We start from the raw sequence: 62002 nt of genomic DNA on the forward strand, positions 1-62002 counted from the left end.
GGCCCAAGGCAGCAGAAGGTGGGCACTGCAAGGGAGTGTCTCATGGGGCTTCCATGAGATCCACTTTGTCTGGAAAATGCCTGTGGCTGGCAGGACGGAAATGTCTCTGTCAGTAGGAATAGTGTCCAGGGACCAGGGGCTCTGTCAGCCCCAAAGCCAGACCCCGATCCTGCTGGCTCTAAGATGTGCCCCTTCCCAACTGCTGCATCTTTGAGGTCTTCTCCCCTCCATCCACCTCAGGGAGACACCCTGACACCTGGGCAGGGAAGACTGGAAGAGGGTTTTAATATGAGGAAATACCAACACACAGCATAAAAACAGGGGAATACCAAGAGGGGAAATACCCATGTGTGTCTGCTGACTGCTGGAAAAGGGAGACCATTCCCTGGCACTCACGGCTCTCCCAATGGCACTGAGCTCTCCTCCCTCTCGGCTGCACCCAGCTGTTCAGCAGGGCTGGGCTCTGCTGGCATGGGGCTCTGGAACTCTTGTGCATGGGACTGTGGTGTCACATCCTCGGTGTCCTCATGGGGATATGCCAGAGACACCTCTTCAACATCGTCATAGCCCGTGGTCCCCAGGAAAGGTGACGAGGTGTGTCCCTCAGCTCCATGGACCACAGCACTTCTCCGGGAGTGCAGGCTTCCCCCTGTAAGCAACAAGGCAGGCTGCTGTGGTTGGGCCTGTGGGGTGCCCCTCGGGGCTGTTTATCACCTTCCTCGTCCTCACCAGCCTGAGACATTCGGCCCATTCTCCCAGTCCCCACGAAATATCCCAGGACAGGTTCTCCATGGATGGTCAGGCTTTCAATATGGCATGGATTCGCCTAGGCCTGGGGTTGGCACCTAGGAAGTGGCAGTGCTGCATTGCCCTCTCACCTGTGACTGCATCCCTGCGCCCAGCTCCTTCCTCTGGTGTCCTGGGCACTTCCCAGTCCCCCTGCCCAGGGACAGGATCCTCCCCAGGGTCAGAAACCTCCCCAGCATCATCATAGCCATCTGCTGGGTAACCTCCGGGCAGGACAGGGACATCTGAAAGGAGAGGGAAGGTGGTGGCAATGAGAAGAGATGTTCTGCAGAGCAGAGGATGGGAGGGTGTGTGGGACACAGGGCTGACATGCTGCTGGTGTCAGGGTCACAGAAGAGCCTTCATGCTTCCAGCTCTGTTGATAACACTCGGTGGCCACTGCTGTCTGTCTGGTCTGTCTGCAGGGAGGAGAAATTGAGTCCTTCCCCCCCCACCCCCGCTCTTATCCCTGGGTGTGGCCCCAGACCATCCTCCTCCTCATGTGCCTGGGGTAGGGCTGCAGCTGGGTCAGGGACCCCTCTGAAAAGGAGGCTGCAGAGAGCTGCAGTGGGTGCTGTGGGATGAGCCCTGCTGCCCTGACTGGTGGTCAGCACTGCTGGGGATGGACACCCACAGAGCTGGGGGTGCATGGGCAGGAGACCAGTTCCCTTGGGACAAGGCACTTCCCAGAGAGGTTCCCAGAGCTGGCCTGGGACAGCCCTTTGCTTAACCCTTGGCACTCAATAAGGTGCAGGGACAAGCAGAGAGGGGCTATCCCCTCTGGGATGGGCAGAGCTGGTGTGGAGGAAGCTCCTCTGTGGGGGCCAACACCTGGATGCTCTCCCACAGACCCCATGGTCCAACCATTTCAGGGACCATGGGCAGGAGCTGCAGGGCACAGCCCTGGTCTGAGACAGGGAGAATGGACACAGCAGATGTGCCCCCGCAGGTTACCTGCACCCACCTGAGAGACTGAACCTCGCCTGCTTCTCCCACGCCAGGCTGTAAGCGATCTCCTCGTACACGGCCTCAGGGAAGGGCTCCCCAGCTCTCCCGGAGCCTGGGGACAGAGGCAGGGCTGGTCTGGGAATGGGCAGAGAGGGACAGGACCCCACTGGGCTCCCGCAGCCCCATTATCGGGGCCAGCACAGGGCTGTCCCCAGAGCACAGCCCCACTGTGTTGTGTTGGCACTGCAGCCACATCCCCAGGGAGAGCAGCATTCCCATGGAGATGGTCTGGGGCACAGTCAGCCTCGCACCATCCCTTTGGAGACAGCCCTTGTTCCCCTTTGGTCCCTGGGTCACGTCCCAGTGCAGACCCTGCACCAATTCCCACATTTTTCCTCCACATGGAGCTGCTCCATCTCTGCCCCACACAGCAATACCACAGCCCGTGTCCTGTTGGGAGGTGGCTGACACCACAGTGATGGACTCCACTGCCCCATGCTCCTCCTGCCACAGCTGTCCAGAGCACTGCCAGCAGTGCATCCTCCCCTTCTCACCCAGTCCAGCTCTCACATTTCTCTTCTCACCCCAGAACTGATGCCTCAGGCTCTGGGCTCTCTCCACCCCTTGATGTTGGTGCCCCATGGTCTGTCAGTCAGTGGGGCAGCACATGGGGCAGGAGGCAGCACACGGCTCTGTTTCTGTGCCCCAGGACACCAACACCCCCAGCCCTGCCAAGAGGCATCTCCCCCCCAGGACCACTGGGGGAAGGACCCACCTCTGCGCCGAGCCCTGGCGCTTCGCACCTGCCCGGCCAGGAGGGCCAGGAGCAGGCAGAGGAGGGCCCCCAGTATGATGCAGATGACAACAGGCACAGAGAGTCCCTCACTGCTGGTGGTCGGACGGCTCTGTGGGGGATCTGCATGGGCAGGAACATGGCAGGGGCAGCAAGGGAGAGGTCGGGGGCAGGACATGCCACTCCTGACCACACAAGGCAGGAGGGGCTGGGGTGGATAGGGCTGGGTGATGGGGCAGCTCCCACCCTGCTCCAACCCCAACTCCCCCCATCACAGACTTCTCCCAACTCCCTCAATTTCACAGCCCAGCAAGGAGCCCCTTCCCCTGGCTGTGGGTCACAGCGTGGACATGGACAGACCCAGCCCTGGGGAAGGAGAGCTTACCCGCTTGTGGGGGGGGTGTTGCTGTCCTGGGTGCAGCTGCAGGGGAGCAGAAGGAGAGCTGGGCTGAGAGGCTGGGGCTGTGGCACCAGGCAGCCTCCCTGGTAAATGACCCCAGCATGTGCCACCTGAATTGTCCCTCCTTTGGGGCTGAGCATGGTGGCAGGGACAGGGCCCAGCACCACTGCTCTGGGCTGCTCACAGGACAGTGCAGGCAGCCCAGGGGATGTGCTGGCACATCCAGCCCCACAGAGGCTGCTCCCCACCCACCACCAGCCTCCCACTCTGCAGGGAAACCCTTGCTTGGTCCCGCATTGGGGCCATGCCAGGATCCATCAGGGTAGATGCCCAAGCCAGCTCCTTGCCAAGCCCCCAGCCATGTCTCCCAGCCCCACTGCTCACCTGAGCAATGCACAGCCGCATCTGCCTTATGCTGGCAGGCAGCGCTGTCCCCTGGCTGGGCCCAGCAGTCCTGCAGAGACAGCTCCGTCCCCCTGCACTCCATCAGCCACATGGGGCCCGTCCCCTCTCCAGCAGCAGCCTGGCCCCGGGCATAGAGCGCGGGGCCACAGCCCAGCTGCCTGCACGCCACCTCGGCGTCCCGCATGTCCCAGGCATTGTCACACAGCGTCCCCCAGGTGCCGCGGTGCCAGATCTCCACTCTGCCCGAGCAGCCGTCCTTGCCTCCCACAGCACGGATCTTCTCCCTGTCTGGGGAGGCAGCGATGTCTCATGGCACCAGGAGAGCTGGGACAGCCCTGCCAGGTGAGGGGGGCACGTGCAGGGGCAGCTCCCTACCTGTGCAGCTGGTGGAGTTGGGGCATGCAGCCACCTGCGGCCTTTCTGTCCATGTCCCAAAGGAAAGAGAAGTTGGGCTGAAAAGGGTTGTTCTGGGGGTCATGCAGAAGAGCGCAGGGCTGACCTCTGCTCGCACATCCCCATGCTGCCTGGGTCAGGGCAGCAGCAGAACCCTGTTCACTCAGGGGACACACACGGTACTGCAGGGGGGACCCAAGTGCTCGTCCCCACAGGGTCCCTGATTCACAGAGCAGCAGGAGGCTGTCCCTGGAGGGGAGACTCCTGAAAGCCCTGTATGGTCTCCTCTCAGACCTTGCCTGGAGTTGCCTCTGCATCCCCCAGGGGCTGCTGGCAGCCCGGCTGTTGACTGCTGCTGGTGGACATGGGTGGCTCCAAGAGCTGAAGACACCTTTGTGTACCAGTAGCAACAGGGTCTAATGCAGGAAGTCAAAGCCCCTCTGGGTTCCTTCTCTGCATTTCACCATACCCATTGGGGAACAGGACCTGGTGTTTTGATGGCTGAGATTTACCATTGCAGGTGATGTGGGTCTCTTCTCGGCTGTCATCACACGACTGCGGATCCCAGGGAGCAGAGGGACACTGCCAGAAGGAGCTGTTGCTCTTCCCACATTCCACGTGATCCAGCCATGCAGTACCAGACAGCTTGGCATAGTTAGAATCTGTTTTCAGTTCTCCTTCATTCCCGCAGCCCAGCTCCTTGCACACCAGTGACGCCGTCTTGGTGGTCATTGAGTTGGAGCAAACGCTGCCCCACGTCCCGTTGTAGAAAACCTGCAGGCGCCCAGAGCAGCCGTCGCTGTTCTCCAGCCTCAGGGCCGTGAACTCTGGAAGGAGGAAAGGCCACAGGGACATCCTTGGATGTCAGCCACTGAGGGCCTTGGCTCTACCCTCACCCCGGCCTCACTGTCCACGTCTCCCAGTCCTGCTCCCAGCACAGACCTGAACAGATGACTCCTGCGTCCTCCTTGTGCCTGCAGTTGTGCTGCCCCCAGGCCTCGGCAGGGCAGTCCCAGAGAGCAGCTTCAGCCCCGGAGCAGTTGACGCCATCCAGCCAGATCTGCCCTGAGCCCTCCCCAAACCGAGCAGAGCCGGCTGCCTCCAGGGCCCCTCCGCAGCCCAGCTGGCGGCAAACGACAGCGGCGTCGGCCAGGTCCCAGGCGTCGTCACAGACGGTGCCCCAGCGCCCCTGGTAGTAGATCTCCACTCTCCCGGCACAGCGCCCGGCCCCGTCCACCAGCCGCACCCGCCGGCTCCCTGCAGCAGGGAGAACCCTGGCTGTCAGGGGCTGGCTGCCCTCCTGGACCTGAAACTGGGGGACGTGCAGCACCACTCACCCCGGCACACGACCCCCACGTCCTCCATGATCCCTTCTGTTGGCATGCTCTGAGGCAGGGAGGTGTTGCAGAGGCTCAGGTCAGCCTCGTGCCCTGCACACCGCACCCCACGCAGCCCCACAGGTCCTCGTCCTCGCTCGGCCCTCACGGGGGTGTAGGCTGCCTCTGCCTCTCCGCACTGCAGCTGCCGGCACACCACGCTGGCCTCCTGCATGTCCCACTGCTCATCCAGGACTCTGCCCCACGTCCCGTGCTGGAAGACCTCCACGCGCCCGTCGCACCGGCTCCCTCCGCCCACCAACCGCAGGGGCATGGGGTGAGTTAGGCCTGGTGAGAGCAGACATTCAGCCAGGCTCTGCCATGAGCTCCCCAAATTTGTGTGGCCGTGTCACACACCAGGGGAAAATGGACTTTGCAGCACTGCCCAGCACTCACCTGAGCAAATGACAGCAGCAGCGTTCTCCTGGGAGCACGGCGAGGCCCCCAGGGCAGTCACCGGGCACTGCCCCAGGTGGGCTTCAGTCCCGTCACAGTGGAACGAGTCTCTCCAGACGGGGCCGGTTCCTCTCCCAAAATGCCCTCCTCCAGGAATGGACTCAGCAAAGCCACAGCCGAGGTGCCGACACAGAACGTGGGCGTCCGAGAGGTCCCAGCGGGAGGCACAGAGGGTCCCCCACGTCCCCAGCACCTCCACCTCTACCCTGCCCTCACACGCTGTGCTGCCGTTCACCAGCCTGAACCCTGTGTACTCAAGGACAAAGGAGGGTGAGAGAGGCCACATTTGTGCTCTTGCTCCCACAGGAGCTGCAGGAGAGGCCAAAGGGACAGCGTGCCTTTCTCCTCCTGCAGCACTCTAATTTTTGGGCTGCAGACCACCACCTCACCCCACCTGTCCCCCACCCAGCACAGCCCAGTGCCCACCCTGCTCTCCTTCCCCCACCACAGCCCCCGTGGGCACCATCCCACCCCAAGTCCTTACGTGTGCAGGTGACATGAGTGCCATTGCTGTGGGTGCAGGCCTTGTCCTTGGGGGCCCCCGTGGGGCAGAAGGAGAGGACGGATTCATTCCCCACACACTGCAGCTCTCTGTCCCAGACAGGACCAGCCCCTTCTCCCAGCTGAGCTGCCCCATGGACAGACAGGGCTGTGCCACACTGCAGCTCCCTGCACACCACCTCGGCAGCTTTGGCACCAAAGTGGGAGTGACAGACAGCTTTCCACTGGTCCCTGTCGTAGACCTCCACACTTCCTGAGCAGGGGTTGTCCCCTCCAACCAGCCGGACAAATCCTGGAGCAACCAAGGAGACCTGTGAGTTCCCAGAGCCCTCTGGCACTTCCATGCCCACCTCATCCCTAAGGCAGCCACATGCAGAGTCCCCCAGCCAGCCCAGCAGCTCTCAGAATGTGCTGGTGGCACAGAGAGGTCAGGGCCCCCCTGCTGCTCCTCAGAAACCAGCCCAGCACCCATGTCCTCTTTTCCAAGCCCCCAGCTGCAGACACCGCTCAAACTGCTGCTGCCCGGAGCCCCTGGGCTGCCCGGCCCCAGACCCAGCACTGCAGCACCCGCAGCACGTGGGCCCGGGGAAACAGGCCCAGGAACTCAGGGCTACTTCAGCCTGCTCTGCCCCACAAGGCTCAGGCCATTTAGAAGAAATCCTTGGATCTGCCAAAAAGCCCCCCTGTTTTCAGCGAATGATGGGGCTCTTGGGGAGCTGCTGTTACATGGGGCACATCGGGGGATCCTTCGCAAAGGGGGGTCCTCTGGTAGGGACAGTGTGGTGCTGGGCATGCATGTCCCCAGCCACCTACCATGCATGGGTCAGGAAAGCAGGCAGAGAGCAGCCCTGGTTTGACACAAGCTCCTGGTGTGAGGGCAGGCAGAGAGGAGAGCCAGGAGGTGCTGGCACAGCCCCTGGGGCACAGAGCAGGCAGGAGAGGCTGAGCAGTGGGTCAGCATTGCCTGGAGGGGCCATGTCTCCAGGGACTGGCTCTCATGGGGTGACCCCGGGACAGGAACAAGGTGCCACTTTCCACCATGTTCCTCTGCACAAGCCCAGTGCTCCTGACCTCTGAGCAGCCCCTCTGCTTTGGCCGAGGTTCTCTTGTCTGCTGGGGGTACAACCCAAAAGTCCTGGGCCATTGCACGCCCTTCCCTGAGGCTGCTGGTGGCTGGGGGAGCTGCTCTAGATTTCCCTGGCATAGGGACCAGCCTGCCAGACAGGGCCTGGGTGAATGGAGGAGAAAGATGGGAACCAGGCAGCACAATGGGGAAGGGTGGGGGCTTTCCTCTCCCAGACCCAGGCACCTCCCCAGGCTTGGCTGCTCCAGCTTCAAGGCCAGGCTGGGTGTACTCCCTCTGGGTTTTCCCCAGGGACAAGGGACACCAGCAGTGACAGACCCAGCTCAGAGTGCAACTTGACACACAGAGCCATGTTCTGGTGTCCACTTGTTGCTTCCTGAGGTCACAGCCAGGTCCCTTAGAAGCGTCCTCATCCCAGAGGTACGGAAGAATTTCAGTCCTTACCTGAGCATGTCACTCCAGCATCCTCACTGTGATAGCAGTAAGATACCTCCCGTCTTCTGTATGTGCAGTCAGACAGGGCAGACTCCTTGCCATTACAGAAAACAGCATCCATCCAAATGGGCCCAGATCCTGGCCCAAATTGTGCACTCCGAGGAGCTTCGAGAGCAACCCCACAGCCCAGCTGCCTACAAACCACTGCGGCATCGGACATGTCCCAGGAGATATCACACACGGTCCCCCACTGGCCCTGATGTTTCACCTCCACTCTCCCAGCACAGCGACTGCCGCCATCCGCCAGCCTCACCTCCGCAGCCCCTTCAAACACCAACACAGGAAGGGTCAGGAGAGTTTTGAGCCCCACATTGTGTGTCCGTGAGGACCCCCTCCCCAGGCAGACTCCCAGTTCCCAGGGTGGATCCCAGTCCCCATAGGCTATCTCAGGGGCAGCGGGGGGTTCCTCCTCTCCCCATGGGCTACACTGGGCTGGGGGTACCCAGCTCTAGCCTTCCTGGGCCATTTGCTGCCCCACAGCCCTCACCACCTCCTCCCACCCCAGCGGAACCCTGCCCCCACCCATGCCCACCCCCACACAGCCCCCAGCCCTGTACGGGGCTCCCACTCCTCCCCTTCCCAGTGTCCCCCAAATAGACCCATGCCCGTGAGCAGCTTCCATTGCCCATTGTCTGCCACAGGCACCTCCCAAACCCACTTTCTGGGTTGACCACAAGGATACCAACAGCCCACATCCCTTCCCCATCCCTGCTGTCAGACTGGCCCCTGTGCTTGACCAGGGCCCCCAAGAAGAACACCTCTCGGTGCAAATGCCTCAGTCCCCTTCTGTTAATGGGACAAAACCTGCCCTCCTGGAGTCCGTGTTTCCCCAGATCCCAGGGGCAGGGAACATCACACAACCCCTCTGGGGCACCCGAGATATTGGCTGTGCCCTGGAGCTCACTGAGGGCCACTCTCACTGTCTGGGACTCCTCCAGATGCAGAGGCACAGTGCTGGGGAACAAGGGGTCCCAGAAAGGTACCCAAGGACAAGGTGTCTAGAAATGAAGTCAGGCTTGGGCTGCCAAAAACATGGGAGATATGAAAATGGATTACCCCCTCCCACCCAGACAGGCACAGATTAAAGAACAGAGCTGAGAGACTGAGCACCTTCTGCCTCTCATTTCAGTGGTGCCTGCAAGGCAACCCCACTCCCAGAGGCATCCCAATGAACCCACTGCCGCCCACTGTCCCAAGGCTGTGGAACAGAGAAGCTGGCACTTACCTCTGCAAGGCTGCACCCAGAGGAGCAGACACAGCACCCAAGGGGACAGGAGTCCCTCTGTCCCCATCCTGAGGCTCCTGTCCTGACAGCACGGCCCTGCTGCTGGAGCTCCTGGGGACCCACGGTGAAATGGAGATGATGGGAGGGCAATATATCTGTGCAGATGCTGTCCCAGCTGCAGGAGGAGCCAATCGAAGCAGCAGGCACCTTTTTAGACGATATCGGCACTTATCTCCCCTCCGACGCAGCCCAGCTCTCCAATGAACTTCTCCAGCGCTCTTCATGACCATATATGAGGGACGGCTCCGCTGCGGGTCTCACGTCACTGCGGTGGGACATCATCGTGGGGTAGGGCTGGGTGTGGGGGCAGATGGCTCTGACACCCCTTGCAGCCTGCTGTGGGAGCACGGAGCATCTCCTGAGCTGTAGCATCCAAGAGCCCAAGGTGAGATTGTCTGGATGGCCCTGCACCATGGGATCCAGGGGACTGGTCCTGCAGTGGGGCTGTGTCAGGCTGGGAAGGGACCAGCCCCTGCCCCTGCTACAGCCCCCTCTGTGCTGGCAGCAGCAGCTGAGAAAGGCCCTTGGGCAGGGCCAGAGCCCCATGATGGGGGTGCTGGCTGTCCCGTCCCTCCCCAGGGAGCCTCCTGTGGGGTCCCGGCAGCAGCCAGAGCTGGTCCAGGGCCTGCCCTGGCAGCAGAGCTGCAGCCCAGAGCCTCAGGCGTCTCCCTGGCTCTCAGCGTGTCACCCAGGGGCCGTTATTCCCCGCGGCGGGTTGGGAGCTGGAGCCTGCCTGCCACTGCAGGTGCACAAACCGCAGCCCACGTGACATGGCGCCCGGGCAGGAAGACGGTGGTTTCCTCCTGGCCCCGTGCCCAGGCATGGCCCTGCGGTGCCTCCCAGCCTCCTCACAGCTCCAAGCCTGGCAGAGTCCAAGAAGTGTTGGGACAATGCTCTCAGATGTACAGTTTCATATATATGTATATATATATATATATATATAATTTTAAATAAATAAATAAATATGGTAAATACATATGAAAATATATATTCTGCTAATTTATATTTTACTAATATATTATATCATATCATATAATATTGTATTATCATACAATATATTTATTGTTATGTTGTGCTATGTTATTATGTATTATATACTATATACTATATACTTTATATTATATAGAATATACTATATAATATACACTATATATATAGTACATAGTATATAGTATATAGTATATAGTATATAGCATATATATACACTATATATTATATAGTATATATTTAATAATAATATAATATATAATAATATGTAATATATATTATTTTATATTATATTATATTATATTATATTATATTATATTATATTATACATACACATATTATTATATATTATAATATTATATTATATAGAGTATTATATATATAGTATGATATATAATACAATAAATAATATATTATGTTATATATTATATAATTATATAATTATATAATTATATAATATATAACATATATATATATAATATATATATAATATATATTTATAATATATAACATGTATAATATATTATATATGTGTTATATTATATAATGTATAATATATAATTATTTTTTGTTTTTATTTTATTTAAATAATATATATTGTATTGTATTAAATAGTATGTTATGAGTTTTTATAAATATCATACATATAGTGTTCAATATATGTATATTTATAAATATATACATATATTTTTTGTATTTTTGTTATAAATCTTTTATAGTTTTTTAGATACATATAATTTAATTTTATTCTGTTGGCTGAAGTTGGTCTCACTGATCTTCAATTATTTCCAGAGCAGGATATTTCAAAATTCGGTTCAACCAATCTCCAGGTGATGCCATAGCATCTTCACTTGCCATGGGCCTGTTCCTGGCCTGCATTCAGACAGCAATGACCTCACAAACACCTACACAATTCTTGGTCTGCCAGCTCCTCAGGCACCAGTGGCCTCACAGGTACAATGCATGGGCCTTGCCCTGACCTATCAGCTACTTGATCACCAATGAGCTCCCCACAGACCCACACAAGCCATGTGCTTATTCCTGGCCTCCTGGCTTCTCAGGCACCAGGGTCCTCCCAGTATCTAGCACAGGCCATGTTTGTTCTCGGCCTGTCAGCTACTCAGGCACCACTGGCATCGCAGGAATATTCACCTGCCATGGGCCTGCTCGTGGCCTATCAGATCTTCAGCTGACAGTGACCTCATAATCACAGATGATCTATTGGAAGATGTCAGAGTCCCTGCCCATGACAGGGGGTGGCTGCTCATGCTCAGCTGGCTGTTGACCAACATCCTCAGGGGCTTTTCTTCTGGACAGCTTTCCAGCCACTCTTCCCCAAGCCTATGGTACTGCATGGGCTTGTTATGACCCAAGTCCAGAAGCACTGTTGAATGTCATGTGATTGGACTCAGTCCATCAATCTAGCCTTTCCAGATGCCTCTGAAAAGCTTTCCTTCCTCAAGAAGACCAACTGTCCCAACTAACTTGTTATCATCTGCAAATGTACTAAGGGTGTACTTGATCCTCTCAGTCAGATCATCCATCAAAATAGTAAACAAAGCTGGACCCAGTACAGAGGCCTGGGGAATGCCACCCACGACCATCCACCAACTGGATTGATCTCTCTTCACTCAGACTCTTTGAGCATGGCTATCCAGACAGTTCTTCAGCCAGCAGACTGTATACCTGTCCAAGCCATGAGCAGACGGATGGGTTGTCATTCTGCGGGGTTGTTGTTGTTGAGTCCACACTGAGAAGATGTAGCTCCTGCTATTAGGCTTCTTGTGATGCCCTGTGCTCAGTCCTTTCAAACCAACTAAGCATGAATTTGGTGCTTGTGATGAGCTGGTTCTCAGCTCTTGTTCCAGTTACTTGCTAGCATGTATCATTGTTGTTGAGTTTGTACAGCACTGGCATTCTTGCATTCCCTTTTGTCTCTGTTTGCTTGAGTCTGCATTGTCAATGGTAGTTCAGGAACACTGGAGGGGTGGCTGCAGGGAAGCATGAGGTTGCATCTGTCATGGTGGGACCTCGGTCAGCATTCACAGTGCAGTGACTCAAGCTGTGACACAGAGAGGAATTCTGTCCTTTGAGGGAATCCCAAAGGTAATTCCTTCTTGAAGGGTGATGCCATCCTGAGTCATGTCCAGATGCCTGTGCAGCATCTGTCAAATGGCTGATATAAGTTTCTCCTCAGAAGAAAATCCCGAACGTGAGGGGCTGTCTAGAGCTGGGCTCCTCTCCACAGTTCTGACACAGAGTCTTCTCTTGCAGGGGCTCTCCAAGGGCTGCAGCCTCCTTCAGGCCACATCCACCTGCTCCCACATGGGGTCTTCCATCAGCTGCAGTGTGGAGATCTGCTCCAACACGGTGCACCACAGGTCTCATAGAGAACTTCTCCAGCACCTGGAGCACCACCTCACCCTCTTTCTTCACTGACCTTGGTGTCTGCAGGGTTGTTTTCTCTCTCAGTTTCTCAATCTTCTCTCCCAGCTATTCCCTCATGTCATTTTCAACCCCATTCTTTAAAAAGCTCTCACAGATGTAGAAACAGCATTACTCATTGGCTGAGTTTGGCCAGCAGCATGTCCCTTTTGGAGCCAGCTGGAAGTGGCTCTTGTCTAAGAAGGGGCAGCTTCTGGACTCTCCTCACAGACACCAGCCCTGCAGCTGCCCCCTGCTACAAAACATTTTCCATGTAAGTCCAATACAACCTCCCACCCGCAAAGTAAAAACAGAGCCCAGACAAGCAGCAGCAGACCCATGAGCCGGCAATGGCAAGGCATGTGAAAGCCTTCTAGCAGAGGCAAAACCTGGGAGAACTGCTCTGAGGTTTTTTGGCTCTGCCCTCCATGGAAGAGATAAAACAAGGAGGGTTTTGGCAGGGGTTGAGCTATTTCTCACTTGTGCTTAGGTGGGAGGTTAGAAACCAGTCCAGGTGTTTGTACCAAACCCAAACACATCCACACACATCCCAGAGCAACAAGGACTGCACTACCACAGGCCACCTCTGCACACCTGTGCATTTCCTTACAGGACACATTGGGTGACACACACCTTGGACATTCCAGGACCAAGGGGTCTCTGCAGAGATACTGGAGCTTGACTCAGGGCATGTGCTAACCCTGATCTGGGCTGGAAAGATCCCCAAAGTGCTCAGTGCAGTATTTCCAGCCTTTAGAATTCAAGTAATAGTCAAACAAGCTTTGAGAATTTGCTCCAACACACACCTGTACAACCATGGGCCTCCTGCTGCCTCCTCAGACCCTGAATCACAGCTGATCTCAGCAGAACATCTCCACCCATTGCCTCCTTGTGTCCTGTGACCTGACCACATCCATGTCACCTCATTTACCTCCTCCAAGACCAAGGGATTGTTGCAGGACCTCTCAAGCCCTGCCCAGCCTCATGAGTTCAAACAGCTTCAGTTAGGTGTCTAGACCACAGGAATGCAGGATTTGGGAATTACGTGTTCAGGTTAGGGTTTAGGGATTAGATCTTGCCTTCCAGGGTTAGTGGTTGGGCAGAGTATCAGAGGGAGGCCTGTGTTTACTGCTTTGGGTTCCAGTCTGTGTGTAGTGTAGAGACTATGTTATTTTTTGGGATTTTCTTCAGGTGAGAAAGGAGCTAAGAGTGTATGGTAAGGCCTTATGGGTTTGGGACTTGGTTGACCCACGCCAGGTGAGGTTTGAGGTTAGTAGTGGATTCCTTGCAGAGAGAGGGATAGCATTTAGATGTAGGGGTAGGGCTTACGGTTACTGCTTAGAAATATTGCCAGGGCTTGACCTGCATGTTTTCCTAGTAAGTGTTTCAGCTCAAAGTCTTACCTGGACCCCTCTCACCTCTTCCAGATCTTTCCTTTCTGTTAGCTGTGTTAGCCTTTCAGTTAGCCAAACACTTCTTGTCTCCACCAGAGTTCCTTTCAGTTAGCCAAACCCCTCTTGTCTCCACCAGATTTCCCACCTTCATTCTCCCAGTTTTCCTCCATCCTCAAAAAATAAATCACCCTGTTGGGGGTAGCTTTCTGAGGGCCTTTGTGACCTCAGAGGCTCTGCCTCCATGCTGTTGGCCAGACAGGTGCTGGGACAGAAGTGACCTCACAGCCAGCATCCACAGGACTACAAGGAGCTGCTGTGCTCAGGAGGCCTCTTCCCAGCCCACTCCCCCCAGGAGCATTGGGTGCAGGGGATTGTGCCCTGCACAATCCCGCAGGTACTCTGCCTGCCAACCAGTTCCGGCTTCAGAAGGCCTCCCACACATCCAGACTCATGTTTCTCCCTTTGGACCTTCAGCTCCTCCAGGATTGCTTTAGAGGAAATTGCCACCTTTGTATGAACAAGTGAATCAAGCACTGAATGTGTGTTTAAGAGAAACATCAAGATCTTGGCAGAAAAATGTTGTAGGAGCTGAAAAATTCCTTCAGGTCGATTCTCAGGGGACATTATCCTCTAAGGAAATGAAACCAAGAAACCGTTTGTCCCAGAGGAAATGATGACACCCATAGTTTATAGTCTATGGCACAAGACTATAGTCTATAGTCTTGTGCTCACATAGGTCCATCTCACTGCACCAATACTATTGTCAGTCTCATATGGACAAGGGAAACAAGGATTCCTGATGTAGTCATTTGGTGTCCTTTCATGTAGAAACAAACCGCTTGTGTGAGCTGGAAGGAGAGCCCAGTGCTGGGAAAGGTGTTTGTGAGGGGCTGCTCTGGGACCATTGTCCTATGGCAGCATCTGCCAGGGTGTCAAGAGAACAAGGGCCGAGCCCAGACCGTTCTCTGCTGCTCATCCCTGTCTCTTTCAGTAGGCCAGACCAGACCAGCCCCTCCCCAGCTCTCCACACCTCCCTGTCCTCTCCCCAGTCCAGCCCAGCAGAGCAGTCAGGCTGTGCTGGCCCCAAAGCTGCAAATGAAACAGGGGAGGTCAGTGGCAGTGTCCTTGCTGCAGGAGATGCACTGACACTCCCCTCTCCCCGCCCCACTCCCACCAACTTGGCCCTGGGGATCCTCAGGCTGCACCACTGCACACACTCAGCACACTGCTCTTCTCCCGGGACATCCCATGTCCCACACAGCCTTGCCCCAAACCCAGCACATCTGGTATGGCCTGAGCAGCCATTCCTGCATCCCCTGCTTATGCTGCCCACAGCCGCTGAGCTGGCGGTGCTGCTCTGCAAAGCGAGGGAGCTGTGGTGCACAAGGCCTTGCATTGAACATGTGTGATTACATTTTATTACACAGATGCTATGAGAAAGTCTTCTCTGACTCACTTAAAGTATTGTTGCACATTTATACAGCCTCCATATGAGACAGAACAGTTTCATTCATTCATAGCAATGGGGGAAATTAAAATATTTATGTAGGAATGTAATGAACACAAACAGTCATCATGACAATAAAAAAGGGAAGGGAAGGGAAGGGAAGGGAAGGGAAGGGAAGGGAAGGGAAGGGAAGGGAAGGGAAGGGAAGGGAAGGGAAGGGAAGGGAAGGGAAGGGAAGGGAAGGGAAGGGAAGGGAAGGGAAGGGAAGGGAAGGGAAGGGAAGGGAAGGGAAGGGAAGGGAAGGGAAGGGAAGGGAAGGGAAGGGAAGGGAAGGGAAGGGAAGGGAAGGGAAGGGAAGGGAAGGGAAGGGAAGGGAAGGGAAGGGAAGGGAAGGGAAGTTATAAACATCAGCCTGGAAGGGGATGTACTAGGATTCATTATTGGAGGGTGAAGGGATCATTATAAGTATTGAAAAATATCCCACATATTTGTTTCCTAACTGCAACCTTGAGCTCCTTGTTCTCAATGCTGTAGATGAGGGGGTTCACTGCTGGAGGCACCACTGAATATAAAACTGCCAGAAAAAGGTCAAGAGATGGAAAAGAGATGGAGGGGGGCTTCAGGTAGGTAAATATAGCAGTGCTGAGAAACAGGCAGCCCAATTTCCTGGAGGTAGGCATCAGTGCAGGAGAGCTTGAGGATCTGGGGAATTTCACAGAAGAACTGGTCCAGGGCATTGCTTTGGCAGAATGAAAGGGAAAAGGTATTGGCAGTGTGCAGCACAGCATTGAGAAAGCCACTGCCCCAGACAGCTGCTGCCATATTGACACAAGTCCTGCTGGCCATTATTGTCCCGTAGTGCAGGGGTTGGCAGATAGCAACATAGCGGTCGTAGGCCATGATGGTAAGGAGAGAAAACTCTGCTGTGAGAAAGACGGCAAACATAAAAAGCTGGGTAGCACAACCTGCATAGGAAATGGCCCTTTTGTCCCAGAGGGAGTTGGCCATGGCTTTGGGAACAGTGGTGGTAATAGTGCCCAGGTCAATGAGAGAGAGGTTGAGGAGGAAGAAGTACATGGGGGTGTCGAGGCGGTGGTCGCAGGCTACGGCTGTGAGGATGAGGCTGTTGCCCAGGAGGGCAGCCAGGTAGATGCCCAGGAAGAGCCCGAAGTGCAGGAGCTGCAGCTCGCGTGTGTCTGAGAATGGCAGGAGGAGGAATTCTGTGGGGAAGCTGCTGTTGGACATTTGCTGCCTCTGGGCATGGTTGGCTGTCCATGTTGGAAAAGACATAGACAATTAGGACAGGGTTTTTGAGCAAAACCCACTTCATTTCTCACAGACCCTTTGCACACCCACTTTCATTCTCCCCATCTCAGGATGCTATATTTACAGTTACCCATCTGGCAATCTGCTCTCTGTTGGTTGAGTGCACTGTGAGGAACCTGGAGGCTTCCTCACAGAGGCCGCCACTTCTGGGGAGGTTCCTATTGGTGGATGGCCTGAGATTTGAGAAGGGAATTTGTAGCTTTGTTCCATGTGGGACTAATCTCCATGCCCAGCAGTCAGCATTTATGTTGGCACCCATGGCCATCTGCCCCTGAGACAAGATCACTGGGAGGGATCTTCTTCTGCTTACAATCATAGAATCATTAAGGTTGGGAAAAACTCCAACATCATCCGGCCCAACCATTCTCCTATCACCAGTATCACCCACTAAACTATGGCCTTATGTATTACGTCCAAGCTTTTGTTAAACACCCCCAGGGACGGTGACTCCAACACCTCCCTGGCAAGCCATTCCCATGCTTGACCACCCTTTCTGGGAAAAACATTGCTCCTCATTTCCAACCTGAACCTCCCTGGTGCAACTTGAGGTGATTCCCCCTCGTCCTACTGCTGTTTATCTGCGCAAAGAGGCTGACCCTCAGCACCCCACAACTTCCTTCCAGGTACTTGTAGAGTCCTTCCTCTTCACCTTCTTCAGTGGCCAAGTGACGGAGCCAGTAACCACTGAGACAAAGCCTGTTCTCACCTTAGCCTGTCCTCTGCTCTTTCTCTCCAGGCATGAGAATTGGAGAGGACAGGTTGGAGGAAACAACTCTGTCACTGTATGCCCTTGGCGAACTGTACACATCATACAGAGGGGCTGTGCAGTAGCTTCATGCTCATTCTTCAGAAGATGGGCTGTGACACGGGGTCATACTGATGCCATTTCATAGGGCTTAGCATCTCCCACTACACCTGTGCAATGTTATCAAAAGGTTCTCAATGTTCTCCAACCTGGTCTTGACCAATTCCAGGGATGAGGCATCCACAACTTCTCTGGGCAATCTGTTCCAGTGTTCCTCTCTCCTCAGAGCAAAACATTTCCTCCTTAAATCTAATTGAATCCTACCCTTCTTTAGGTTAAAACCATTACTCCTTCTCCTATCACTATACTCCCTGACAAGGAGTCCCTTCCCAGCTTTTTTGTAGGCTTCCTTGAGGTATTGGAGGGCTGCTATACAGTCGCCCTGGAGCCCTCTCTCCTCCAGGCTGAACAACCCCAACTCCCTCCCAGCTCTCCTCTCCAATAGGAGAGGTGCTTGAGACCCTTAATCATCTTTGTGTCCCTCCTCTGCACTCATTCTAATACTTCCATGTCCTTCTTGTGCTGGGGACCCCAGAGATGAATGCAGGACCCCAAGTGAGTTCTCACAAAAGCAGAGCAGAGGGGGAGAATCACCTTCCTTCACCTGCTGGCCATGCTTTCTTTGATGTAGCCCAGGATAATGTTGTTTTTCTGTGCTGCAGGCACACATTGCTGGCTCATGTTGAGCTTCTCATCCACCAGCACCCCCATGTCCTTCTCCTCAGGGCTGCTTTCTATCTATTCTCTTCCCAGCCTGTAAATATGTTTGGGATTGCCCCAGTCCAAATTCAGGACCTTGCCCTTGGCCTGATTGAACCTCATGAGGTTGGACTACATGACCTTTGAAGGTCCGTTCCAATTGAACTATTATATTCTAATCACTACAGACCCCATTTGTGTATTGGAAGGCCACGATAATGTCTACTGGAGTCTTCTCAAGGCTAAGCAATCCTAACTTTCTCAGGCTGTCTTCACTGGAGGTGTCCTTCTTGTGCATGGCATACTTTTGTTAGTGGTATAGTGGGCTGCAGGGAGTGCTTCAGTTAGTTGTCCTTGCTGTGTCAAAGAATCATAAAATGACTTAGGTTGAATGGAACCTAAAAGATCTTTTCCAGGTTGCCTGATCAAGAAGAGCTTGTTGATGAGACCTTCTTGCTTCAACTACAGGAAGTGTCATGCTCGCATGCTCTCATCCTGATGGGGGAATTGAACTACTCGGGTGTCTGATGGAAAAGCTACAAACATGCTGTAAGCAATTCTGGATACACTTAGAGAGCATTGAGGATAAGTTCCCAGTCCAGGTATACAGAGCAACTAGAGGAGAAGTGTTACTGGCACCGGTGCTCACTAGTGCTGACAAACTCATTAAAGAGGTTAAGATTGGAGGCAGTCTGGGCTGCAGTGACAATATCCTCATTGAGTTTGTGATCTCAAGGAATGTGGGCCTGGTGAAGAACAAAGTCAGGAACTTGAACTTCTGAAGAGCCAACTTCAAGCTACTTAAAGACCTAGTGGATGAGATGCCCTGGAACACTGTCCTTAGGGACAAAGAAGCTGAACAGAGCTAGCTGGCCACTCTTTAAGAATGTTCTCCTTAGAGAATAGAAACTCTCCATCCTCCTACATAAGTGGGCAGGGAGGGCAGACAACTGGGGCATCTGAGCAAGGATCTGATGGTCAAACTGAGGCACAAGAAGGAAATGCACAGGCAGTGGAAATGGAGACGTGGCCAGGGAAGAGTACAGGGATGCAGTCCGGATATACAGGGATGGGATCAGGAAAGCCAAGGCACAGATAGAACTGAGCTTGGCAAGGGATGCAAAGAGTGACAGGAAGGGATTCTAGAGGCACATTGTCCAGAAAAGAAAGGTGAAGGAGAGTGTGTCCCTTCTGACGGATGAGAACGGTGAACTGGTAATAACAGATATGGAGAAGGTTGAGGTACTCAACAATATCTTTGCCTTGGTCTTCACTGCCAGTCAGGCTTCCCAAGTCTTCCGTTTCCTTGAACCCGTAAATGGAGGCTGAGGGAGTCAAGTCTCATCCGCTGTAAGTGAAGAGCAGGTTTGAGACCACCTGATGAAAGTAAAGACATACAAGTCTGTGGGGCCTGATGACTTGCATCCCAGGGTCCTGAAGGAACTGGCTGGTGCAGTGGCCAAGATTCTTTCCATCACATTTAAAAAGGTCTGGCAGTCAGGTGACTGGGAAAAGGGAAACATTTCCATTTTTAAAAAAGGTAGAAAAAGGACACGGGGAACTACAGACTGATGAGCCACACCTCTGTGCCTTACTAGATCTTGGGAAAGATCCTCCTGGAAGCAATATCAAGGCAGGTGCAAGAAAAAGAGAAAGAAAGACGTGATCTGAGACAGCCAGAATGGCTTCAGTAAAGGCAAATCATGCCTGACCAATCTGCTGGTTTTCTACAATGAACTGACTGCATCAGTTGACAAAGGAAGACTGACCGATGCCATCTACATGGACTTCTGTAAGGCATTTGACATGGTCCCACATGACATCCTGGTCTCCAAATTGGAGAATCCATCCTGGTCCAAATGTCTGCACCAGAAACTTATCTTCAACATGCTCTAGGAGTCTCTTGAATTGCTTGAGGGTTGAACCACTCAGTGGGTAAGGAATTGGCTTGAAGGTCACGCCAAGAGAGTGGTGGTCAATGGCTCCATCTGCAAGTTGGAGGCAGGTGAAGAGAGGTTTACCTCGGGGGTCTCTGCAAGGACTGGGACTATTGAAAATCTTTATCAATGAAATAGACAGTGGGATTGAGTGCACCATCAGCAAGTCTGCAGATGACATCAAGCTGAGAGTGCAGTTGATTGAACAGAAGGAAGAGAAGCCGTTCAAAGGGACTTGGACAAGCTTGAGAAGTGGGCACAATGTTAACATAAGGATGTTCAACAAGTCCAAATGCAAGATTCTGCACCTGGACCAGGGCAATCTCAGCCAAGAGTACAGACTGGGAGAAGAAATCATTGAGAACAGCTCTGCAGAGAAAGGTCACTCACGGAACTAATACTTTTTCAGATATGAGGTACGATAGTGCTGGAGAAGAGTTTCCTTACTCAGTGGAGGGAAAAAATATTAGTGATTGTTTCAGTCTGTTTCAGGCTGGATTCCCCTGGAGCCCCAGGGACTTCTCAAGAGCTCCCTGTGCTGCTGAGCTGTGCCGGGCTCCTGGGCCCAAAGGGACCTCCTGACAAGCAGGCAGCACTGCAGAGAGACAGCTGTGCCCAGGAGCAGCTCCTCTGCACAGCACAGCAGCAGGGCTGGGGGCACTGCCTGCAGGGGACAAGGGTGGCTGAGAGAAGGGAGGGAGATGTTAAAGGCAGTGTGGAGGGGGGATGCTGAGAGCTCACTGCAGGAGAAATCTTCACAGGCCTGAACAGGGTAAGTCTGTGGCTGCAGGGCAGCACAGCTGTTCCTGGTGCCATCTCCAGATTTGCAGGCAAATCCCACAGCCTGTGGAGCTTTCAGGAGGACTCTCAGAGCTTCTTTGAATTAGATGAGAATGGCAATGTCCAAAGCAGGCATTCCCTGCCACAGCTGTGAGAGGGACAGGACATGAGGGTTCCTTCTTGAAGGACTGGCTGCAGGCTGTGCAGCCAGCATGCAGGCAGGGGTGCCCAGGGCTGTGGTGCAGAGTAGGGTCCCTGCTGTGCCCCAGGGGCTGTGCGCTGAGGCAGGGCCTCTGCTGCCTGCCATGCTCAGCACTCAGCCTGCCAAGGGTGCTGTGGGGAGAAGCTGCGGGTGGAAGGAGCCCCCCGGCAGGACAGGATCCTGCTGCTGGCTGGAGGCTGCTGCCTGGGGCAGCCTGCTCACGGCACCACAGGCACTTCAGAGTAGACTCCATGAGAGAAAAATCAGAGCAAGGTATTCTTGAAGAGAAGCATTGTGTGCTTTGATATTTCTCCTCTTGCTTTGCTGGGTGGCCTTGGGAAATGGGAATTTATTTCTACATTACTATGAAGGCACTGAGACCCCAGTTCTTGTTACCTCTTTTTACAATAGAAAAACTCCCAGTAAACACAGGGAGTTGTCCCTGAAAATCGTCCTGGGACAGCAGGTGTCTGCAGGCAGAGCTGAGCAAACAGTGGGTGGGATGGGGTCTGTTAGCAATGGCAGGGAGGAGATGTGGGGACAGGGAAGGAGCTGCCAGCAGGGACAGCTCCAGGCAGCAGAGACCTGGGCAGGGAGCGAGAGGGAGCTGCTGCCTGAAACTCCAAGGGAGGGGGGGATTCAGGCACTCCCTGCCAGGCCTACAGTGCAAGCACCTTCTCTGCAGCAACCCCCTGCTCTCCTCTGCCACCCAACACAGCCTCTGCCCTCAGGGGCTTTAGGGCATGAGCCACCTCCTCTTCAACTGGACCTCCAGAGAAGGAGAGGAGCCTGTGTCCTGCAAGGTGATACATAACGATGAGGCTAAGAGTACCTGCCCTGCAGTGTCAATTCCATAGCTTAAATGCAAGCTCAGAGAACGGTGATTTCTGTGAGAGAAGCAGGGGAGTTTGTTCAGAGAAGTTTCAGTAACTCATCTCTGTGGTTTTTGTTTTGTTTTGTTTTGTTTTGTCCCAGAGACAGCAAATGTCCAACAGCAGCTTCCCCACAGAGTTCCTCCTCCTGCCATTCGCAGACACATGCGAGCTGCAGCTCCTGTACTTTGGGCTCTTCCTGGGCATCTACCTGGCTGCCCTCCTGGGCAACAGCCTCATCCTCACAGCCGTAGCCTGCAACCGCCACCTCCACACCCCCATGTACTTCTTCCTCCTCAACCTCGCCCTCATCGACATGGGCTCCATCTCCACCACTGTCCCCAAAGCCATGGCCAACTACTTCTGGGACATCAGGATCATTTCCTATGCAAGTTGTGTCACACAGGTCTTTTTCTTCGTTGCCTTTGTCACAGCAGAGTTTTCTCTTCTCATCATCATGGCCTATGACCGCTACATTGCCATCTGCAAACCCCTGCATTACAGGACAATAATGGACAGCAGAACTTGTGTCAACATGGCAGCAGCTGTCTGGGGCAGTGGCTTTCTCAATGCTGTCCTGCAAACTGCCAATACCTTTTCCCTCCCATTCTGCCAAGGCAATGCCCTGGACCAGTTCTTCTGTGAAATTCCCCAGATCCTCAAGCTCACCTGCTCAGACACCTACCTAAGAGAAGTTCAGCTTCTTGTGGTATGTGCCTGTTTATTTTTTGTGTGTTTTGTTTTCCTTGTGCTATCCTATGTACAGATCTTCAGGTCAGTGCTGAGGATCCCCTCGCAGCAGGGCAGGCACAAAGCCTTTTCCACGTGTCTCCCTCACCTGGCTGTTGTCTCCCTGTTTCTTACTACTGTCACATTTGCCTACCTGAAGCCTCCCTCCATCTTTTCCTCATCCCTAAATCTTTTGTTGGCAGTTCTGTACTCGGTGGTGCCTCCAGCAGTGAACCCCCTCATCTACAGCATGAGGAACCAGGAAATGAAGGATGCAGTTTGGAAAATGATGATGTGGATTTTTTTTCAGTACTCATAAAAATCCCTTCACTCTCCAGTAATGAACCCCATTACATCCCCTTCCAGGACTGTGTTTTGGTTGTTCTTATTCTTATTCTTCTTATTGTTATCATCATCGTCATCATCGTCATTATCATCACTATGAGTTCTTGTGCACCTTGCATTCGTACATGTGTTTGCATTTCTCCTATCCCGCCTTCCACTCCACCCCCCGCTATAAATGAATGAACCTATTCTGTCTCATATGGAGGCTGTATAAATGTGCATCTAACACTGTGAGTCAGTGAAGACTCTCTCATGACATCTCTGTAATAAAACAGAATTACCCCAGTGCAATGCCTGAAGTCTGGGCTTTCCTTCCCACACCACTGACAAGAATAGGCCCGAAGGATTGTTCCCCACAAGGATCTGTTCCTGTTTTAGTTCTGGAGATAATGGCTCATTTTTGCATTGTGACCTGTCAGAGACCAAGGGCTAGATTTAAGACTCACCCATGGGTGTCTGCTGACAGCAGAGGCAGCAAATGGTCACTGCATTACATAGCCAGGGCTGTTCCCACATGTGACCCGTAGGTGATGAACTTGAGGAGGGGAATCTGGAGCTGCCTGCAGAGACCAAAGTACCTCCAGGGACAGCAGAGCCTGTGACTGCAGCCCTTCAGAAAGTGAGAGATCTCCCACTGTGAGCTCAGCCACAGGGATAGAACTAAAGCCAGGTATTCACTGGGAACCTGTGACTCTGCAGTCACAGAGAAGAGAGTGAGCACCCAGCAGGCAGAGAGGAGGGAAGCTGGTCAGTGATTCATTTCCCCCTTCACAGAGTACCTCTGTCTGGTCCAGCCTAGTGATCCAGACCTGGCTGAGTCTGCTTCCCACCCTGACCAGCATGGCCATGCAGATTCATCCCACAGCATCACAGCCCATTTGCGCTGCATAGCAGCACCAACAGCTTGGCAAACACTTGTGGGGAGCATGGGAATGGCCATTCCCCACTGCCCAAAGGGAGATGATCTTTGAAATTTGACCATCTCCATCGTTCTGCTGACATCAGTGTCTATACTGGGGAAACAGCCATCAAGACAGTAGATCAGCACTGGATCATGGGCACACAGATTTTCAAAACCCAGTTGCAGAAAGCACTGACTAACCTGATCTACCTGTAGAGCTATCACTACTCAGAGAAAATGATGGTAATGGACACCTCCAGAGGTCCCTTCTGACTCAGGAAGAAGGTGTTGGACTCTACTGTCAGAATGGGTGACAATCCTGTGTTTTAATCATCAACCAATGTAACAGAAGATTCCAAGAGAATCTGCAACAATAGAAACAGTGACTTAAAGGTTTGAGAATGGCAAGGTTCTTTAGGTCACTAACAGAAAGGCAAAGTGACGTGCTTAGCAAATTAGGGAAAGGCTGTGGATGTGGTCAACCTTGATTTCAATAAGGCTTTTGACACTGTTTCCCACAGCATTCTTATGAAGGAACAAGCTACACTTGGCTTGAACTGGCATATGCTTCTCTGGGTTAAAAACTGGCTGGATAGCCAGGCCCAAGGAGTCATGGTGAATGGAGTTAAATCTAGTTGGAGGCCAGTCACTAGTGGAGTCCCCCAGGGCTGAGTATTACTGCAAGTTCTCTTTAGTATCTTTATTGAAGATCTGGATGAGGGGATCAAGTGGACCCTCATTAAGTTTGAAGGTGACACCACGTTAGGTGCATGTGTTAATCTGCTCGAGGGTAGGAAGGCTCTGCAGGAGGATCTGGATAGGCTGCACCGATGGGCTGAGGCCAACTGTATGACGTTCAACAAGGCCAAGTGCCGGATCCTGCACCTGGAGCACAACAACCCCAAGCAGTGCTACAGGCTGGGAGATGAGTGGTTGGAAAGCTGCCTGGTAGAGAAGGACCTGGGAGTATTGGTGGATAGTCAGCTGAATATGAGCCAGCAGTGTGCTCAGGTGGCCAAGAAAGCCATCAACATCCTGTCTTGTATAAGAAGCAGTGTGGCCAGCAGGGCTAGGGAAATGATTGAACCCCTGTACTCGGCTCTGGTGAGGCTGCACCTCGAGTACTGTGTTCAGTTTTGGGCCCCTCGCTACAAGAAGGACATTGAGGTGCTCAAGCGAGTCCAGAGAAGGGCAATGAAGCTGAACTAAGCTTCAACTAAGGAAAGCAGGTGGGAGCTGGTGCAAAGGGGTTCTAACATCCAGCTGCAGACTTCAATGCAGAAGTGTGGTGTAAGGAAAAATGATGCAAATGCCAGGTGGCCAATGAGAGAAATGTTAGGGTTGGGGTGCTGAGGAGCAAGGTTGCCCATGCACTGTCAGACCTCAAGTGTCTGCTTTTCCTCCCTATGGATGTCTCCATAGGAGAAGCCCTGGATTAATATCAATTGAAGAAAGATGCTCAAAACTGAAATGCAACAAAATTCATCCTTTAAAATTAGAAGAGGTATTTATTAGGTGCTTTTTGAAATCTTCCTCCTTAACTACACCATGAAAGCTCTCCAATTAGCTGTTCAAGTCTTGAGGATATGAATAACACTATGGAAGACATATGGTTCCCTAGGTGTTTCTTCTTTTTAATGAGTTCCATTGTGGATTTTGGTGCCTAGTCTGTGAACATCAGGTACTGAGAGGAGAATGATGCAATTGCTTGAGAAAGTAAAGTCAGAAGGAGAAGTTGAAGTGACTTGGAGTATTAATGGGCCCCACTGAGGGCTGTTACCAAGAGATTCTCCTCAGGGACTTGTTAGGGCAGATAATTGGAGGCCATGATTACAGATAGGCAAAGCACTGTGCTGAGAAAAGTCTGGGTTTGTTGTGCTGAAGTAAAAGGGCCAGGCCCTGACTCCAGCCACTAGAAGGGAATTTCCTGCTTTCCAATGTCTGGCTCTGGCCTCCTGCTAGGGGTTTGTGGGGTGTGGTGGGCAGTGTGATGCCATAAGAAGAACAATGGTATGACACCTCCCTGCCTCTGCACAGGGTCTCAAGAAAGCAATGAGCCCCCTTGCAATGACTATATTTCATCTCCTTAGAAGCTCTATCCAAGGGGACAAAAAAGTCAGGGCTGCTGGGGCCTTCCCTTCTTGACAGCACCCACCTCTTTGTCCTCTCCAGACTTTCCTATGCTGCCCCACACTTTGCCCTATTTCCTGGAAACCTGCAGACACCCATCTCTGTTCCCCACCTTGCTCCTGGCATTTCCGTGGTTTCACCGATGTCTCATCAACCCTCACCAGCTGTTCCTTCAAACACAAAGCTGATCAAAGTGTCTGATCAAAGACATTCTTTGGGTGACCTCTAGCACCACAGCACAACCCTTTGAGGGACATTTCTTCCTCTTCATGGCCAGTGCCAACCTTCCAAGGTGCATTTTCTGGCAGGTTTTTCTCTCCTACTCTTTCTTGCTACCAAAGAAAGTTCCATCTGGGTGGAAACCAGTCCTGAAGTAGGCTTCCCTACCCATTGGCCTTCTTCAGCCTGTCAGCCAACCAGACACAAGTCACCTCACCAGCATCTTCCAAGCCAGGGGCCTGCTACTGGCCTTGCAGCTTCTTGTGTAGACACAGCCAAGCCTTGTGCCTGCTGCTGTCCAGTCATGGACTCAAGTAGAAGGGACAGGACAACCCATATCTGCGCCTTCTTTCTGACTGGGTCCTCCTGGGTATGTAGGCAGAGGGGATCCCACAGTCAGCATGCCAACCAGGTACCTTCTTCTGGTCTACCAGGACCACTGGCAGATGTCAGCTGAAAAGTACAGATCCCAGGTAGGAGTGTGAGCTGTCAACTACTTCAGACGGAAATGACCTCACAGTCCCTTTCACAGGCCAATTCCTCCTGCTGGTTCGGGAGATCCTGAGGCAGAGCTGAGCTCATCAGAGCATTCCCACCCATCTCCTCCTTGTGGCCTAGAAGCTGGTCAAATCCATGGCCGCTCACATTCATTTTGAATGCCATGTGACTGCACAGCAATCTCACAGTTCCTGCTATGCCCCAAGGGAACAAGAACCTAAAGTTAAGGGTTAGGAAAAGGGTTAAAGGTGAGAAGGTTAATGCACAGGAAGACAGGCTTTGGATGATAGTTGTTCATGTATGGCATTAGAGACTGTGGCAAACCTTGCTGGTTGAGAGATCAAGCAGCTGTTTAGTGGGAGGGTTTGGTGTTCTGCTTGTGGTGTCAGGTCTGTGGTTAGGGTATGGGCAAGCTCTTTCCTTGAGGGTTTTTTTTAGGTCTGCAAGAAGACCAGGGTTAGATTGAGCATTTTAATGCTATAGTGAAGTGCAGGGATCAGGGTGAGCAATAGAGGAAAGGTAATTGAAAGAGGTTATGGACTAATATTGGCTTCAAGGGATATTGTGGTAAAAAATTAGAGTGGTGGATTTCTGTCAGGGTGTGGAGTGGCATTTAGATTTAGGTATTAATGTAACAAGTTAAAATAGGGTAATGGCCTCACATGGCTGCTTTAAGTCAGCTTTATGGTAGGATCAACATTTCCTGAATATTCTTACCTCTTCAAAATAGTTAGCTTCTGCTGTCCAAGCTCCTCTTTCCTCCCCCAAATCTCACATCTCTCCTGGCCAGGCTCCTCCTGCCTTCCTAGTAAAGAAGTTTTTCCAATATCCAACCTAAATCTCCACTGGCGCAACTTTAGCCTATTCCCCCTTGTTCTATAAAAGGGCACGTGGGAGAATAGACCAATGTCCACCTTTCTACAGCCTCCTTTCAGGTACCTATAGAGAGAGATATGGTCGCCCCTGAGCCTCTTCTTCTCCAGACTGAACAAGCCCAGCTCCCTCAGCCGCTCCTCGTAGGACTTGTTCTCCAGGCCCCTCACCAGCTTCATCGCCCTTCTCTGGACTCGCTTGAGCACCTCAATGTCCTTCTTGTAGGAAAGGGCCCTAAAGTGAACACAGTACTCGAGGTGCGGCCTCACCAGAGCCGAATACAGGGGGACGATCACCTCCCTAGCCCTGCTGGCCACACAGCTTCTGATACCAGCCAGGATGCTGTTGGCCTTCCTGGCCACCTGAGCACACTGCTGGCTCATATTCAGCCGAATGTCCACCAATACTCCCAGGTCCTTCTTTGCCTGGCAGCTTTCCAACCACTCATCTCCCAGCCTGTAGTGCTGCTTGGGGTTATTGCGCCCCAGGTGCAGGACCCAGCACTTGGCCTTGTTGAACGTCATACAGTTGGCCTCAGCCCATTGGTGCAGCCTATCCAGATCCTCCTGCAGAGCCTTCCTACCCTCGAGCAGATTAACACACGCACCTAACTTGGTGTCATCTGCAAACTTACTGAGGGTTCACTCAATCCCCTCATCCAAATCATTGATAAAGATACTAAAGAGAACTGGCCCTAGTCCTGAGCCCTGGGGGACTCCACTAGTGACCGGCCTCCAACTGCTGGTCACTAGCAGAGTCCTCCATTCACCACAACTCTTTGGGCCCGGCTACCCAGTCAGTTTTTAATCCAATGAAGTATACACTAGTCTAAGCCATGAGCAGCCAGTTTCTTGAGGAGAATGCTGTGGGAAACAATGTCAAAAGCCTTGCTGAAGTCAAGGTAGACCACATCCACAGCATTTCTGTCATCCACTAAGTGTGTCACTTTGTTATAGAAGAAGATCACGTGCGTCAAGCAGGATCTGCCTTTCATAAACCCATGCTGACTGGGCCTGATCGCCTGGTTGTCCTCCAAGTGCCGCGTGATGACTCTCAAGATAACCTGTTCCATGAGCTTCCCTGGTATTGAAGTCAAACTAACAGGCCCATCTTTTCCTGAGTCCACACTCCAACCCTCATTGTAGATGGGCATCACATTTGCTAGTCGCCAGTTGACTGGCACCTCCCCTGATAGCCAGGACTGTTAATAAACGATAGAAAGCGTCTTGGTCAGCTCTTCCACCAGTTCTCTCAGTACCCTCGGGTGGATTCCATCTGACCCCACTGACTTGTGTACATCCAAGTGTCGTAGCAGGTCTCCAACCATGTCCTCATGGATTATGATTACCCCATTCTGCTCCTCATCCCTTCCACCAGATCAGGGGGATGGGTATCTAGAGAACAACTGGTCTTGCTGCTAAAGTCTGAAGCAAAGAAGGCATTAAGCACCTCAGGCTTTTCCTCATCTCTTGTCACTAAGTTTCCTCCCGTATCCGGTAAAGGATGGAGATACTCCTTAGTCCTCCTTTTTGTGTTTCTGTGTTTATAAAAACATTTTCTGTTATCTTTAACAGCAGTAGCCAGAGTGAGCTCCAGATGAGCTTTGGTCTTTCTAATTTTGTCTCTGCACAGCCTCATGACATCTTTATAGCCCTACTGAGAGGCCTGCCCTCTTTTCCAAAGGTCCTAAACCCTCTTTTTCTTCCTAAGCTCTAGCCTCAATTCTCTGTTCAGCCAGGCCAGTCTTCTTCCATGCTGGCTCATCTTTGGGCGTGTGGGGACAGTCTGCTCCTGAGCCATTAAGATTTCCTTCTTGAAGAGTGCTCAGCCTTCCTGGACTCCTCTGCTCTTCAGGACTGTCTCTCAAAGGATTCTGCCAAGAAAAAGGACTTAAATTTCTACATGGAAACAAAATATTTTCAAAAGATGAATGGAGTTGGAACAATTCTCTAAGAATGGCTGAACTTCAAGCCATGTCTGGACAGACAATACAAATTGGTTGCCATATAACTAACCGGTCCACTTATAATCGGCCGACTGAAAATAAGACAGTTTCCAAAATAACTGAAACAATTTTACTTTCACCAAACCTATAATTGTGTACTGTCTTTGGGGTTACAGAGGCACAGAAATATTTGAATTCCTGGTTAATACAGAAACATCATCGATTACAAAGGATAAGAAGCCTCTGCCTCCGCAGATACTTGAAAATAAACCGACTCAGCCCCCCATTGGTCTAACTATCTCCATCTTCAATACAGGCCCTTACATAATTCAACATCAAATTCTCTTTAACCCTAGTTGGTCCCTAAAAAGGGTAGAGCTAGTGCTGCACATTACCACCTTTCTGAGAACTGCCTACACCGGCTGGTTAGCATGGTTACATGGACGTTCTCTAAAACAATCTCAGCGCGTGCCACGGGATGCAACTGGGTTATTACACTCACTGTGTAACCTTGAGGAGCAGGAATTACAAACAGCAGAGAGGCCTCAAAACACAGCATTATCATGCACTCTAACTCCACAGTCTAGCCCTTTCTTCCCTGAGTCAGAAGGGACCTCTGGAGGTGTTCACTACCATCATCTTACTGAGCAGTGGTAGGTTCACAGGTAGATCAGGTTAGTCAGTGCTTTCTGCAGCTGGGTATTGAAATGTCTGAGCCCATGACCCAGTGCTGATCCACAGTAGCTGTTCCACCATTACAGACACTGACGCCTGCAGGAGGATGGAGCTGGTCAAATTTCAAAGATTAGCTCCCCTTGGGTAGTGGGGAATGGCCATCCCCACACTCCCCACATGTGGTCCCCAAGCTGTTTGTACTGCTATGCAGAACAAACAGGCTGTACAGAGGTACTTCAGACAAAGCTACTTCACGAAGGGGGAATTGAATCACTCCCCACCTTCCCTTCCCTCTGCCTGCTGGGTGCCTACTCTCTTCCCTGAGATTGCGGAGTCACAGGTTCCCTGAAATACCTGGCTTTAGTTCTTTCCCTGTGGCTGAGCTCACGGTGGGAGATCTCTCACTTTCAGAGGGGCTGCAGTCACTGCCCACACCAGGCTCACATGTCCTTGGAGGTACCCTGGGCGCTGCATGCAGCTCCAGATTCCCCTTCTGAAGGACTTCATCTATGGCTCAGATGTAGGAACAGCCCTGGCTATGTAATGCAGTGACCATTTGCTGCCTCTGCTGTCAGCAGATACCCATGGGTGAGTCTTAAATCTAGCCCTTGGTCTCTGACAGGTCACAATGCAAAAATGAGCCATTCCCTCCTGAACTGAAGCAAGAACAGATCCTTGTGGGGAGCAATTCTTTGGGCCTATTCTTGACACATTTTTGGGGGGAAGGAAGTCCCAGCCTTCAGGCATTGCACTGGAGTAATTCCGTTTTATTACTGAGATGTCATGAGAGAGTCTTCACTGACTCACAGTGTTAGATGCACATCTATATGGCCTGCTAATGGGACAGAACAAGCTTGTTCATTCACAGCAGTGGGGGGAATCCAAATATTTATGTACAAATGCAAGGAACAGAAGCAGTAATAATGACCCATTCCACTAAAAGAAATAATAATTAATAATAATAGTAATGAGTACAAAGACAACACAAGCTTGGAAGGGGATGCACTTGTATTCATTATTGGAGAGTGAAGGGATCTTTATAAGTACTGGAAAACATTCCCCAAATCTGTCTCCTAACTGCACACTTGAGCTCCTTGTTTTGCATGCTGTAGATGAGGGGGTTCAGAGCTGGGGGCACCATGGAGTACAAAACTGCCAGCAAAAGGTTGAGGAATGGAGAAGAGATGGAGGGGGGCTTCAGGTAGGCAAATATGCCAGTGCTGATGAACAGGGAGACCACAGCCAGGTGAGGAATGCATGTGGAAAAGGCTTTGTGCCGGCCCTGCTGTGAGGGGATCCTCAGCACAGCCCTGAAGATTGGCACATAGGACAGCACAAGGAAAACAAAACACCCAAATGCTAAAACAACACTAACCACAAGAAGCCCAGCTTCTCTTAGGTACGCATCTGAGCAGGAGAGCTTGAGGATCTGGGGAAGTTCACAGAAGAACTGGTCCAGGAGATTTCCCTGGCAGAGGGGCAGTGAAAATGTATTGGCCGTGTGCAGCACAGCATAGAGAAAAGTACTGCCCCAGACAGCTGCTATCATATTGACACAAGTTCTGCTGTCCATTATTGTCCCGTAGTGCAGGGGTTTGCAGATGGCAATGTAGCGGTCATAGGCCATGATGGTGAGAAGATAAAACTCTGCTGCAACAAAGAGAATATAGAAAAAGACTTGGGTAGCACAGGCTGCATAGGAAATGGTCGTGGTATCCCACAGGGAATTGGCCATGGCTTTGGGAACAGTGGTGGTAATAGTGCCCAAGTCAATGAGAGAGAGGTTGAAGAGGAAGAAGTACATGGGGGTGTGGAGGTGGTGGTCGCAGGCTATGGCTGTGAGGATGAGGCTGTTGCCCAGGAGGGCAGCCAGGTAGATGCCCAGGAAGAGTCCGAAGTGCAGGAGCTGCAGCTCACGTGTGTCTGCGAAAGGCAGGAGGAGGAACTCTGTGGGGAAGCTGCTGTTGGACATTTACTGTCCTCTCAGGGCAGGGTTGGCTATCCATGGAAGAAAAAAAGAGGGATAAGTTAGAGAGATGTCTCAGCAAAATTCACACCTTCTCCCACAGAAATTACCTTTCCATGAGTTGAATGATGAATGAGTCAGCTCATCTCCAGCCCTCCCAACTGGATGACAGTGTGTCTGACAGTTTAAAATGAAACTTGGGTACCTTGTTCCAAAAAAGATTCCCTCAGGGCAGGGCCCAGCATTCCATGTCAGAACAGAAGCTTACACCCACCTGCACCCCTGACAAAGAGATTAAGAGACCCCCACACAGGTGGAGAAATAAGAAACAATACCCCAATACTCCAACCTGCTGACACGGAGAAAGGGAGATGGGCATGCAGGGAAGCCTTCACATTACTAAGCTTGCATGCCACCTTTGGAAGTGACATTGCAGGGCAGGTACTCTTAGTCTCATCATTGTGTATCACCTCTCAAGACACAGGCTTCTCTCTTCTTCTGGAGGTCCAGCTGAGGAAGAGGTGGCTCATACCCTAAAACCCCTGAGGGCAGATGCTGTGCTGGGTGGCAGAGGAGAGCAGGGGGTTGCTGCAGAGAAGGGGCCTGCACTGCAGGCCTGGCAGGGGGTGTCTGAATCCTCCCTCCCTTGGTGTTTCAGGCAGCAGCTCCTTTTTCCATCCCTGCCCAGGTCTCTACTTCCTTGAGCTGTCCCTGATGGCAGCTGCTTCTCTCTCCCAATTTCTCCTCCCTGCCATGGTTCACAGACAACATTCCATCCACTGAATTCTCAACTCTGTCTTGCAGACACCACCTGTCCCTGTATAATTTTCAGGAATATCTCCATGTGTTCAGTGGTTATGGATTTGCTCATACTGATCAAGGGCTAAGAAGAACTGGGCTCTCAGGGTCTTCATCAAAATGTAGAAATAAATTCCCATCTCCCACTGCCACCCAGGAAAGCAAGAGGAGAGAAGTCGGAATGCAAACACCTTCCCTTCAAGAATTCCTTGCTCTGATCTTCCTCCTGAAGAGTCTCCGCCAAAATGCCCTCGGGGTGCTCTGGAGCCTGACTCATAGAGCAGCCTCTGGACAGGAGGAGAGTCCTGCTGAGTTATGAGGTTCCTCATAGACCTACAGATCTTTCAGTGTAATGATCTTGGAGCTTGTTTTACTAATACAAACCTGAGAACTTCATTATCATTCCCCTGACTTCCTTTCAGGGAAGAAAACCTAAAGCATAGACTCCAGAGAGTGTTTTCCCTTCAGGTAGTCCCTGCCTTGGTTTTCACTGTCAAGAATATCCCCAAAGATGCAGTGGGGGTGCTGTGGAGCTGTGAGCAGCCTGCCCCAGGCAGCAGCATCTGGCAACGCTCTGCCCTGTCCTGCCAGGGGACCCCTTCCAGCCACAGCTTCTCCCCGCAGCTCCCCGCAGCTCCCCAGGCAGGCTGAGTGCTGAGCCTGGCAGGCGGCAGAGGCCCTGTCCCAGCACACAGCCCCTGGGGCACAGCAGGGACCCTGCTCTGCACCACAGTCCTGGACACCCCTGCCTGCACCCTGGTTACACAGCCTGCAGCTGGTCCTGTGAGAAGGAAACCTCATCTCTGACAGCTTTGGAAGGTAATCTCTGCTTGTCATTCTTCTCTACAGTAGAGGAAGTAGAGAGTCCTCCTGAAAGGTCCCATAGGATGTGGGATTTGCCAGCAAATCTGGAGATGGCACCAGGAACAACAGCTGTGTTGCCCTGCAACCAGAGACTTACCCTGTTCAGGGCTGTGAAGATTTCTCCTGCAGTGAGCTCTCAGCATCCCGCCTCCACACTGCCTTTAACATCTCCCTCCCTTCTCTCAGCTGACCTTGTCCACTGCAGGCAGTGCCCCCAGCCCTGCTGTGCTGTGCAGAGGAGCTGCTCCTGGGCAGAGCTGTCTCTCTGCCTTGCTGCCCGCTTGCCAGGAGCTCCCCTTGGGCCCAGGAGCCCGGCCCAGCTCAGCAGCATAGCTCCAGCCCTAGGCTTTGCTGTCTCTTTACTTCTTGTCTCCCTTGAGATGTCCCTGGCGCTCCAGGGCTGACACCTCCTGCAAAGCAACAGTCACCTCTGCAGAACATACTTTGAAGTCAACTGAAATAATTAAGTCATCTGAAATAATTACCAAATATCCCTTTGAAACAGCAGAGAGAAGCTGAGTTCAGAATTATGGTTATTCCTAACAGAGTTTTACTGTCACTGAGAGGTGCAAACGTTCCCTCTGAAAAACTCTGTTCATGGCCAATAACAAATAGGACACACAGGCGGGGATGGGGAGGGGTTAGGTACTCTTGTGCATTGCATTCATCCATCTGAGGCATCTCATTCTGAGCTGGAAACCCTTTGATCCATGTGATAATCCTTTTGTGAGATGCACCCATCACACTATCCACAAACCCACGGGAGCTTGTTCAGTTGGTTCAGTTCAGTGTGGCCTCTATGTGAGTGAGTAGCTGGAGTGCATGGAGCTCTGCCTGGGGATGAGTGAGGATCTGACAGTGAGCTGATGGGTCAGGAGTAAAGGGAGGGTAGGGACAGGGGGCATTATAGTGGGAGTCTGCTGCAGGCTACCTGATCAGGAAGACCAGCAGATGAGGCCCTCTGTAAACACATAGAAGCAGCCTCACATTCAAAAGCCCTGGTCCTCAGAAGGGACTTCAACCGCCCTGGTATCTGCTGGAGGGACAGCACAGCAGGGCATAGTCAATCCAGGAAGGCCCTGTTATGCATTAATGATACCTTCCTACTTCCATTAATAGTGGAGAGAAGTGCTATGCTGGACCTCGTAATAAGCAACAAGGAGGGGCAGGTGGGGAATGTGACTCCGTGTCACAGCCCATCTTCTGAAGAATGAGCATGAAGCTACTGCACAGCCTCTCTGTATGATGGGTACAATTCGCCAAGGGCACACAGCACAGTGCCTCTTGTTTCCTCCAGCCTACCCTCTCCAATTCTCATGCCTGGAGAGAAAGAGCAGGGGACAGGCTGAGGTGAGAACAGGTTTTGTCTCAGTGGTTACTGGCTCGGTCACTTGGTCACTGAAGAAGGTGAGGAGGAAGGACTCTACAACTACCTGAAAGGAAATTGTGAGGTGCTGAGAGTCAGCCTCTTCGTGCAGATAACCAGCAGTAGGACAAGGGGGAATTGCCTCAAGTTGCACCAGGGAGGTTCAGGTTGGAAATGAGGAGCAATGTTTTTCCCAAAAAGAGTGGTCAGGCATGGGAATGGCTTGCCAGGGAGGTGTTGGAGTCACCATCCCTGGGGGTATTTAACAAAAGCTTGGACATAATAATTAAGGCCATAGTTTAGTGGGTGATATTGGTGATAGAAGAATGGTTGGCTTAGAATATGTTGGAGATTTTTTCCAACCTTAACGATTCTATGATTGTAAGCAGAAGAATCCCTCCCAGTGACCTTGTCTCAGGGGCAGATGGCCATGGGTGTCAACATAAATGCTGAATGCTGGCCTTGGAGTTTAGTCCCACATGGACAAAGCTACAAATTCCCTTCTCAAATCTCAGGCCATCCAAAAACAGGAACCTCCCCAGAAGTGGGGGGCTCTCTTTGAAGAATCCTCCAGGTTCCCCATAGTGCACTCAACCAACAGAGAGCAGATTGCCAGCTGGGTTACTGTAACTATACCAACCTGAGATGGGGAGAATGAAAGTGGGTGTGCAAAGGGTCTGTGAGAAATGAAGAGGGTTTTGATCAAAAACCCTGTCCTAATTGTCTATGTCTTTTCCAACACAGATAGCCAACCCTGCCCTGAGAGGACAGTAAATGTCCAACAGCAGCTTCCCCGCAGAATTCCTCCTCCTGCCATTCGCAGACACACGTGAGCTGCAGCTCCTGTACTTCGGACTCTTCCTGGGCATCTACCTGGCTGCCCTCCTGGGCAACAGCCTCATCCTCACAGCCATAGCCTGCGACCACCACCTCCACACCCCCATGTACTTCTTCCTCTTCAACCTCTCTCTCATTGACTTGGGCACTATTACCACCACTGTTCCCAAAGCCATGGCCAATTCCCTGTGGGATACCACGACCATTTCCTATGCAGCCTGTGCTACCCAAGTCTTTTTCTATATTCTCTTTGTTGCAGCAGAGTTTTATCTTCTCACCATCATGGCCTATGACCGCTACATTGCCATCTGCAAACCCCTGCACTACAGGACAATAATGGACAGCAGAACTTGTGCCAACATGATAGCAGCTGTCTGGGGCAGTACTTTTCTCTATGCTGTGCTGCACACAGCCAATACATTTTCACTGCCCCTCTGCCAGGGAAATCTCCTGGACCAGTTCTTCTGTGAACTTCCCCAGATCCTCAAGCTCTCCTGCTCAGATGCGTACCTAAGAGAAGCTGGGCTTCTTGTGGTTAGTGTTGTTTTAGGATTTGTGTGTTTTGTTTTCCTTGTGCTGTCCTATGTGCCAATCTTCAGGGCTGTGCTGAGGATCCCCTCACAGCAGGGCCGGCACAAAGCCTTTTCCACATGCATTCCTCACCTGGCTGTGGTCTCCCTGTTCATCAGCACTGGCATATTTGCCTACCTGAAGCCCCCCTCCATCTCTTCTCCATTCCTCAACCTTTTGCTGGCAGTTTTGTACTCCATGGTGCCCCCAGCTCTGAACCCCCTCATCTACAGCATGCAAAACAAGGAGCTCAAGTGTGCAGTTAGGAGACAGATTTGGGGAATGTTTTCCAGTACTTATAAAGATCCCTTCACTCTTCAATAATGAATACAAGTGCATCCCCTTCCAAGCTTGTGTTGTCTTTGTACTCATTACTATTATTATTAATTATTATTTCTTTTAGTGGAATGGGTCATTATTACTGCTTCTGTTCCTTGCATTTGTACATAAATATTTGGATTCCCCCCACTGCTGTGAATGAACAAGCTTGTTCTGTCCCATTAGCAGGCCATATAGATGTGCATCTAACACTGTGAGTCAGTGAAGACTCTCTCATGACATCTCAGTAATAAAATGGAATTACCCCAGTGCAATGCGTGAAGCCTGGGACTTCCTTTCCCCAAAAAACTTGTCAAGAATAGGCCCAAAGAATTGCTCCCCACAAGGATCTGTTCTTGCTTCAGTTCAGGAGGGAATGGCTCATTTTTGCATTGTGACCTGTCAGAGATCAAGGACTAGATTTAAGACTCACCCATGGGTATCTGCTGACAGCAGAGGCAGCGAATGGTCACTGCATTACATAGCCAGGGCCATTCCCTCATGTGATCCATAGGTGATGTCCTTCAGAAGGGGAATCTGGAGCTGCCTGCAGAGCCCAGGATACCTCCAGGGACATGAGAGTCTGGTGTGGGCAGTGACTGCAGCCCCTCTGAAAGTGAGAGATCTCCCACTGTGAGCTCAGCCACAGGGAAAGAACTAAAGCCAGGTACTTCAGGGAACCCGTGACTCCGCGATCTCAGGGAAGAGAGTGGGCACCCAGCAGGCAGAGGGAAGGGAAGGTGGGGAGTGATTCAATTCCCCCTTCGTGAAGTAGCTTTGTCTGAAGTACCTCTGTACAGCCTGTTTGTTCTGCATAGCAGTACCAACAGCTTGGGGACCACATGTGGGGAGTGTGGGGACTGCCATTCCCCACTGCCCAAGGGGCGCTAATCTTTGAAATTTGACCAGCTCCATCCTTCTGCTGGCATCAGTGTCTATACTGGGGGAACAGTTACTGTGGATCAAGACTGGGTCATGGGCCCAGAGATTTCAATACCCAGCTGCAGAAAGCACTGACTATCCTGATCTACCATAAAGCTATAACTGCTCAGAGAAGATGATGGTAGTGAACACCTCCAGAGGTCCCTTCTGACTCAGGGAAGAAAGGGATAGACTGTGGAGTTAGAGTGCATGATAATGCTGTGTTTTGAGGCCTCGCTGCTGATTGTAATCCCTGCTCCTCAAGGTTACACAGTGAGTGGTGTCATTCTCAAAATGAGTCTCTGCCCTTGGGAACCTCGAGTACAACTGGTGCAATGATACTACAGAAAAGTTCTCAGAGACATTGCAAGACATTCCAGAATGACTGAATCACAAATTGGTTGGAGTTGGAAAAAGTCTGTGGGACACCAGGACCATCTCCTACTCAGCATGTGTTGCCCAGGTCTTTTTCTTTCTGTTCATGATTGGAGGAGAGTATTGTCTTCTCACCCTCATGGCCTATGACCGCTATGTTACCATCTGCAAGCCCCTGCACTATGGGAGGCTCCTGGGCAGCAGAGCTTGTGCCCAGATCGCAGCAGCTGCCTGGGGCAGTGGTTTTCTCTATGCCATGGTGGACACTGCCAGTACATTTTCCCTCCCCTTCTGCCAAGGCAATGCCTTGGACCAGTTCTTCTGTGAAATCCCCCAGATCCTCAAGCTCTCCTGCTCAGATGTCTACCTCAGGGCTTGTTCTGATTAGTCTCTCTTTAGTTTCAGGGTGTTTTATTTTTATTCTTTTCTCCTGCGTGCAGATCGTCAGGTCAGTGCTGAGGATACCATCCAAGCAGGGACAGCACAAAGCTTTTTCCACGTGCTTCCCTCATCTGGCTGTGGTCTCCATCTTTTCCAGCACTGCCATATTTGCCTACCTGAAGCCCCCTTCCATCTCTTCCCCATCCCTGAACCTGGTGGTGACAGTGCTGTACTCAGTGGTGCCTCCAGCAGTGAACCCCATCATTTACAGCATTAGGAACCAGGAGCTCAAGGATGCACTGAAGAAGTTGAGTCAATCAGTAGTCTTTCAGCAGCAGTAAGCTGCTCATGTCTTTTCGCAAGGCATTTCCATTTCATCTCAGGAAACTGCTGGTCTTTGTGCTTTTTTTCTGTGATAATCTTGTTTTTCTTCCTTCACTCCACTTCTGCAGAGTGGCCTAAACCCACTCTTTTTTACCCAGAGACCCTTGTATCTGTATCTATTGTTAACGTATAGCTGGCTACCCCGTCACGTCTGTTTAAAAAAAAGGGTATTTCCACAGTGCTGGTGCCTGGACGTTGGGTTCTTCTTCCAATGTTGTGGTCAGGAACAGGATGAAGAAATTGTTTTATTATCAGGTGGAGGTCATTGCTCTATGAAATTGCTTTCCATGGCTCTATGTCCAGGTGGAGGCCAGTGAGGAGTAGTGTCCGTCAGGGTCTGTCTTGGGACCAGCACTGTTTCCTATTATTATCAGAAGACGTAGACAGTGAGATCAAGTGCACCCTGAGCAACTTTTCCAATGACACCAATCTGAGTGGTGCTGTTGATACTGGAAGCACTCAGTATCTTCTTTGCATTAGTCTTCTTCAGGGTGGTGATCAGAAGAGCAGAGTCTGGCTGGAGGCCTGTGACTAGCTGTGTTCCCCAGGGGTCGGTGCTGGGTCTGGTCTTGTTCAACATCTTCATCGATGACCTTGATGAGGGAATAGTGTCTGCCCTCAGCAAGTATGCCAGTGAAACAAAGCTGGGAGGAGTGGCTGACACGCCAGAAGGCTGTGCTGCCATTCAGCAAGACATGGACTGGCTGGAGAGATGGGCAGGAAGAAACCAAATGAGATTTAATAAGAGCAAGTGTAGAGTCCTGCACCAGGGAAGGAACAACCCGAAGTATCAGTACAGGCTGGGGGATAACCTGCTGGAGAGGAGTTCTGAGGAGAAGGACCTGGGGGTCCTGGTGGACGACAGGTTGACCATGAGCCTGCACTGTGCCCTTGTGGCCAAGAGGGCTAATGGGATCCTGGTGTGCATTAAAAAAAGCTCTAGGCCTGAAAGATGTCAATTGATGTCAATTAATATCAATTAAAATGAAACAAAAAACTGAAAGGTTAAAATCTAAGAAAATGTGTCCATGCACTTTTCAGCTTCTATAATTCTTTGGGGGTTTGTTTTCTTTTGGTTTAATACAATAGTCATTGAGGAGAGTCTGAGTCTATTAGCATTTTGTTTGTTCATTTGTTTCTTTCTTGTTAAAGGTCAGTGTTTCCCAGAACTGGGGTTCTATGTAGAAGACAATTGTCTTCAGCTACAGGATCACAGACACCTGGGGAACTCCAAGCCTGCCAGCCTGACTTCGGTGCCAGGAAAGGTGAGGGAAGAGGCCATCTTGAAGGCAATCACACAGCATATGCGGGACAACCAGGGGATCAGGCCCAGTCAACATGGGTTCATGAAAGGCATGAATCTGCCTGACCAACCTCATTTCCTACTATGAACGAGTGACCCACCTGGTGGATGAGGGAAAGGCTGTTGACATAGTTTATCTACACTTCAGTAAGGCCTTTAACACAGTCTCCCACAGCATTCTCCTGGAGAAGCTGGCAGCACAATGGCTTGGACAGGTACACTCTTCGCTGGGTTAAAAACTGGCTGGACAGATGGGCCCAGAGTGTGATGGTGAATGGAGTGAAATCCAGCTGGTGACCCGTCACCGGTGGTGTTCCCCAGGGGTCGGTGTTGGGGCCCATCTTCTGATATCTTTACTGATGATTTGGATGAAGGAATTGAGTGCACCCTCAGGAACTTTGTAGATGACACCAAGTTGGGGAGAAGTGTCGATCTGCCAGAGAGTATGAAGGCCCCTCAGAATGACCTGGACAGGATGGATCAATGGGCAGAGGCCAATGGGATGAGGTTCAACTTGGCTAAGTGAATCCTCATGTAACACTACAGGCTTGTGACAGAGTGTCTGGAAAGCTGTGCAGAGGAAAAAGTTCTGGGGGTGTTTGTTGATGCTCACCTGACCATGAGCCAGCAGTCTGCCCAGGTGGCCAAGAAGGCCAATGGCATCCTGCCTTGTGTCAGGAATAGCGCAGCCAGCAGGACCAGGGAGGTGATCATCCCCCTGTACTCGGCTCTGCTGAGGCTGCACCTTGAGTACTGTGTTCAGTTTGGGGCCCCTCACTACAAGAAGGACATTGAGGCCCTGCAACATATCCAGAGAAGGGCTACAAAGCTGGTGAAGGGTCTGGAACAAATTCTAATGAGGAGCAGCTGAGGGCACTGGGGTTGTTTTGTCTGCAGAAGAGGAGGCTCAGGGGAGACCTTATTGCTCTCTCCAGCTACCAAAAGGAAGTTGTGGGGAGTTGGGGGTCAGCCTCTTCTTGCAGATAACTACTGATAGGATTAGAGGGAATGGCCTCAGGTTGCTCCATTAGTTTTAGTTTGGAAATTAGAAGACATTTCTTCTCAGAAAGAGTAGTCAGGCATTGGAATGGGTTGGCTAGGGAAGTGGTGGTGTCACCGTCCCTGGGGGGTTTTTAAGGAGAGTTTGGACCTGGCACTTAGGGACATGATTTAGTGGGTGACATTGGTAGTAGGGGCATGGTTGGACCAGATGACCTTGGAGGTCTCTCCCACCCTAATGATTCTATGATTCTATTTTGCCCAGTTGCAGTATGAGTTTCAGGGAGTTAGAAACTTGCTCAATCTCCCAGAACTGTCATGAACTCCTTTACAGTATTTATCTTTCTATGGTCTGTTTTTCTAAGACTTTTCTTGTGCAGATAGCCCTAATGGAAAGTAGATCCCCTTAGATGCAGCACGGTCATGGCAGGCATTTCTTCTGCACTATGGGCCTGTGTCTTGGTTGTGGAGAAACTTTCGCAAGAGGTCCACCAACTCAAAGAGCATATACCTTCCTCCCTCTATGTGTACGAACCAGTACCTCAGCTGTTAGGAGTAAGCATGCCTCTGCACAAGAAAGGGGTATGGTGGGTCCACACAACATACCACTCTGTGGTTTTACCCACGTGACCATGAAGGAGACATGAGAAAATGGGATGGGAAATCTACCTCAACCCTAGAGGCATAGGTATGTAAGTTACAAGGAAAAACAATTGCAAAAGGGAGGATGGAGGGAGGGGGGGAGAATGGCTCTTCCAGGAAAATTGCTGCTCCAATTTCCATGAATATTCCGACCAGAACTAAAGGTGCTCTGCCTCCAATCGGGTGGAGGGACAACTGAGTTTATTGGACTGTGTAGGTTCAATGGCCTGACACATCAGACCAACAGAAGTTTAAGGCTCTTGTGGACACCAGCGCACAATGTACTGTAATGCCATCCAGCTATAAAGGGGTAGAACTCATTTTTATTTCTGGATTGACAGGGAAATCCTGACAGTTAACTGTATTGGAGGCTGAAGCAGAGTTACATTAAGATGATGACATTAAACAGCTGTTTACCTTGTCCAGTCTCTTGGAGAATCCTTCTGTTGTGGGGTTGCTGAGGGTCAAAGAGCAGCAGATGCTGATCATTACTCCAGTGGTGCACAGGGAGCAATATTGCACTAGCTGAGACTCCCTGATTCAAATTCATATGTTAGTTTATTGACTGGAGAAACAAGAAGTGATCAGCAAGACTTGCTCACCCTTTAATAGTCCCATATGGCTAGTGTGAATTCTTGACAAAAAGTGGAGACTAACAGTGGACTATTGTGGCCTGAATGAAATCATGCCACTACTGAGTGCTGCAGTGCTGGACGTGGTAGAACTCCAATATGAACTAGAATCAAAGCCAGACAAGAGGCATGACACAACTGATATCACGAATGTGTTTTTCTCAATCCCTTTAGCAGCAGAGTGCAGTCCACAATGACACAGGACACAGGTGAATGCAGGCAGGCACACTCAGCATTCACACAACCACAAACAGCAGAAGCATTATCCTGATTGCCTCTCTGGCTGAGCAAGACGGAGGCCCATTATAGGGAAATGTAAAGTGCTTGTGTGCGCAATTGCATGTGCATGTGTGCAAGGTAGATCCTTCCAGCAGCTGGGATCAGATACTCAGCCTGCCCGGGACAAGTTCCTGGCTCCCAGTCTGCCCAGCTGAAGCCATTTGGACCTATGAGCTCCCGTAGGTGCAGCCCCACTGTAGCTGCTGACACACACCACCCCAATCTCACACACACTCCCAAAGACACAGGCACACACACATTAAGTCCACACACTCCCATCTCTCCTGTTGCTGACTACAATGACACATGGGCCCTCTGATGCCCTGGTTCTAGTCCAGCTGCTGCACTTACCCCTATGTACAACCATCAAGTGACCTACAGCCCTTGGCAGCAATCCCATTAGTCCAAATGGTGATGCGGAGAGCTGCTGCCAGTGATGCATTTGGATGGGTTTCTGCCTGGACAGTGGGGTGACAGCCCTCCCAAGGCAGTCCTGGAAGGAGCTGGGGCAAGATCTTGGTTCCACAGGAGCCAGTGACTTGGGTTCCCACCTACCATTGTGCTTTGTGTTCTTCCAGGCTCATGGAGATACGCCTTTGATGAGCTGAGGGCTCTCCTGTGATGGGCCTGGAAGCAGTCAGAGCAGGGCATGAATTGAATTATTCATCCTGACATCATTTCCTTGGGTCTTCGTTTTGTGTACAGATGTGCTTCTTATCATACAGCCTAACGCAATCCAGCAAGAACATAAACCTCTGGAGGCATCTGCATGTGGAGGTCACATATATATGATGGTGGTATTACATAAGATACGACAGCAGAGAATTCAAATTGCTTTTCAGAAATGCATCATGATTATGGGAATAGCTGTGCTGTTGCACGGGCCGTGGCTTCCTTCAAGGCCAGCATCACGGCCTTGTTTCTAAGACTGTAGATGAATGGGTTTAAGAATGGGTACAGGACAGTGTTCAGCAAAGCTACAACGCTGTTGGTCTCCAAAGAAACATGTCCTGAGGAGGGTGCGTAGAGAGCAATGCAGCTTCCATAGGCAATGGCCAAGGTGGTGAGATGGGAAGAGCATGTAGCAAAAGCTTTTCTCCTCGCAGAGGCTGCTGGCATTTGTAGAATACAGAAGAAGATGCTTGTGTAAGATGCCAGAGTTAGACACAAGGAAGACAGCATGATAAACAATATGAAAACCGATTCTGTTTTCCAAAGCAGGGTGACATCAGAGCAAGACAGTTGGAATAAAGGGGTGTTGTCACAAAAAAAGTGCTGGATCTTGTTCAAACCACAGAAAGTGAGCTTGGAGAGCAGCACCAAGTGGTAACTCAAGAATGTGAAGCCCATGACCCAAACAGCAGCAACCAGCTGGATGCAGAGCTGATGCTTCATGATGTCAGCATAGCGCAAAGGCTGGCAGATGGCAACATAACGGTCAAAGGACATGACAACAAGGAGAACAAACTCTGCAATACCCAGGGCAAAATAGAAGGAGGACTGGGCAAAGCAGCCGCTTACTGAGATTGTTTTCCTGCCAAAGCTCAGAATCACTAACAGTTTGATGCTTGTGGAGGACGTAAACCAGATTTCCAGGAATGCCAGATTGCCAATGAAAAAGTACATGGGGGTTTGCAGGCCGTTATCCACACACACCAGGAAAATGATGGCTGCATTCCCCATCACCGTTGTCAGGTACATGAGTAGAAGGACCATGCAGAAAAATAGCTGTAGCCTTTGATCAAGCCCTGAGAAGCCTGTGAGGATGAATTCAGAAATGACAGTTCCATTGCCTACTCCCATGCCCAATTTCCATTCATCCTGCTAAGGCAGGAACATGACAAAACCAAGTAAAATAATTTCATGGTCTGGATGCAAGGTTATCTCCTTCCTTCTCTCTTTCCTTGCTTGCAGGCTTCCTATACAACAGAGAGAGAAGAAGATTCTGTTGGACCTTCCTTAAATCTGCCTTTTCCATTTCACATATCATGCAGAGTCAACAGGGAATTTCTTGTCTTCTTTCCAACCTTGTCCATCAGCCACAAATTATTCTTTCTCAAGAGCACAGGACTAATAAGGGGTTGTTAGCGATTGCACCCTGTTCCTGGGAAGGTCCTCATTTACTCAGAATAATTGCAAACACCCATTGTAACAATGTTTCGAAAGGAAATCTCATCTTCTGCACAAATATTTTCTATTTTGTAGATGCTAAACCATGAATTCAAAGATGTATATTGAAAGTTATTCTCTCTCCTCTTCAGTACTTGCCTTTTTGGACTACCAGCAGCTGAGGATCCCCTGGTTTATTTCAAGACAGAAATTTCAGGTCTCTCTTTTGTAATGCTGTGATTTCTTTTTTGTCATCTTCCCTTATTTCTTTAGGAATGAAGGAAAATGGGGACCAAATGTAGCTTGCCTTTTTCAGTACTGTAAAGTAAGGCCAAAATTCATTATGGTCCCACCAGGTCAGTGGAAACAGATCTGTCACAATCTCATCTGACTTCATTCTGCACTGAAATACAGATGTATCCAGAATTGCTCATCATTCTTACTATCAGACATTCTGAACTAAATGTCTTGCTTTTCTGAGAGGTGGAAAAATCTTGTCCTCTTCAAAAGCTTAAGGATAGTCCTTGTAGTACAAAGAGGAAGTACCTAAAAAAAGCAAAGTGCCAAGTACTACTGTGTAGGTTTATGTTTCACTTGTCTAAAAGTCACATCCTTCAGGTTGAGCTATTTGACTTACTCCCATCCCATCAATGCTGAGAGAGAGAAGAGCATCTGAAAGAGATCCCTCACCTTTATTTTGCATGGCAGTTCTAGGATGGGATGATCTAGACACAAGCACTTTTTCTTGCCTTCATTGATTGTTGGGGGATCCTCAGGAGAACAAGTTCTCACAGGCACCAGGAGTGAAGTAAGTTAAACTCATTACTCAAGTCTCTGATGACTGTAGTAAATTACTCTCTTCTGTAAATCAAACCACGTCTCTAACAGGAAAACAAACAAAACTAAAACAAAAACCACAAGAGAAACTTGTTCAGCAAAGACAGACATTTACTCCTTCACCTTTCCCTATGTGTTTAGACATAGAAAGGATCAGAACAAATGACTGCAAAAAGCGACCACCTCAAAACACAAGGGTGGGGGAGGAGATGATGGGTTTGAAGCAGTGAAGTAGTTTCTCCGTGGGCTGTGTTGTCCCCTCAGGACCTGTCCCAGGACAGAATGGGTGCACTTAGGCAGGAAAATGGGAAGCTCAGAAGTGGGGAGTTTTAAGGACTTTTAACATGGGGCTTGGGTTGGTCTTAGACCCCAAGTGCCCTGCCTTGCTCTTTGCCTCTAGACTGGCAAAGAGGAATCTGTGCACTGGCTTCGTCTGGAAAACTTGTTGAGATTAACCCATTAGCTGTAATACTTTTAGCAGAAGCTCAAGCCCAGTCACCAACAGCAATATGTTGTGGTTTAGCCCTGACAATCAGCTAAGCACTGAGGGGATCTGATCCAAGACTTTTTCCCATGCAATGAGGAAAAATAAGAATGGGAGGCAGTGACAGGAAACAAGTCTGGTCAGTCACATTAATCATAAGATCACAAGAACATAGAAAGATTTGGTTTCAAAGGCACCTTAAAGATCAACCAGTTCCAACTGCCCTGCCATAGTCAGGGGCACCTTCCACCAGACCGGGTTGCTCAAAGCCCCATTAAGCCTGGCCTTGAATACTTCCAGGGATGGGACACCTACAGCTCCTCTGGTCAACCTGTTCCAGTGCCTCACACTCTCAGAGAATACAGTTTCCTCTGAATATCCAATCTAAATATACTCTCTTCTAGTTTAAAAGCTACCTCTCTTCTGAATGGAAATGCAGGCTGGGGAGACCCAGTGGGCACAGTTGTTTTTGCTGGTGCTGCTAAGGACAAGTGATATGGATCCCAAATTTTCTCAGGAGCCTCACATTGAAATGTAGGTGCACAGGGTTCACATCCAAGCCTGATATATGACCTTCTCATTCTGGTGGAGATGGTCAAGGAAGGGGAACAACGTTTTGCAAGCACCCAGCAGAGAAGAGAACAGAAGCTGTCCCAGTCCATGTCTTTTCTACCTCCTGCAGCTAGTGTTATTGGGGGACAGTCACCTTACGGGCCTATGTCATATTTTCTGATCCATGCAGAATTTTCAGATAACCAAAGGCATCAGAAATGGCCCCAGAAACCAATGTCCGGGTTATCCCACCTAGTTTTATTCACAGACTCTCATCTGCATGCTATCTCTTCTCCAGCTGGACCCATCTCTTCACATCTAATTCCTTTTCCAAGGAGCCCCCAGTGGGCTGCATCAGCTCAGTACTTTGGCAACTTGGTTATATATGTTGCACTTGGGCTATTGCCCATGGTGGGGGTTAAGAGAAGCTCCTTTCCTCTTCTTGTCTCACACCTGGCTTTCTCATCTGGAAGAAATCTCAGCTGATGAGCTACAGGCTTCAGAAAAAATATGTCTCTCTGTGAAACTCCAGAGAAATATCCTCATCAGTCAAAGTGTTCATGGAGCAAGGATCTGTGTGGGTTGTGTTTGCTGAAAGCTGAGAATCAGACCACTGTAAAATTGTGATCTCTGGTGGGCTAAAGCAGCCTTGTGTTTCAGTTCTTCTCTGTGCTGAGGAAGGATGCTGCCAGCTGGCACTGAGAAAACCAGAACCTTTGTAGGTTCTTTGTATGTTATAGGATGTTCTAAGGAAGTAGGAGGGAATTGGGACAAGGGAAATACAAGGTGCAACTGCAGACTTGAGTGGATAAATCTGATTTCAGAAGTGATGCACGTCCTAGAGGATCAATGAAAGAAATGGTGTGAGCTGGGGAGGTGAGGAGCAAGGTTGTCAGCACAGTGTCCAACTTCTCCTACCTGTCCAGACCTCCTTAAGAGACTCTTAGGCCTTTCTGTGTCTTAATAAGTCCCAAGGTGTAGTTGCTGCTAAGTCTATCAACTTCAGCTCCTGAGAGCAGACTGATGAAATGTCATGATGAATATCATGATGACAGCCAAAGACAGAAGCCAAACACCAAAGTTCTTGAAAGCATTGATTAGTTCCAATGAGGGCCATTTCTGACAAAGCTCCATGGAGTCCTTAGAGCAGGCAACTGGAGGCCATGTGCAGGCAACCGAAGGCCCTGTGCAGGTGGCTCTGAGACTGAGAAAATGCTGGGTTTGTTTCATCAAGCAGAAAGGCCACGGCCTGCTGCCAGCCCTGGGCAGAGAGCTTCTGTCTCTCACAAAGGAGCTCCGGGCACTTCCTCAGACCCGGATGTGGTATGCAGTGCCAAATGAAAGACAGAGGTGTGACATCTCCAGGCCTCTGTCAGGAGGTACAAAAAGAGGAGCCCCAGTTGTATTGCCATGTTAGAGAACCACATCTCCTCCTAGGCCTTGGTGGAAGAGACCTGCCATAGCCAAGGACAAGACCTTGGTTTTCTTGGCTAAGCTTTGCCTTGCCAGTGCCCTTTTCCTTCTCCACTGCTGGCTATCCTATACTGTTCCACACCTGTCTCTGTTTCCCTGCAGGCTGCAAACATTCATCTGGCTTTCCCACCTGACACTCACATAGGAATTTCTGTGCATTCATTGATGTCTGTACCCTCTCCAGCTGTGCCTGAAACACAAACCCATGGACTGAGAATGGATTTCCTCCAGGATACCTCTGACACTATAACACATCCCCTCCACTAAAGTATCTTCCTTCTCATGTCCACCTCCCACCATCAAAGCTTCACTTTGAGTCAGGTTTCCTCTTCCATGCTGTTTCCCATGAGCAAGGAAAGTTCCAACATCTCAGAAACCATCCTTCACACAGGCATCGACACTCATCAACATTCCCATGGCCTGTCAGCTGACCAGACACAAGGAACCTCACCATGATCTTCCGGGCTATGTGGCCTTCCTGATGGACTTTCACCTCCTCAGATAGACACAACCGAGCCACATACCTGCTGCTCTCTGCTCATGTACTCAGGCACAAGACACTTGAAAAACCACAGCCAAGGCAGGTTCTGCATGGGCCTTTCAGGTATTTGAGCAGAGGACATCACACAAACACCATGCCAGCCAGGTGCCTTCTGCTGGCCTGTGAGAGACGCTGGAAGATGAGAGCCTGAAGGACCATCTGCCAGACAGGAGGCAAGGGCACCTTTACCTGGCAGCTACTTCAGAAAGATGGGACCTCCCAGTCCCTGGCCCAGCTCTGCTCCTGCTGCTGGCCTATCAGCTCCAGAGGCAGAAGTGATTTCACAGTCCCCACCAAAGGCAAATGCTTCCTACAGGAGAGAGAGTTTCTAAGGCACAATTGAAACCCTATAGGAACATACAAACCTGGCACCCTCCTTGATGCCCAGCACCTAACTAGACAAAGGAAAAGTCCTTGTCATCCTCCAAGGCCATACATATCCAGATGGCCTTTCAATTTCTCAAGAGATTGGACAAACCTATGCGCAAGCTCTGTTAGGTACTAGGGCAGGACTGACCTTGAAATAAAGATTTACACTAGCTGCATGTCAGCAGCTCCTCAGTTCCTTATGGCATCTAAAATGACACCCTCAGAGACCAGCCATGTACCTGAAGGGGGCCTATCAGGCCATCAGGCACAAGTGCCCTGACACCCACCTGCACAGCCATGGGCCTCCTGCTGCCTCCTGACATCCTGAGGCACAGCTAACCTCAGCAGAGCATCCCCACCCATGTCCTCCTTGATCCCTATGACCTGACCAGATCCATGTCAGCCTCATGGGGCCAAACCAATTTGATTACATGATCAGAGTGCAGGGATTTAGGGGTTAGGTTTTCAGGTTAGGCTCTAGGGATTAGGTCTTGCCTTGCAGTTTTAGGGATTCAGCAGAGTCTTAGAGCTTTGGTGTTCTGCTTTGGGTAACCAGTCAGTGTTTAGGGTATGGGCTAGATTTTTGGTCAGGGTTTTATTATCCACTTTGTTCTGGGATGAGGGCAGGTATTAAAACTGGCAATATAGTGATAGGAATTTAGGGCCTGGGATTTGGATGAACAATATGTAAAGACCAATGGTAACAGCAAATGTGTTTGGAGTTTGAGTTTGAGGTATGATCTGATGTTGGAGATTAGAACAGTGGATTCCTTTCAGGCTGAGGGACAGCGTTTAAGGTAGGACTAGGTTCTCAGGGTACAAATTAGAAATATTGACTAACATGAATATTTTGCAGTATCAGTACCCTTATGTGAACAATTTTTCCCTCTTCCAAATCTTTCCTTAATGTTAGCGAAGTCAATCTTCTCTTCCCCAGGTCTCCCACCTTTATTCTCCCAGCTTTCCCCTGGCCACCCCAAAGGTGTCATCCTGTTGGGGGCGGCTTTCTGATGGCCTTTAGGACCTCAGAGCTTCTGCCTCCCTGCTGTTGTCCAGCCAGGGGCTGGGACAGAAGTGACCTCACAGCCAGCATCCACAGGGCAACAAGAAGCTGTTGTGCTCAGGATGCCTCTTTCCAACACACCCAGGAGCACCGGGTGCAGGTGATTCCTTGCACAATCCCTCAGGTACTCTGCCTGCCAACCAGCTCATGCTTCAAAAGGTTGTCCACACATCCAAAGTCATGTTTCTTCATGCAGCCTTTAGCAACTCCTGGGCATCCTGAAGGAAATGGTCACCTCTGTGTGGAAAAGTGAAACAAGAACTGAATATATATTTTAAGAAAATGTTGAGAACTCTGCAGAGAAGGAGTTGCTGTGAAAGTCCTGATGAGTAGCATTGGTCATATCCATACCCAGTGAACAAGGACCCAGCCCAGACTGCTCTGTGGTTCCCCCTTGTCGCTTCCAGGACGCAAACCCAGCCCAGACCCTCCCCAGCTTTCCACACCTCCATCTTCTCTCCCAAGCCCAGCCCAGCAGAGCAGCCCAGACTGTGCTGGTCCCAAAGAAGCAAATGGAGAAGTGGAGGTCAGTGGGGTGCCCACAGATAGCCAGCCTTCTTGACAGACAGAGACTCATGGAATAGCCCCAGATGGAAAGGACCCACAAGGATCATTGAGTCAAACGCATCTCCAATGTCAGGAGATGATTTGGGATGATTCACTCAATCGAGTCTACGAAATTTCACTGCTTGAATAACTAATAATTTTCCCGACCCCTTCCCATTGCCTCATGTTGCAGGGCTCTAGCAGTTTCAAAAGAAAAGAAAAACGAAACAAAACAAAAATATCTTGGTCTTTAGTGAGTTTCATTATCAGCGATATGCAGAAGACAGACATTTTATTGCTTCTGAAAAACATCCAGACATAACTTTCCACACTGCATCCTTGAGTTCCTGGTTCCTCATGCTGTAGATGAGGGGGTTCACTGCTGGAGGCACCACTGAGTACAGGACTGCCAGCAAAAGATTCAGGGATGAGGAGGAAATGGATAGGGGCTTCAGGTAGGAAAATGTGCCAGTGCTGATGTACAGGAAGACCATGACCAGGTGAGGGAGGCATGTGGAAAAAGCTTTGTGCCTGCCCTGCTGTGAGGGGATCCTCAGCACAGCCCTGAAGATCTGCACATAGGACAGCACAATAAAAATAAAACACCCCAGAAGTGAACATGCAGTAACCACAATAAGTCCAATTTCCTGGATGTAGGCATCTGAGCAGAATAGCTTGAGGATCTGGGGAAGTTCACAGAAGAACTGGTCCAGGGCATTGCCTTGGCAGAGTGGGAGGGAAAATGTATTGGCAGTGTGCAGCACAGCATTGAGAAAACCACTGCCCCAGGCAGTTGCTGCCATGTTGACACAAGTTCTGCTGTCCATTATTGTCCTGTAATGCAGGGGTTTGCAGATGGCAATGTAGCGGTCATAGGCCATGATGGTGAGAAGATAAAATTCTGCTGGAACAAATGCAACAAACATAAAGACCTGGGTAGCACAATCCAAATACGGAATGGTCCTGGTGTCCCACAGGCAATTAGCCATGGCTTTGGGAACAGTGGTGGTAATAGTGCCCAGGTCGATGAGGGCGAGGTTGAGGAGGAAGAAGTACATGGGTGTGTGGAGGCGGTGGTCGCAGGCTATGGCTGTGAGGATGAGGCTGTTGCCCAGGAGGGCAGCCAGGTAGATTCCCAGGAAGAGCCCGAAGTGCAGGAGCTGCAGCTCGCGTGTGTCTGCAAATGGCAGGAGGAGGAACTCAGTGGGGAAGCTGCTGTTGGACATTTGCTGGCTTTGGGTGTAGTAGTCTGTCCATTGAGAAATTTAAAGAGGCAAGTTAGATAGTGTTTTCTGAGCAAAACCTCAACCAAATTTCCCTGAAACCTTCTCAGCAAGAATCACAGTCTTTTCCTTTGAAGAATACATGTTACTGCTTGTAAAATATCTAGTTTTTATTTTTATTTTATTTTTTCCCTAGGGATACGATAATTATCAGGTTAATCCTCTGTGTCCTTTGTGGGCTTCGGAAGTGTCAGTACTACCCTGCTGTATATAGTAAAGAATATCAGGGACTGATCCATTACAATTCTCCTTACTGTCCTTCATGGCAGCAAAACAGAAGCAAAGACTCCTGAGAGTGCCTTTCGTTTAGGTAGTGCAGGCGTTGGTGCTCCCCATCAAGAATTTCCCCCAAAGATGGCCTGGGGGTGCTATGGACCTGTTAGCAGCCTGCCCCAGGAAGCAGCCTCTGGGCACCAGCAGGACCCTACCTGTCCTGCCTGTTTCAGGGGGCTCCTTCCAAGTGCAGCTTCTCCCTGCAGTGCCCTGGGCAGCTCCCTGGGCAGGCTGAGTGCTGAGGCTGGCAGCCAGCAGAGACCCTGCCCTGGCTCACAGCCCCTGAGGCACAGCAGGGACCCTGCTCTGCACCACAGCCCTGGGCACCTCTGCCCGCACCCTGGCTGCACCACCTGCAGCCAGCCCTGTGAGAAGGAATCCTCGTCTCCTGTCCCTCTGACAGCTTTGGCAGGTAGTCTCTGCTCTGGAAATTGTTCTTCTATCTTAGGAACTCTTAAGTGTCCTCCAGAAAGATTCCATGCGCTGTGGGATGTGCCAGCAAATCTGCAGATGGTACCAGGAACAACAGCTGCATTGCCCTGCAACCAGAGACTTACCCTGTTCAGGGCTCTGAAGATTTCTCTCGCAGTGAGCTCTCAGCATCCCCCCTCCACATTGACTTTAACGTCTCCCTCTCTTCTCTCAGCCACCCTTGTCCCCTGCAGGCATGCCCCCAGCCCTGCTGCTGTGCTGTGCAGGGGAGCTGCTCCTGGGCAGAGCTCTCTCTGCAGCACTGCCCGCTTGCCAGGAGCTCCCCTTGAGCCCAGGAGCCCAGCCCAGCTCAGCAGCACAGGGAGCTCTCGACAAGTCCCTGGACCTCCAGGGGAAACAACTTTGAATCAAACGGATGTAATCACTGCTCTTCCTTCTGTCAGCTAGAGAGAGACACCTACTTCCAGTTATATTTTTTCTCCTAAATCAAAATAAGAGTTCATTATGGGAATCATTTTTCCTGTCCTTTTATTAGTTAGGACACCCACAAATTGACTGAGAGCTTTATTCTGTTTCTTCCAAGCACTTGTTAACATTGAGGAGAAGGAATCTTTTTCACAGCAAATGAAATCCCTCTGTCTACACAGACTACACAACCAATTGTTGGCCAGCAAGCTCATGGAATCATAGAATGTTTGGGGTTGGAAGGGACCTTATGGTCTAGTTCCAGTCACTCTTAAATGGGCAGAGTCACTTCCCTCTAGACCAGTTTGCTCAAGGTTTCATCCAACCAGACATTGGACTCTACCAAGAAAGGGGCATCCACCACTTATCTGGGCAACCTCTTCCAGTGTCTCACCACCCACTGCGTGAAGAGTTTCTTCTTTATATCTGATCTAAATCTACTCTTTTCTAGCTTCAAAGCACTGCCCCTTGTCCTATCATTACACTCCCTGATAGAGTTTCTCCAGATATTTCTCCAATCTTTCTCTCCCTGTTCTGTTAAGAGAGATGAGGGAGAGAGTGGATGTGTGGTGCTTGGCTACCTCCTGGGGATAAAGCACAACACATCTGGAGCACAAACCTAACCAAGAAATGATAAAGGAGGCAGTGAAGGGAGCCAGACCTGGTCAGTCACACTGACTGGTGAGAGCATGGGAGAGAGAGAAAATGCTTCTTCCAGCGAGGTTATCTGACCAGTGTTATAAATGGCTCAGGATTCAAATTAGGATTAAATAAAAAAATAGGATTTATTAAAAGAATATAAAGGAATAGAGGTAAGCAAACAGCGCTGGGTGCACCGGGAGTCTCCGCTCCACCAGGACGCACACCAGTTACATCAAGCAGCTGATTTTTATGCACCTAGACTAATACATATTCATTACTACTTCTAAAAAAGTAGATTATTATAATTAGCTTCCGGGGTCCAGTTCCTCCTACTGGAGCATGCGCATCAGTCTCCTCTGGGGGTCTCTAGGGGTCTTTCATGCTGAAGGCTCGTAGTCTTCCTCTCACCCTTTGTACTTACTCGGCACTATTCCAAGTTTATGGAACACTCTCTGTACACTCTCCACAGGTCTTGTCTCCCAACTGTCCTTCAGCTTCTTTTTTCTTCCTCTTAATCTCTTGGCCCCCCCTGGCCAGATACCAAAGATCCACATAGTATCCCATAACAGTCACTAGTTGTTATCAGTTGTTCTGAAACTCCCAGACATCAAACACAAACAGCTTTCTTATTTGACGCTTCACGAGTAATTAAAACATTCTTCCCCAGCCATTCACAGACACATCTATAGCAGTGTTAAGTTAATCTCGAAGAAGACAGGAAAAAAAAGCCGTAACTGTTAGAAATAGAAGTCCGGAATAACAAAAGCAAACAGGTTCATAAATTTAAGGAGTGTTTTCTGAAGACTTGATAAATTGACTGGAATGAGGGGGAGACTGGGACACACTGCATCTGTGGTTCAAGAATTAAACTGCCAGTGCAGGGCCCAGGCAGACAGGATTCAAACAGAATTGTTCTTTATGGACACGAATTTATGGACACGAATTTATGGACACGAATTGGAATTGTTAAAACATTCCTCACAATAGGAATCTTGTCAGTTGGGAAACCAAGGGAAAACAGGGAATACTAGTAAAAGGGGATGTCCTATGATGAGAGGCTGAAGAAACTTGGGTTGTCTAGTCTGGAGAAAAGAAGGCTGAGGTGTGACCTCATTGCTTTCAGCCACTGTCTTAGGAGGGCAAGTGGAGAGGGAGATGATGACCTCTTCTCAGTGGTAACTGATCAGAGAAAGTGTGGGAATGGCACATAGATGCACCAGGGGAGGTCCAGACTGGAGAGTAGGAAAAATTTCTGTACTGTGAGGGTGATCAAACACTGGAATAGGATTCCTTGAGACGTGCTTGCAGTTCTAGGCCTGTCAATGTTCAAGAAGCATTTGGACATTGCCCTCATTGACATGCTGTAACTTTTGTTTAGCTCTGAAGAGGTCAGGTAGTTGGACTAGATGATCTTTGAAGGTCTCTTCCAACTAAACTACTTTGTTCTAGTCTAGTCTAGTCACTACACATGTGGGTAGGCCCCCTTTATGCATTGGAAGACCACAGTAATATCTCCTGGAGTCTTCTTTTCTTCAAGGTAATCCCATCTCTCTCAGCTGCTCTTCACAGGTGTATTTGGTGTGCACGGCATGCTTTTGGTAGTCAGGTGGTAGGCTGCAGGGGGTTTCTGGATGGTGAAGAACATCAGTTTGAACACTTTGGGTTAGCTCTCCTGGCTGTGTCCCATAACCATGTCCTGCACAATTCCAACCTACATGGCATGGGGTACAGTTTGAGAAACAGAAACCCTTGATGCTTTGTAGACACTCTCCATGACTGTTTCTAAACACTCTCAAAAACATTTACCCTCTGCACTAACACACCTTATCCCTGGAGAACCCCAGTGCAACAGCTGTCTGGAAGAGAGTTTTGTTTTCATCTTTCCTTTAACATGTGACCGAGTCTTAGAAGACGGAAGAGGCTACAAAAGTCTTTGTCTGGAAGGCAAAGTTGAGGCTAAATGAGTCTGGAAAAAAAAAAAAAAAAGTCTGAGACATAAATAAAAAGATATGCATTTATTGAGCTATTTAAACAACACTGATTTTTTTGTTTGTTTGTTTTACTGATGGCGTGGAGAATGTTAGGAAACATTGCATTTGCCTTTGCAAGTAATACTTCTTGGAGCTAGGATGGACATTCTGCTACTCCCCAGGAATGATCCAAGATGACCAAGGTGGCCTCGCAAGGACATCAGCCAGCTCTCTCTGCTGTCATGGGTGAATCCCGTCAGGTCCCATAGGTATGTGTATCCCATTTGGTCAAGTATGCCCTGACCTGATCCACTCCCACCAAGTGTACATCTTCCTTCCAGACTCTCCCCATTCTTCGTGACTAGGGATTCCTGAAGGGCAGTCTTGCCAGTACTGACTGACGTGAAAAAGGAATTCAACACCTCTTGTCTTTTCCCTGTCCTGTATCAACTGATCCTGGACCTCATTCAGCAGTGGGTCCACATATTCCAGGACCTTTCTTTTGTCACCTGTGTACTTCTAGAAGCTCTTTTTACTGCCTTAGACATCCTTGTCCTAATTCCACTGGAGTTGTGCTTTAGTTTTCCGATATTCTTTCTTACATGCTCAGACAAGGCCTTTGTATTCCTCTCAGGGTATCTGTTCTTGTTTCCACCTTCTCTATGCTTCTTTTCTGCGCTGGAGTTTGGTGAGAAGCTTCTGGTTCATCCATGCAGGCCTCTTGCCGTTTTTACTTGCCTTTGTTTTTCTTGGGTTGGACTGCCCTTGATGTTGGAGGGGGTGGTCCTGGAATATTAACTACCTTTCTTGGACTTCTCTTCAATACAGGGCCTTACTCCAAAGGACTCTTCCAAGCAGATATTGAAGGGGCCAAAGTTGGCTCTCCTGAAGAGCTATGCTGCCCTCCCGCAGGATCAACTCCACCATGGTCCCTGCAGGGAACATTGTTAACTTATCCTGAGCTTACCATGAACCACAGCTCCCAGATCCCTTTTTTTCAGAGTTATGCTCCATCCACTTGTCCCTCAGTCTATATGTACATTCAGGAATACATGGTCTGATGTACAGAATCTGGTATTAGTTCTTATCGAATTTTATATTGTAGCGACTGACCAACATTCTGATCTATCAAGATGTCTCTGTAAGGCCCCTCTACCCTCAAGGCAATTGATAGAGCTTCCTAATTTACTAGATGTAGGGCAGTCCACTCATGTGCCTAAGCTCTCAAACACCTTTTAGAAAGTACTGTCTCTAAATTACCACTTCTCCATTAATCTACTCCCAATTTTGGGGAGGAGAGGGATATGTTAAAGGGGAGGTTTATATTATTTAGCTAAATGACAAGGGACAGCTCCCAGGTGTGTGACAAGGCACATAGGGAGGCCACATTTTTAGGCATTCTGCACTGACAAAACTCTAATACCTACATTCCCAGTCTCTGAAGTCCTAACTTAAAGGATTACTGCTAAGACAGACATCTTTGTGCACCTCAAATGTCAAATGGTGTTTACAGTTGAACAACACACTGCTCTTCTCTATCTCCTGCAATTACTGTGGGAGTTTAGCCTATATTATTTTTTAAATATCTGAGCGGAAGTGAAAGAAATCTGAAATTGTGTGGGTTTGTGGCTGATAAGGAAGGTTCTGGGCCCCATTACAGGCCTAGGACATCAAACTCAAAATGAGATGCATCAATTGACTCTCTTTGATCATTTCCCTCAGCTTGGGAAAATGTGATCCCTGCCAGTCACATTCTGGGTGTCCAGCCTAAAAGTGGAAGAAGACAAGGTGATTCTTTGATGAATCTTCTCCCAGTAGGAGAAATGACACTGCTGGAAGTAAGTGTCTCTCCCCAGCTCAGAGAGGGAACATCAGGGATTGCTTCAGCTTGATTCAAAATCATTTCCCTGGAGTTCCTTCATGTCAAGAGCTCCCTATGCTGCTAAGCTGGGCCGGGCTCCTGGGCCCAAGGGGAGCTCCTGGCAAGCGGGCAGCACTGCAGAGAGACAGCTCTGCCCAGGAGCAGCTCCTCTGCACAGTGCAGCAGGGCTCGGGTCACTGCCTGCAGGGGACAAGGGTGGCTGAGAGAAGGAAGGGAGATGTTAAAGGCAGCGTGGAGGGGGGGATGGTGAAAGCTAATGTCGTCTACCTGTAAAGCTATCATGGCTCAGAGAAGATGATGGTAGTGGACACCTCCAGAGGTCCCTTCTGACTCAGGGGAGAAGGGGCTGGACTGTGCAGTCACAGTGTATGACAATCCTGTGCTTTGAGGCCTTTATGGTGTTTGTAATCCCTGCTTCTCAAGGTTACCCAGTGAGTGGGGTAATTCCCAAAACAATGTTCTTCCCCAAGGGAACCTGGAGTACAGCTGGTACAAGGATACTACTGAAAACTTCCCAGAAACTCTACCAGGCATTCCAGAATAAAGAAATTGCAAACTTGTGATCACAAATAAGGAGATCGGTTCCAGGGCAGATGTGTTCTGTAGTGGAGAGGGCATCGAGGCAGACAAGGCTCTTTCCTGCACTGAGGCCACTCGGGAGCCACCAGGAGCCAGAAAGGACATCAGGAAGAGGTTCTTCACCAAGAGGGTGGTTGCACACTGGAACAGGCTCCCAGGGACGTAGTCACTGCACCAAGCCTGTCTGAATTTAAAAAGCGTTTGGACTGTTCACTTAGTCACATGGTCTACACTTCTGGGCAGACCTGTGCGGTGCCAGGAATGGGACTTGATGATCCTTATGGGTCCCTTCCAACTTGGGATATTCTATGATTCTATGATTATATGACTTCCTTCTGAAAGAGACAGAGGGCCTGATACGCCGACTGGACCCAGCCCACAGGGAAGTCTGCTGCCTCCCTGTGGCTTGGGTAAAAGGCATTGCCAGGAAAGTCACTTGCCTGGTACAGCTTTCTGACTACCACCCTTTACTGTTTTTTCAGGCTGGTAATAAGTAGCAAGGAGAAGTCCAAGAGCAATCAAAAGGGACTTTAGGACTTTGGGGTGACCATTTAAGAATCAGGGGCACAGGTTGTGTTTGCCTCTGTCCTTCTGATAGGAGGGATCAGTGTTGACAAGCACACTCGCCATATTAATTCGTGGCTTTGGGACCAGTGCAACTGGCAGAACTTCGTGTTTGTTGATCATGGGAAGGTCTATGCGACACTGGGCCTACTGGCACCAGATGGGATGCGCCCCTCTCAGAGGGGGAGAAGGATTTTTGCCCAGGAGTTAGCGGGGCTGATAGAGAGGGCTTTAAACTAGAGTTGAAGGGGAAAAGGGATAAAATAAGGCCCGCCAGTGATAAGCTAAGTGATGGAGTGCAAAACCTTGCCACATGTCAAGTGGGAATATCACAAGGCTGACACAAGCAGATCCAGGAGGTTCCTAAAGCACCGCAATAACTTCTTGGTGCAAGTGTTAAGGGAGCCAACTAGGAAAGGTGCCCTCCTAGATCTGTTGCTGCAGTATACAGAGAGTGTTGTGGGGGCTGTGGAAATTGGTGGCTGTCTTGGTCATAGTGACCATGAAGTGGTTGAGCTTAAAACTTTTTTGACAGGAGGAAAACTGCTACCAAAACTTCAGCCCTGGATATGGGGAAAGCAGACTTCAGGCTGCTCAGAGGACTAGTTAACAAGGTCCCCTGGAAAACTGCTTTTGAAAGTGTCGGCATCCATCAGTGCTGGTCAGTCTTTAAACACTTAAACACTACATCTTAAAAACACGGGTAGTCAAGAAGGTGGGGAAGAAGGCCAGCTTGGCTGACCAGGGATCTTATTCTAGAGCAGAGGGGTGAAAAGAAAGTGTATGGCTGTTGGAAGCAAGGTCAGGAAAAGTGGAAGGACTACAGGGATGCTGTTCGCATCCGGACCCATAGGGAGAAGATTCCTGTGGCCAAAGCCCAATTAGAGTTGAAGCTGGCCACATCTGTGGGTGACAATAAAAAGTTTTCTTTTAAATATATGAATAGAAAAAGGAGGACCAGAGAAAATATAGATCATCTACTTGATGGGGAAGGTCACCTCACAGACAAGGACATAGGAAAAGCAAAGATGTTTAATGCCTTCTTTGCCTCCGTCTTCAATGCCGAGGATGGGCTTCAGGACCCTGGGTGCCCTGAGCTGGAGAACTGTGACAGTGGGAATGATAAACGCCCAACTGACCCTCAAAGTGTGTGATTTGTTGCTACACCTGGATCCATTCAAGTCAATGGGTGTCCTGGTTTCAGTTAGGACAGAATTAATTTTCCTCCTAGTAGCTGGTAGAATGCTATGTTTTGGCTTAGGATGAGAAGAGTGCTGATAACACCCCGATGTTTTAATTGTTGCAGAGCAGTGCTTATACTAAGCCAAGGACGTCTCAGCTTCTTGCTCTGTCCTGCCAACGGGCAGGCTGGGGGTGCAGCAAGAGCTGGGAGGGGACAGACCCAGGACAGGTGACCCAAACTAGCCAAAGGGGTATGCCATACTATCTGACGTCATGCTAAAAAATATATAGGGGTGGCTAGCCGGGGGGAGGGGGCCGGACTGCTCGGGGTTAGGCTGGGCATTGGTCAGCGGGTGGTGAGCAATTGCATTATGCATCACTTGTTTGTACACATTATTAGTAGTAGTACTATTATCATCATTGTTATTATTATTATTATTATTGTTATTATTATTTTCCTGTCTTATTAAACTGTCTTTATCTCAACTCACGGGCTTCACTTTCCGTTTCTCTCCCACATCCCAGAGAGGGAAGTGGGAGGGTGAGCGAATGGCTGCGTGGTGTTTAGCTGCTGGCTGGGTTAAACCACGACAATGGGTCCGGATGGGATTCATCCCAGTGTGCTCAGAGAGCTGTCTGACATTATCACAGGGCCTCTCTCAATTATTATGAGTCTTGGGAATGTTGAGAAATCCCAGTTGGCAAATGTCGTGCCAGTTTCAAGAAGGACAAGAAAGAAGACCCTGGTAACTACAGGCCTGTTAGTCTCATGTCAGTGCCTGGTAAAAGTATGGAGAAGATTGTTCTGGTAGCTATTGAAGTGTGCTTGGGGGACAATGCAGTCATTGGTCCCAGTCAACATGGGTTCGTGAGAGGTAGGTCCTGTTTGACAAAATTGATTTCCTTTTATGATAAGATCACCCATCTAATTGATCAAGGGAAACCAGCTGATGTGATCTTTTTGGATTTCAGTAAAGCTTTTGTCACAGTTTCACATATGATCCTACTGGACAAAATGTCCAGCATATAGTTGGAAAAAAATATCATACCTTGGGTGAATAACTGGCTGACGGGTAGGACTCAAAGGGTTGTGGTAAATGGCTCCGCATCAGGCTGGCAGCCAGTCACCAGTGGGGTCCCTCAAGGCTTCGTTTTAGGGCCAGTTCAATTACATGTTTGTATAAACAATTTGGATGTAGGACTAGAAGGTGTTTATAGCTAATTGGATTATGATACTAAACTGGGAGGAGTTGTTGACTCTGTTGAGGGTGAAAATGCCTTGCAGAGAGATCTGGACAGATTAGAGATTTGGGTGATCACCAACTGCATGAAGTTTAGGAAGACCAAGTGCCAGGTCCTGCTGGTCACTAAAGAGAATAGATCAGCACCTGCCCCTCCACTCCCCCTCGTGAGGAAGCTGTAGACTATGATGGGGTCTCCCGTCAGCCTCTTCTTTCCCAGGCTGAACAGTCCAAGTGACCTCTTCCGCTCCTCATACATCTTCCCTTCTAGGCCCTTCACCTTCTTCATTGCCCTCCTCTGGACACCCTTCTATAGTTTCATGTCCTTTTTGTACTGTGGTGCCCAGAACTGCACACAGTATTTGAGGCGAGGCCACACCAGCGCAGAGTAGAGCAGGACAGTCACTTCCCTCAACCAACTAGCAAAGCCATGCTTGATGCACCCCAGGATACGGTTGGTTCTCCTGCCTGCCAGGGCACACTACTGGCTCATATTCAGCTTGCTGTCAACCACAACCCCCAGATCTCTCTCTGTGGGGCTGCTCTCCAGCGTCTAGTGCCCCAGTCTGTAAGCATAGCCAGGGTTGCCCCATCCCAGCTACAGGACCCAGCACTTGCTCTTTTAAAACTTCATGCAGTTGGTGATTGCCCAGCTCTCCAATCTATCTCTGCAAGGCTTTTCCACCTTCAATGGAGTCAACAAGTCCTCCGAGTTTAGTATCATCAGCAAATTAGCTCAAAACACCTTCTAGCCCTACATCCACATTGTT

The 62002-nt window shown here is 50.1% G+C and overlaps 1 protein-coding gene and 1 pseudogene across 1 annotated transcript in view; both read right to left on the reverse strand.

The window, feature by feature from the left end:
• Nucleotides 1-6402, reverse strand: part of LOC119714688 (antigen WC1.1-like) — a 13588-nt gene extending 7186 nt beyond the window's left edge. The window contains exons 1-12 of the mRNA XM_072030451.1: nt 6042-6402; nt 5498-5812; nt 5063-5389; nt 4668-4982; nt 4212-4552; nt 3708-3741; nt 3312-3620; nt 2913-2948; nt 2510-2650; nt 1751-1846; nt 879-1031; nt 397-649 (exon numbers count right to left, since the gene is read on the reverse strand). Of these exons, the coding sequence (XP_071886552.1) occupies nt 397-649; nt 879-1031; nt 1751-1846; nt 2510-2650; nt 2913-2948; nt 3312-3620; nt 3708-3741; nt 4212-4552; nt 4668-4982; nt 5063-5389; nt 5498-5812; nt 6042-6402 (2681 nt within the window). The remainder of the gene's footprint in view (nt 1-396; nt 650-878; nt 1032-1750; nt 1847-2509; nt 2651-2912; nt 2949-3311; nt 3621-3707; nt 3742-4211; nt 4553-4667; nt 4983-5062; nt 5390-5497; nt 5813-6041) is intronic.
• A 37198-nt stretch (nt 6403-43600) lies between these two features.
• Nucleotides 43601-44584, reverse strand: LOC140000578 (olfactory receptor 6E1-like; annotated as a pseudogene).
• Nucleotides 44585-62002: the final 17418 nt, after the last annotated feature.

The sequence above is a fragment of the Anas platyrhynchos genome, chromosome W (assembly GCF_047663525.1).
Source record: "Anas platyrhynchos isolate ZD024472 breed Pekin duck chromosome W, IASCAAS_PekinDuck_T2T, whole genome shotgun sequence".
Classification (NCBI taxonomy): domain Eukaryota; kingdom Metazoa; phylum Chordata; class Aves; order Anseriformes; family Anatidae; genus Anas; species Anas platyrhynchos.